The sequence below is a fragment of the Sebastes fasciatus genome, chromosome 11 (genome assembly GCF_043250625.1).
Source record: "Sebastes fasciatus isolate fSebFas1 chromosome 11, fSebFas1.pri, whole genome shotgun sequence".
NCBI lineage: Eukaryota > Metazoa > Chordata > Actinopteri > Perciformes > Sebastidae > Sebastes > Sebastes fasciatus.
This window is the reverse complement of record NC_133805.1, coordinates 2121155-2183182: the sequence shown is the minus strand read 5'-3', so window position 1 is coordinate 2183182 and position 62028 is coordinate 2121155. Positions and strand designations below refer to the sequence as shown.

General features: G+C 36.2%; 5 protein-coding genes across 5 annotated transcripts in view; 3 read left to right on the top strand and 2 right to left on the bottom strand.

Annotated features, from left to right (window-relative positions):
* Nucleotides 1-3000: 3000 nt before the first annotated feature.
* LOC141776376 (immunoglobulin lambda-1 light chain-like) lies at nt 3001-11284 on the top strand. Its single transcript, XM_074649893.1, has 6 exons — nt 3001-3349; nt 3442-3765; nt 7086-7124; nt 10237-10542; nt 10675-10749; nt 10860-11284. Exons 1-6 carry the CDS (start codon nt 3127-3129, stop codon nt 11006-11008), a joined length of 1116 nt encoding a protein of 371 aa, XP_074505994.1. The 5' UTR covers nt 3001-3126; the 3' UTR covers nt 11009-11284.
* A 5736-nt stretch (nt 11285-17020) lies between these two features.
* LOC141776748 (immunoglobulin lambda-1 light chain-like) lies at nt 17021-24128 on the bottom strand. Its single transcript, XM_074650531.1, has 5 exons — nt 23683-24128; nt 20803-20941; nt 17847-18152; nt 17640-17714; nt 17021-17529 (listed from the first exon to the last, which is right to left on the bottom strand). The coding sequence occupies exons 1-5, from the start codon at nt 24001-24003 to the stop codon at nt 17381-17383; spliced, it is 990 nt and encodes a 329-aa protein (XP_074506632.1). The 5' UTR covers nt 24004-24128; the 3' UTR covers nt 17021-17380.
* A 6139-nt stretch (nt 24129-30267) lies between these two features.
* LOC141776743 (uncharacterized) lies at nt 30268-36055 on the top strand. The gene is made up of 6 exons (XM_074650521.1): nt 30268-30573; nt 30666-30986; nt 31820-31936; nt 35007-35312; nt 35445-35519; nt 35630-36055. Exons 1-6 carry the CDS (start codon nt 30351-30353, stop codon nt 35776-35778), a joined length of 1191 nt encoding a protein of 396 aa, XP_074506622.1. The 5' UTR covers nt 30268-30350; the 3' UTR covers nt 35779-36055.
* Nucleotides 36056-42037: 5982 nt separating this feature from the next.
* Nucleotides 42038-46590, bottom strand: LOC141776740 (uncharacterized). The gene is made up of 4 exons (XM_074650518.1): nt 46440-46590; nt 46220-46275; nt 45006-45141; nt 42038-42444 (listed from the first exon to the last, which is right to left on the bottom strand). The coding sequence occupies exons 1-4, from the start codon at nt 46588-46590 to the stop codon at nt 42053-42055; spliced, it is 735 nt and encodes a 244-aa protein (XP_074506619.1). The 3' UTR covers nt 42038-42052.
* Nucleotides 46591-55458: 8868 nt separating this feature from the next.
* LOC141776375 (uncharacterized) overlaps nt 55459-62028 on the top strand; it is a 7795-nt gene continuing 1225 nt past the window's right edge. Inside the window, exons 1-5 of the mRNA XM_074649892.1 lie at nt 55459-55788; nt 55881-56198; nt 59497-59538; nt 61562-61867; nt 62000-62028. The exon at nt 62000-62028 is cut by the window's right edge and continues 46 nt beyond it. Of these exons, the coding sequence (XP_074505993.1) occupies nt 55566-55788; nt 55881-56198; nt 59497-59538; nt 61562-61867; nt 62000-62028 (918 nt within the window). The 5' untranslated portion in view covers nt 55459-55565. The remainder of the gene's footprint in view (nt 55789-55880; nt 56199-59496; nt 59539-61561; nt 61868-61999) is intronic.

The following is a 62028-nucleotide window of genomic DNA, read 5'->3' as shown; positions in this document are numbered from 1 at the left end:
TGAGCCTCCACCTCAGCACAGGTTGCTTGTACTGGTCACATTAACATGGCTCTCTATGGGGCTGACGCTTGGACTTCTGGTCACTTCCAGGCATTTAGAGCCAAACGTGAAAGTCCGACTGATTCCATAGTAATATGTCTGCGACCAGCACAAGATTTCACACATTACTATGAAAAAAATATGTATAAAGAGTGAAAATTGTGGGAATGAGAGTGAGTTTAAAATGTATTTGTTTTCTCCGAAGATTTTAAAGCTCCTCTCCACTCTAGGTAGTGATGTCACCACTCTAGCCAGCGCAATACACATTAATGTAAAAGTCTGAGAAGGGCACTTTTACTGAGCTCCAAACAAAGTTAAATATTTAAAAAGTTGAATAAGAATCATAATCTGTGGAAGATGTGGAACATTTTAAAGTTTGAATGGTGTTTCTAGGTGAAAGTATGAATGAGTAGTTCATGGTTTAAATTCTGAACATGTCTCCTGTTCATTTGAATGAGGAAATTTTGGATGAAATATGTTTAATAATTCTGAAAATATGACAGTTATGAATGAAACAAATATATGGTACTAATGTCCTTAAAGAGCTGAATACTTTGATATTTGAATGGTTTCTGAAGCTCAAAGTATGCAGAAGAAGTTAGAGTCCAAAAAACATGCAGAAGAAATAGAAGAAGAAGAAAGATTCAAAGAACAATACTGGAAACATTCAAATACATAAATACACATTCAAATACATGAATCACAGCAAAGATCCCAGATACATTTCATATTTTTTTATTTTATTTCATCTCTAATACACTTATTACAGTGTAAATGTCCAACTATATATATACTGTATATGGGTGTTTCTGCAACTACAGTCACTTTTAAAAATATATAAAATATAATTTTATAAACTATATGAAAAAAAATCAACTTCTATGGATTTTAATTTAACCATCAGAGTATTAATAAATATAAACAGGTACACAAAATTACATTTAAGATTTTAATCTGTAACATGTTTATTTATTTAATGTTTTTTATTACTAAATGTATTGCAACATTACAATAATGTTAATTTTATACTATTTGCTTTTTTAAATTTCTATAATATTTTTAAGACATTTAAATTCATTTCATCAAGCTCTGTGTATCATTGTTAATATATATATATATATATATATACATATATATATATATATATATAAAAAGGGATTTCATGGTTTTCTCTACACTCTGAAAAATGTAGACATAGATGTCAGTCTTCATAAACAAAAAATATAAAATATGTTGTTTTTTATATTGTAATTTTAATGTTTAATGTCTTTAAGGACGTGTTGTGGAAATGACATGTTTGCTAATATGTCAGATAAATGTCGAGGTGTGCTACGTACGTTAGCTTTGACTCTCAGCATCTAATATACACATTTACAGTGAGACCCAATTAATGTAATTCAACACTGTGTAGGGACCCCAGCATGCAGAAATATTCAAACACACCATTTTAGAATAGAATAAACTATCATTTATACTGCATGTGATGATCATAAAGTGGGCATGTCTGTAAAGGGGAGACTCGTGGGTACCCATAGAACCCATTTACATTCACACATCTGGAGGTCAGAGGTCAAGGGACCCCTTTGAAAATGGCCATGACAGTTTTTCCTCGCCAAGATTTAGTGTAAGTTTGGAGCGTTATTTAACCTCCTTCTCGACATGTTAGCATGAAAACGTACAAAAGGAGAAAATCAAATGCATGAATCTGAACACAAATGAGATCACTGAACAGAAGGAGATAAAAAAAAGAAACTTGTGTCACAAGATAAAAGTTCTTTGAGGAACAGACAAAAGGTTTTAGGCTGCTGTGTGTGTTTTTATCCACGAGATGTCACTGTGGTTCTCATGGCGACCATCATCAGCATCATCAGCATCATGTGGATGATGTCACACATGTTAGTCTGCTGATGAAGCTGCAAGATGTTGTCTGTCTTCAAACTGTTCAGAGTTATAGAACACAAATTAAAAAATAACTCAGAAAACATTAAATAAGCAAAAAAACAAACTTGTGTTTGTCTTTTTATTTTGAATGAAGAAAACGATAATATATATACTACTACTACTAATAATAATAATAATAATAGGGGAGGAAGTAGATTTTATTAATTTCACAAAATAGCTTCAGTTAATAAATTAAGATTATACCAAAACTAAATTATTCAGATTGTCCAAAAACATAAATATATTTAATTAAACTAGGGCAATCGATCAAAATAGTTATTCACAATTAATCAAAAATTATTTTTATTTTGCATATTATTTTATACTAAATGCAGTACCTGTGAGGGTTTCTGGACAATGTTTGTCATTGTTTTGAGTTGTTAATTGTTCTCCATTTTTCATATTTATTTATTTATATATCTATTTTGTTATTTTTTATCTAATCCATTTAAATTTTTTTCCATTTATCTATATATTTTTTATGTTCCATTCTTATTTTATATTTATTTTGGATTTTGATTTTCCATTTTTATGTTTATTTATTTATTCATTTTTCATTTTTCATTTCAATTTTTATTTTTATAGTTAATTATTTATGTTTATTTATTTTTTAATATTTATTTATTTATGTATTCCTATATAATTTATTATACATAAGTAACTACATATACATTACACATAAATACCTTTGAGGGTTTCTGGACAATATCTGTCATTGTTTTGTTTTGTTAATTGATTTCCAATAATAAATATATTCATATATTTACATAAAGCAGCATATTTGTCCACTCCCATGTTGATAAGAGGATTAAATACTTGTCTAATCTCTCTTTAAGGTTCATTTAGAACAGATGAAAATGTTTTTGATTAATTTGCGATTAATCGTGATTAAATATTTTAATTGATTGACAGCCCTAATTAAAGAATAAAACAATGATTCAGTACTTTAGAATACAGACAAACCAAAGCAGGTTTATAGGCGAGTGACTTTAGCTTATTACTCTTAAACACTGAAAATGAAAGAAAGAAACAAAATAAAATATGTTTCCTTTCTAAACTATTCCACAATAAACTCCTGTAACTGTTCTAATCTTTATTTTTAGTACGTTAGTAGTAACTTTGCTTTTCCTTCTAGGACGAGTCAACATGTCTGCAGTTGTCAGACAGCAGCGTTATCTGTCCACCGCAGGGGCTGATGGGAGGTGTGAGGAGCCTTCAGGAACCACGTGGCCCTCGTCTGATCTCACAGCTCGTCCTTGTTTGGCCTCAGCTGCATCAGAGCGCCACTTCTCCCCAGGTCCACCAGAGGAAACACCACTGCACACAATGCTTTTCCTCCCAGCTGCTGCTCTGTGCTGTCTGTGTTCAGGTGAGTGTTTCCAGCCAATCAGGAGCCAACAAAGTCCACCTGTAACAAACACTGTCACACTCACCTTCATCTACCTGTCTGTCTCTCTACAGCGCTGGTTGCCATGGCAGCAGAGCTGATTCAGGATGATTTAACATTGACCAGGAGAGTTGGTGGAAATGTTTCCTTCAGCTGTCGAGGAACTAACCAGTGTGGCGGTAATTATGTATTCTGGTACCAGAAGAGAGACACAGAAACATTCACATTGATTCTTGATATTCATAAGACAAATGGTGGAATAGATTCACGTTACAATCATCCTCAGAAAGATGATTTCTCAGCTGTGAATAAACAGAACGGCTGTGAGTTGGAGATCCAGAAGGTTAAACTCAGTCATTCAGCCTCCTACTACTGCTCCTGTGGAATAGCTCTCCACAGTGATAAATGATGCCTGCAGCCTGTACAAAAACCATCAGAGGAACAGATGTCAAACAGTGGTTGTGACAGGAAGAGAGCAGTAAACCACAGCCCAGGTTCACATATTTCACCTCCATCTCAGCCACAGTCACACACACACTGAACTGAGGGATTCATTAGATTTGATATTCATTCATATTTCTATCAGATATTGCAGCAGGTTTATTGTTGTTCCACACAGTGAGGACAAACTAGTGGCACAGAGGCACAAGGATGAAATCATTTAAAGACATCAGACTAATAAATGGGATCAGTCCTCACTTATGTTGCTTAATGAAAATGAGAGACAAGATCCTGACCGACATATATCTATTTTTAAGTTTTCAACCAGTCTTACTTATTTGGGCATCAAAATAGTACCTCAAGAAAATATAGCCTTAATAAATGACGACCTTATAATGGATTCAACATTCAAATCTATAGAAAGATGGAAGCCTCTGCCTATTTCTCTGACAGGGAGAATAAACATATTAAAGATGAGCATATTACCTAAATTCACAAATGGATTTCAACATATCCCTTTGGCACCACGGAAGGAATGTTTGTGAGAATTACGTCTCTCATTACAAAATGTATTTGCAATAAGAAGTGTCCTAGAGTTCGCTTGTCTCTGTTGTATCTTCCATTTGACACAGGGGGGTTGAAGTGCCCCATCTTTATTGGTATTATCTGGCTGCACAGCTGAGAACTATAATGTTCTATTTCTCTATTGCAGATACTCCATCATGGGTGGATATAGAGGTGTGTGCCGTTCAGATACCATTAAATCTGTATCTGTACTCAGCCACTCCAAAACATCTAAGAGCTCAAACTACCCACCCCATAGTGCTTCATATGATTAATGTCTGGTACGAGGTAAAGACATATATGAATACAGCTAACTCCTTGTCACAATATAGTCCCATTTGGGGAATGTTTCCTTCAAACCAGGCAAGCTGGATGCTGGATTCCAGTTATGGGCAAAGAAAGGGCTAAGTAAAATACCTGACCTTTATAAAGAAGAGGTTCTAATGACCTTTGAGGAACTCTCTCTAGTACATAACATCCCACAGAAGCATTTCTTTAAATATGTGCAATGGAGAAGTTGTATCTCCTCTATGCAGAACCAGTCATTAGTAATTCCTGCACTTTCATCCTTAGAAGAAATTATTACCAAAAACTGCAATAGTAATGTTTTAAGTTCATTAATATACATCTGGCTTGCATCTGGCTCCAAGGAGACCTCAATATCCAAACTTGACGCATGGAGGTGGATTTAAAGGAGGACGTCTCAGATAATAATTGGAACATAGTCTTCAAGGAGGCTCAGACACAAACAGCCAACACTAATTTGAAGCTACTTCAATACAACTGGTTGATGCAGACTTATATAACCCCTGTCAAACTGAATAGATAGAACAGTAATATACCTGACACTTGCTTTAAATGTAATGAGGCTCAAGGAACACTTATACATTGCATTTGGGAGTGTGACAAAATGAAGAAATTCTGGAGGGAGGTGATCAATAAAATCAGGATCATTGTGTCTGTAAACATTCCACTAGACCTCCAAATGATATTGCTACATCTGTACCCATCAGATCTCAATCTGAGAACCAGAGAATGTAAATGTATTGATTTAGCTATATTGCAGGCAAAACCAATGATTGCTTTTAACTGGAAGAAATCCGACGCACCTACATCGGACGCTTGGATTAAAAATATACACAATGTATGTCAATGGAGAGGATAACATATACCTTGAAAAACAAACTGTGTGTTTACGAGGAAATATGGAAATCATTTACTGATTTCATAAAGTAGTGATATTGGAGAGCTTCTACAGGAGGAATAATTAAGATAGGATACGTACAAATTCACAATAGTGGTAGACCCTCAGAAGGGAATGAACTCTTGTTTTTGAAAATCTTTGTATCGTTGGGGAGAGAGATGGGAACTTCTCTTAACAGCTCTCTGCTTGCTGCGACTACAGCGTGTAGCTGCGACTACAGCGTGTAGCCGCTGCCTGCGTGTTCCGTACCCGCCGGTGCAGGACCGGAACACACACACACCGGTCAACGATTTAACGGCACAGCTGACAAACTGCCTCTGGACACGTTAGCGGCTCCCGCAATACGTCCTGGAAGCCCCGGTACCTCGGTCAACCGGATTAGCCGCCACGCAGCACACCGGTAGACACGGTAACCAGACAGGGACAACAGCAGTCCGGGGAGGCTGCCAGAGACAGACGCCCGCTCCTTACACCAGGTAAGTGGACTCGATGCTGTAACCCTGATGTTCTGGTTTGAGTTAGCTTTTTCTTTTTCTCTGTATCACACGCTCTGCACCAAAGTGGACATCAAAATGGCAATGATCCCACGCCAGCGCATGCGCTTTATAGACTCGCGTCTGGGCGTGGCCGGCAGTGCCGGTGTGTCTTAAAAAGTATCCACGTCACCTGACCCAGCTGAGATCATTCCCCATACATATGGAATATGTAAGCTGGAGAGATAGTCTCGATACGATAGAGAACTGAGGGATTCATTAGATTTGATATTCATTCATATTTCTATCAGATATTGCAGCAGGTTTATTGTTGTTCCACACAGTGAGGACAAACTAGTGGCACAGAGGCACAAGGATGAAATCATTTAAAGACATCAGACTAATAAATGGATCAAAACATCAAGAAGTCCTTTTTGAAAAGCAGCGTCTGATTAAAAACATACATTAAAACAACATGATCAAAATGATGAAGACAACAACAAGCTTCATCATTATGATGAAGATTCAAATCCTCTGCTTTGACCTGCTGCAGGAATAAAGTCCATTCCTCCTCACAATGCTGATCTGCTCTTAATGCAAACACTTCCTGTGTCTCCTTCACAATAAAAGCCTTCCAGACCAACTCTTTGTGCTCCAAATGAAAACAAGACTACAGTTCAACACACACTGGCTGTGTCACCAAGCGTCCTGTCATTTGATGCACAGACGTCATAAATCAAAGTAATGGACAATTTAAAATGTGACCTGATGATGGTGCTGGATAAAACCTGACCAAAGTCAGTAGGATTCATCCTCTGAGGAACATGAACGTGTGAACCAACGATCCACGGAGACACTCTGCTAGTGTGTCTAAAAAGACAATAAAAGAAGAGACAGTCATGTTAATATGAACATTAGAGGAACACATCATGGAGCTGAAATATCATTCTGCTTCATCATTTGGACTCGTTCACCTCAGCTGACACGCTCAACAGCAGACAGGTTTTTGTATTACTCTGTTTCACTGTGGGAGCAGGACTGATCTTTGGCTCTGGAACTAAACTTCATGTAACAGGTAAGAACAAACATTCATCTTCCTTCAGTTGTTTTATTGAACAAGTTGAAAATGTGTTTTAATGAGTTAGTTTTTTCATCATTAGTAGTGAGTTCTTGCAGCCATGCAGCTGTTGTTACATTAAAAAGGTTCATAATTGCTGAAACGATGTTTAAATCTCACTGAACAACTCAAGTTATTCTTTATTTCTGCAGATTAAACTGATTTATAGAGAAAAAGGTTGAAATATAAAAAGCGTGTAACTTTAAATATGTTGTATAGAAAATTAATAAATCATCTTTAAATGGCAAAATATACCTCATGTAGTACAAAATAAATGATGGTAAATACTATGTATTATATTATATGATATTATATTATATTATATTATATTATATTATATGATATGATATTATATTATATTATATTATATTATATTACTGTTTAACATTTGATCTAACGTATGACGGTAGTCGTGTATAAAAGCTAAAATTGTTATGAAAAACATTAAAAACTATTGATGTATTTGTGCTTCTTTAGTAATTAGAGTAAAGTATATGATGGTAAATATTTGATATGTTATATATATTATAATAGTTAAATTTACAATTGTAATTTATGTGAAGATAAATATTTAATTAATTATAATATGTGTAAGGAATGGAAAATTGTTTTTCTCTATTAGAGTTAATACGAATAATTAACATTATATTATATTATATTATATTACTTGTCAATTTCCCCATGGGGATCAATAAGATATTAGATAATAAGACATATAAATATAAATGTAATCAAATTGAAATTTTTAAAATTACCACTCAATTTTACTTGGAGGTAAATAAAAAATGTATTTAAAAAGTTAAGTTAACATTGTTATGAAAAAAGTAAGTAAAAAGTAATAATTCAATTGTTGATGTACTGATTTATTTATTTAATAATTACAGTGATGTATATGTTGGAATGTAATTTATTATAAAATGTGTATTAAGTTAACGTGAAAGGAACAAAAAACTCTCATCTCCTATTATATCATATTATATTATATTATATTATATTATATTATATTATATTATATTATATTATATTATATTATATTATATTATATAAAATTCACCAGGGGGATCAATAAGGTTTTATCTTATTTTAAATAGCAGTTTTTATTCACATGTCACATATCTTAACACGACATTGTAGTTGTGTATAAAAGTTAAACAAAAAAAAATATTAATGCATTTATAGTTTTGTTTAGCAATTAGAGTAAACTATACAGTGTTAAATATTTTACATGTTTTATGTATTGTAATCTTTAAAATGACACTTGACTCTATTTCATGTGAAGGAAAATATGTATATGTGTGTATGATATTACACACTATTTAATATGTGTCAGGAAATGTATCTTGAAAAACAAATAACTTTAAATATGTTGTATAGAAAATTAATATATCATTTTTAAATGGCAAAATATACCTCATGTAGTACAAAGTAAATGGTGGTAAATACTATGTATTATATTATATTATATTATATTACTGTTTAACATTTGATGTATCCTAAAATATCAGTGTAGTTTTGTATAAAAATTTAAATTGTTATGAAAAATGTTAAAATCTATTGACGTATTTTTGTGTCTTTAGAAATTAGAATAAAGAATATGATGGTAAATATGTTATATGGTCTATATCATAATAGTTAAATTAATAATTGTGTTTTATGTGAAGATAAATGTTTAATTTATTATAATATGTATATTAAGTTAATGAGAAATTAAAGGAAAATTGTTTTCCTAATTCTTTCTTTTAATATCATCAAATCCTGTTATATTATATTATATTATATTACATGTCAATTTCATAATATATATATAGTATGACAATTATACTACATTTATTTACTATTTATAATATTTTATACTAATTTATATTAAAATTATACGTATTATAATTTTAAAAATTACAACTCTATTTCACTTGAAAGTGAATCTATAATTTATTTTAAAAGTTCAGTTAAATTTGTTATGAAGAAAGTAATTAAATTATTGATGTACTGATTTATTTCTTAAACCATTACAGTGATGTATATGGTGGTAGTAATAAGTAATTTATTATAATATGTGTATTAAGTTATTATATTATATTTAAATTTCCCCAGGGGGATCAATAAGCTTTTATCTTATTTTAAATAGCATTTTGTATTCACATGTCATATATCTTAACACGTCATTGTAGTTGTGTATAAAAGTTAAAAAAATATTTAAAAAACACTATTGATGTATTTATAGGTTAGTTGCTATACTATACAGTGGTAAAATATATACAGTATTATGATCTATGTATTGTAATCTATAAAATGTCACTTGACTCTATTCTATGTGAAGGTAAATATGTAATTTATTATATGAATATTATCCCTAATATAAGAAATCAAATTTCAAATTATTGTTAAATTATAGTGAATGAAGTTTGTACACAGAAATAAATAATTATTAAATAGATAATGTTCTTTTGTCTCCATATAACCCATCAGAGCCGGCCCGCGGCATAGGTGGTATAGCTGAATGCTGGGTCTCCATTTATCCAGAGGGGAGCCCCGATTGAGGGAAGACAAAAAAATCTAAATTTATAACTTTTACTATTTTTTACTAATATTATTTTCGTACTATTATTTAAAAACATAACAAAAATCCCACAACATCATCAGTACATAGTGTATTAAATAGGCTGTATTTTCTGGGTGGCCCGCAGCATCACCCCCCATCATTTTGAGCTACACAGTTTTTCTTGAGTGTGATCTGCATCGCTTAATGTCAAAACATGAAGCTCTGTAGTTTCTGTGTGAGTGTATGAACACAATGGTTGGTGGTGGAATGGGCTGCGATGCGAGAGGCACCGGCTGATCTCTTTCCTATGGCACCAGATTGGTCAGGACCGGCTCTGTAACCCATGCTGCCATTAGATGCTGAGTGTGTTCCATATGAAGCTGAATACAGTAGACTGTATGTAGTGAACTCTGAGTAGTTTAGTGATCACAGTCCATGTAGTTTCCAGGATCACACTGAATGCAGTGCAGTGCTGTAAGCTGACTGTGTCAATGTGTGTCTGTGCTGCTTGTTGCTGCTGTCAACCTTCAGATGAGCCGGTAGTGAAGCCCGTGGTGAGCGTGTACCCAGCAGCATCCAGAGCCCACCTGGAGGGGAAGAGCTCCCTGCTGTGTCTGGCCTCAGCCATGTTTCCTCCTCTGGTCCAGTTCTCCTGGAAAAGACGAAAGGACAACGGTCCTCTGGAGGAGCTGCCCCCTGCTGAGGGAGAGCAGCTGGAGCTCAGAGAGCCGGGACGCACCGCCGCCATCTTGCTGATCCGTCAGCCAGAGAACACGTATAAATACCGCTGCTACGTCCACCACGAGGGGGGCACAGTGGAGGCCCCAGCAGAACAAGGTAATGAAGGCTCGCTGGCTGTGTTCAGCAGTGATTCAGCTTCATGTGGAGACGCTGTCAAAGAGAGCAGAGGAGCAGAGGACTGACATTTCTCACTGCAACTCCAAACATGTCACTCCTTTTGTGTTTCAGAGGTTCCAGCTCCAGCAGCCTCCTGTCCTCCAGAGAGAGAGCCAGCACACCTGCCAGCTCTGCAGCAAGCTGACTGTAAGATCACCTGCTGCCTCTCCTTCAACCACCATGTTTCCTTCAGCACTTCACCTTTTATTTTCAATGCTATCATTTAAAGTGTCTGTGTGTCTGTCTGTGTGTGTCAGTGTCCTTCCAGTCTCAGTGCAAGGTGAAGCTGCTCTGTGTGCTGTACACAGTGCTGATAGTGAAGAGTCTGGTGTACTGCTGTGGACTCTCTCTGCTGATGATCCTCAGAAACAAGGGACTGTCCACCAACTGCACACATGCTGACTGACTGGCCTTATCTCACCATCAAATCTCATCAATTCATCTCATTCATCACTTTGATCACTATTCACAAATATCAATGATGACGTTGAGGCGACCCCTGCTGTCGCCTATATAGTAGGGTTCCTGTTAACCTGCCATTAGGGCCTTCTGGGAACACCTGGGCCCAGTGTTCCCAGCCTATAAAGCCTAGGCCCATGACTCATTCTCTCTCTCTCTCTTTCCCCGCAGACACCATCGCTGGGCATGTGGCGGCCTTAGGTTCTCCTTGGTTAATCTTTTGCTTGTTTTATACATTTTACAACATGCACACACCATTTATATTCTCAATGCACACCTCACACTACTGATACTACTGATATTCACACTCCATACCTTTTGATCCTTTTGTTCTGCATAATTTAATCTACTTCTGTTAAATAGATTAATTGATTTTATCGTCACCACGGTGTGTCTTCCTATTTGTCATGGCCTTGAGAACCAGGTTGTGATAAATTGGGGGCTTGTCCGGGATTTGAAAACGGTACATGTTTTAAAATATTTGTATGCAGGTTAGATACTGTCATCCTAAAAATATAAACACACACACACACACACACACACACACACACACACACACACACACACACACACACACACGTATAAATTTGCAGTTACTCAGTATAAATTCTGTGTAGTGTTATTTTGATGCTGTTTATTTCCATTTTAATTGTGACTTGTATAATAATAGAACATTCAGATGAATCATTAGCTGTCTGGTAGATGTTTGATTGTTTACAGGGTTTTTCTGTTCTTGTGTTTCTTTTTAATACATTATACAGAGTCAGATTTGTCAAATTCATTCAGTGTAACATTCTCAATAAAGTGTCTGTGTATTATAAACATACTTGTGTTTATGTCTAAATCCCTTGACCCTTAACTTGTGATCTCACTGGTGGTGACTTTGTGGAGCATTTGGAGTCATTTTTGCGTTCGAGTGTGGACGGAGATATTTAGTAAAACGAAGGTCATGTGGACAGATTGTTTTAAATTTAATTTTTAAAAGCTGCGGTTACTTCGTATCTGTGTGGACGTGTAAAACGGAGCGTTTGGGAAACGATGGCGTCCTCTCCTCATTTAGCACCCATTGCTGCTTTGTGTAATGAGCGGCGGACTGTTGGCTTTTTTAATGTTTTGTTAGCACTGCTCGGACTAATTACTACTTTACATCTGAAACATGTTCCCGTCACAAGAGTCCAAAGCAGGAACACATTAAACATGTGGAGGCTGAATGGGGATTGAAGGAGAGGTTTGGAGCACTCAGAAGGGAGATGGACATAAACCTGAATGACCTCCCTTATTGTTTATTGTTTATTTATTTTTGCACAAATGAAGACAACACAAACATAACACATAAATAAATAAACAATATACAGTGAAGGAAGAGGCAGAAAACCCACTGAGTTTATCTGAAGACTTCACCTAGAGACAAGGTTAATATATGACTACATAATAGTGATGGCAAACAATTAGAACATGATATATATATAATAACAACAATAACAATAAATATATTTTAAAAAAAAAGAAATGTGTGTGATGTGTGTAAGTGTATGGTTTGTGTTTGTGAGGGAGATATTGGTTTAAACATCCACATTGACTTCTGGACAATAGAAATCAAACATCACACTATGAGTGTGGTGATACATGGACAACATGAAGAAAAGCAATTACAAAACAGTAATTAAATGACCCTTTAAGCATCTTTTGAAACATTTAATACTTGAACAGTTTTATGATAGATGTGAAAAGCTACTTCATAATTTGGTTCCTCTAAATCTTATCAAAAACTGACCTCTTCTAGTGAGGAATTTAGGAGGATGAAGATCTAGAGACTGACGGGTTGAGTAAGAATAGACCTGAGAATTTGCTCTAAAACAACTGCTCAGGAATATTCCCACCAGAAAGTATCTTATAAATAAAAACACATATGTGAGAAATATTGATGTGATAAATAGTAAGAATGTGGAGTTTGTGAAATAGAGGAGCAGAGGAGATGTGTGACTCTGATCGAGTTGTAATCCTCACAAAACGTTTTTGGACGACTCAAATTTTACGAAGATAAGAAGGAAAAGTACTCGCCCAAACTATATTACAATATGAAAGATAGGAATAAATTAGACTGTGATAAAGAGTAAGGAGACAGTTTGTGGTGACAAGAGGACTAACCCTTCTTGTTATTCCAATAGATTTATTTATTTTTCTACTAACCCAGTCAATCTGTTCTCTCCAACTCGAGCTCTCATCAACAATCAATCACAGGAAGTTGGTAGTTGACACTTGAGACATCTCAACAGACTCAATGTTAGATAAATCCTTAGAGTATGCCTCCTTTCCTCATTTATCATGTAAAGAGACAGTTGATGACAGCAGAGTGATGACAGGAATCCCCCCCACCAACAATGACTGTTATCACACTGACTGTAATGAAGCTGAAGGAAAGGGAGAGAGAAGGGTGCTAACTAAATCCCTTGACCCTTAACTTGTGATCTCACTGGTGGTGACTTTGTGGAGCATTTGGAGTCATTTTTGCGTTCCAGTGTGGACGGAGATATTTAGTTAAACGAAGGTCATGTGGACAGATTGTTTTAAACGGAGAGGATCCGTTTTTAGAAACATCTGTATAGGTGTAGACAGGGCCCAAAGCTGAGACAGAGAGTACTGAGCGCTGAAATCAAGCTGTAGTTCCTGGAATGATTGTTTAACCAGAGTGGATGGTTGTAACTGTCGTTGTGTTATTAATGTGAGACAGGCTGCAGAGCGGAAACCCACACAGCCTGTCTGCTGCAGAAAAGGAAGTGTTGATTCTCTGTCAACAGTTTTTTTTACGAGTCCTAATAACCACTGAGAACAGATTCATATCTGCTGCTGTACACACTCATCAACTCCTCTTCCTCTCTGCAGCTCTTTGTCTTTCCTCTTGTTGTCTGGAAGCCTTTTTCCAACCAGCCCTCCATCAACTGTTAACGTCTGCTTGGTCCCTTAAACCATCTGGTTGCAAATAGATTAATGTTCAGGTTCAGCAGCTGTAAATGCTTTACAATCTAAAGCTCCTGATTTAGTTCCTAAATCAGGAGCTTTAGATTGTTCCTGAGAGCATTTTCACAGCACAAAGAACTGTGAAATATAAACCATTTAAAAGCAGAAGCTATGTTGACGTGTCATTATTTGCAGTGAATTATTATTGATGCATATTAACAACATACTCAATATTGAGTCAGTTGTTCTGTTTGTTACAGTGCAGCAAGTTTCTTTCATTTTTAATAAAATCCACATCAGATATGTCCAATGAAAGGATTTACAGTTTGTCTCAACTAGAAAATGAAACTAGTCCCAAGTTAAATTTAACATTCAGCCTTCATCCCGACTGATGGAGCCGAGGTGTCATCATTTTATAGCAGTTGTAGCTTCAAAGCAGCTCTGCTGTTTGTTCATGTGTGTAAACAACAGTGTCATCAGCGTAGAGCACGTGTCAAACTCAAGGCCCGCGGGCCAAATCCAGCATTTTATGTGGCCCGCCAGAGCTTGCAAAGAATATCATTTGCTTATCATACAATTCTATGCTGCATTACAGAAGTACGGTGTCCATAAACTACATGTTCCACAATGCATCTCGAGTTTGTTACCTGCACACTGAAGCGTCTCAGTATCAGCCGTTTCCAGCAGCGGCACTCTAGCAGAGTGATGTGGTCGCCAAAATGTCCAAGAATAATGTTTGTGTGAATATATGCGTACAGGAAACAGCTGAACAATCAAGTGTGCACCCTTGGTCTCACTACTGAAAAACAGTTTAGGGCAGAGGGATATGTCGCAAGGTGTTTTAACTCCTTAGTGAATCAGGAAGGGAGTGGAGAAATGTTGGTGTGTGGCCTGGGGGTATGTGTGTGTGCGTTGCCCACCATCAGTGATGGCTACTCCGTCACATTGTTGTACCATCGTTCTGCCGCTCTCAACTGTGACCAAAAAAAACATTTTGATCTTTGATGGATGAGTAATGATGAGGGTTTCTTAATCTCATAAATTCATGGGTTCTATGTTATAATAACACATAGAAATGTGAGTGTGTGTGTGCCCACATTCAGTATTTTTGTGTCTACGTACATGCATGTACAGTGCCGTGAAAAAGTATTTGCCCCCTTCCTGATTTCTTATTTTTTTGCATATTTGTCACACTTAAATGTTTCAGATCATTAAACAAATTTTAATGTAAGACAAAGATAACCCAAGTAAACACAAAATGCAGTTTTTAAATAATGATTTCATTTATTAAAGGAAAAAAGCTATCCAAACCTACCTGGCCCTATGTGAAAAAGTAATTGCCCCCCCTTGTTAAATCATGAATTAGCTGTGATCAACCACATGTTTTGGAAAGCTGAGTTCAATTTCACTAACCAATCACTGTTCAATCAAGAAATCCCTTAAATAGAACGTGTCTGACAAAGTGAAGTATGCTAAAAGATCTCAAAAAGCAGCACATCATGCCGTGATCGTAAGAATTTCAGGAACAGATGAGAAACAAAGTCATTGACATCTATCAGTCTGGAAAGGGTTACAAAGCCATTTCTAAGGCTTTGGGACTCCAGCAAACCACAGTGAGAGCCATTATCCACAAATGGAGAAAGCTTGGAACAGTGGTGAACCTTCCCAGGAGTGGCCAGCCTACCAGAATTACTCCAAGAGCTAGAATAGTTGTACACTTGAATGTCTGCTTGCAATAATTTTTCCTAGACTTCTGCTTTCAGATTTAGTTATTAATTAAGTTATTACTAAAACCAATAATAATCGAATGCAGAGGCAATTATGTAATATGATAAAGAGTAGATATATTTATATAGTCTTACAGTTACAACCGGCCCTTTGAGGGCAACCATAATGCTGATGTGGCCCGGGATGAAATTGAGTTTGACAGCCCTGGTGTAGAGGTTTACATCCACACTGACACAGTTATAAAAGGGGGTCAGCACTGAACCTGGTGGGACACCCACACCTACTGACTTGTATAGAAGAGCTGTGTGTATATATTTGCTCTTTGTTCAGCTTTGTTGTCATTGTTTAGCTGTATGCTTATATTCATGTCTTCCTTGTTCTTTAGTTTAGTTCATGTGTGAAGGGACAGAGCTAATTAATAAATACACATGGTATAAACAATGCCAGAATTAATCAAAAGGCTATTTTTCATCTGTTGTTCCTGGCCAAGGTGTTACAGAAGGTATCCTAAAATACATCAGAACAAAAACATAAAACAGGACATGCAGTTTAAAAGTTGTAAAAGGACACACAGTTGTTAAAAGCAGTAGAAACAGTAGTGACATTTATAAATATAAAACGAAATTACAGACAAGCAGGACATCCAGATAGAAGCAGCAAAAAGAGAGTTTAGTGCTGACATGTATTAATCATCCATTGTTTTAATTGGGTAATGAAAGATCTATAGGTGTTTAGTTGTCTGATATGAATTGTAATTATATCCCACTCTCTTGGCGCTGTGTGAAAGTGTATTCAGATCTACTAAAAACCAGAGTCACATCACTTGTAGGTGTCAACAAACACGGCCGACGACGTTGATTCTGTTTCTGATTATTTTCTATGAAGCCAAACTGAAATCCACGAACACAAGTATGTTTATAACACACAGACACTTTATTGAGAATGTTACACTGAATGAATTTGACAAATCTGACTCTGTATAATGTATTAAAAAGAAACACAAGAACAGAAAAACACTCTAAACAATCAAATATCTACCAGACAGCTAATGATTCATCTTAATGTTCTATTATTATACAAGTCACAATTAAAATGGAAATAAACAGCATCAAAATAACACTACACAGAATTTATACTGAGGAACTGTAAATTTATATGTGTGTGTGTGTGTGTGTGTGTGTGTGTGTGTGTGTGTGTGTGTGTGTGTGTGTGTGTGTGTGTATGTGTGTGTGTGTGTGTGTGTGTGTGTGTGTGTGTGTGTATGGAGGTATGGAGTGTGAATATCAGTAGTATCAGTAGGGTAAGGTGTGCATTGAGAATATAAATGGTGTGTGCATGTTGTAAAATGTATAAAACAAGCAAAAGATTAACCAAGGAGAACCTAAGGCCGCCACATGCCCAGCGATGGTGTCTGTAGGGAAAGAGAGAGAGAGAACGAGTCATGAGCCTAGGCTTTATAGGCTGGGAACACTGGGCCCAGGTGTTCCCAGAAGGCCCTAATGGCAGGTTAACAGGAACCCTACTATATAGGCGACAGCAGGGGTCGCCTCAACGTCATCATTGATATTTGTGAATAGTGATCAAAGTGATGAATGAGATGAATTGATGAGATTTGATGGTGAGAAAAGGCCAGTCAGTCAGCATGTGTGCAGTTGGTGGACGGTCCCTTGTTTCTGAGGATCATCAGCAGAGAGAGTCCACAGCAGTACACCAGACTCTTCACTATCAGCACTGTGTACAGCACACAGAGCAGCTTCACCTTGCACTGAGACTGGAAGGACACTGACACACACAGACAGACACACAGACACTTTAAATGATAGCATTGAAAATAAAAGGTGAAGTGCTGAAGGAAACATGGTGGTTGAAGGAGAGGCAGCAGGTGATCTTACAGTCAGCTTGCTGCAGAGCTGGCAGGTGTGCTGGCTCTCTCTCTGGAGGACAGGAGGCTGCTGGAGCTGGAACCTCTGAAACACAAAAGGAGTGACATGTTTGGAGTTGCAGTGAGAAATGTCAGTCCTCTGCTCCTCTGCTCTCTTTGACAGCGTCTCCACATGAAGCTGAATCACTGCTGAACACAGTCAGCGAGCCTTCATTACCTTGTTCTGCTGGGGCCTCCACTGTGCCCCCCTCGTGGTGGACGTAGCAGCGGTATTTATACGTGTTCTCTGGCTGACGGATCAGCAAGATGCCGGCGGTGCGTCCCGGCTCTCTGAGCTCCAGCTGCTCTCCCTCAGCAGGGGGCAGCTCCTCCAGAGGACCGTTGTCCTTTCGTCTTTTCCAGGAGAACTGGACCAGAGGAGGAAACATGGCTGAGGCCAGACACAGCAGGGAGCTCTTCCCCTCCAGGTGGGCTCTGGATGCTGCTGGGTACACGCTCACCACGGGCTTCACTACCGGCTCATCTGAAGGTTGACAGCAGCAACAAGCAGCACAGACACACATTGACACAGTCAGCTTACAGCACTGCACTGCATTCAGTGTGATCCTGGAAACTACATGGACTGTGATCACTAAACTACTCAGAGTTCACTACATACAGTCTACTGTATTCAGCTTCATATGGAACACACTCAGCATCTAATGGCAGCATGGGTTACAGAGCCGGTCCTGACCAATCTGGTGCCATAGGAAAGAGATCAGCCGGTGCCTCTCGCATCGCAGCCCATTCCACCACCAACCATTGTGTTCATACACTCACACAGAAACTACAGAGCTTCATGTTTTGACATTAAGCGATGCAGATCACACTCAAGAAAAACTGTGTAGCTCAAAATGATGGGGGGTGATGCTGCAGGCCACCCAGAAAATACAGCCTATTTAATACATTATGTACTGATGATGTTGTGGGCTTTTTGTTATGTTTTGAAATAATAGTATTAAAATAATATTAGTAAAAAAAATAGTGAAAGTTATAAATTTAGATTTTTTTGTCTTCCCTCAATCGGGGCTCCCCTCTGGATAAAAGGAGACCCAGCATTCAGCTATACCACCTATGCCGCGGGCCGGCTCTGATGGGTTATATGGGGACAAAAGAACATTATTTATTTAATAATTCTTTATTTCTATGTACAAACTTCATTCACTATAATTTCACAATAATTTGAAATTTGATTTCCTATATTAGGGATAATATACATATAATAAATAACATATTTACCTTCACATAGAATAGAGAAAAGTATAATTTTAAAGATTACAAAACATAAAACATATTATATTTTTACCACTGTACATTTTACTCTAATTGCTAAACAAAACTATAAAAATATCAATAATTTATAATTTTTTTAATCTTTTATACACAACTACAATGACGTGTTAAGATATATGACATGTGAATACAAAATGCTATTTAAAATAAGATTAAACCTTATTGATCCCCCTGGGGAAATTTAAATATAATATAATAACTTAATACACATATTATAATAAATTACTTATTACTACCACCATATACATCACAGTAATGGTTTAAGAAATAAATCAGTTCATCAATAATTTAATTACTTTCTTCATAACAAATTTAACCGAACCTTTAAAATAAATTATAGATTCACTTTCAAGTGAAATAGAGTTGTAATTTTTAAGATTATAATACGTATAATTTTAGTATAAAATATTATAAATAGTAAATAAATGTAGTATAATTTTCATAGTATATATATATTATGAAATTGACATATAATATAATATAATATAATATAATATAATATAATATAATATAACAGGATTTGATGATATTAAAAGAAAGAATTATGAAAACAATTTTCCTTTCATTTCTCAGTAACTTAATACACATATTATAAGAAAATTAAACATTTATCTTTACATAAAACACAATTATAAATTTAACTATTATAATATAGACCATATAACATATTTACCATCATATTCTTTATTCTAATTTCTAAAGACACAAAAATACGTTAATACATTTTAACATATTTCATAACAATCTTAATTTTTATACAAAACTACAATGATATTTTAATAAATAATATAATATAATATAATATAATATAATATAAAATAATATAATAGGAGATGAGAGTTTTTTATTCCTTTCACGTTAACTTAATACACATATTATAATAAATTACATATCACCATATACAGTACATCACTGAAATTACTAAATAAATAAATCAGTACATCAACAATTTAATTATTACTTTTTACTTACTTTTTTCATAACAATGTTAACTTAACTTTTTAAATACATTTTTTATTTACCTCCAAGTAAAATTGAGTGGTAATTTAAAAAATTTCAATTTGATTACATTTATATTTATATGTCTTATTATCTAATATCTTATTGATCCCCATGGGGAAATTAACAAGTAATATAATATAATATAATATAATATAATATAATGTTAATTATTCGTATTAACTCTAATAGAGGAAAACAATTTTCCATTCCTTACCCAAATACACATATTATATTTAATTAAACATTTATCTTCACATAAATTACAATTGTAAATTTAACTATTATAATATATATAACATATAAAATATTTACCATCATATACTTTACTCTAATTACTAAAGAAGCACAAATACATCAATAGTTTTTAATGTTTTTCATAACAATTTTAGCTTTTATACACGACTACCGTGATACGTTAGATCAAATGTTAAACAGAAATATAATATAATATAATATAATATAATATAATATAATATAATATAATATAATATAATATAATATAATACATAGTATTTACCACCATTTACTTTGTACTACATGAGGTATATTTTGCCATTTAAAATGCCATTATTAATTTTCTATACAACATATTTAAAGTTATTTACTTTTTATATTTCAACCTTTTTCTCTATAAATCAGTTTAATCTGCAGAAATAAAGAATAACTTGAGTTGTTCAGTGAGATTTAAACATCGTTTCAGCAATTATGAACCTTTTTAATGTAACAACAGCTGCATGGCTGCAAGAACTCACTACTAATGATGAAAAAACTATCTCATTAAAACACATTTTCGACTTGTTCAATAAAACAACTGAAGGAAGATGAATGTTTGTTCTTACCTGTTACATAAAGTTTAGTTCCAGAGCCAAAGATGTCGTATCCTCCTCCTCCTCCCACAGTGAAACAGAGTAATACAAAAACCTGTCTGCTGTTGAGCGTGTCAGCTGAGGTGAACGAGTCCAAATGATGAAGCAGAATGATATTTCAGCTCCATGATGTGTTCCTCTAATGTTCATATTAACATGACTGTCTCTTCTTTTATTGTCTTTTTAGACACACTAGCAGAGTGTCTCCGTGGATCGTTGGTTCACACGTTCATGTTCCTCAGAGGATGAATCCTACTGACTTTGGTCAGGTTTTATCCAGCACCATCATCAGGTCACATTTTAAATTGTCCATTACTTTGATTTATGACGTCTGTGCATCAAATGACAGGACGCTTGGTGACACAGCCAGTGTGTGTTGAACTGTAGTCTTGTTTTCATTTGGAGCACAAAGAGTTGGTCTGGAAGGCTTTTATTGTGAAGGAGACACAGGAAGTGTTTGCATTAAGAGCAGATCAGCATTGTGAGGAGGAATGGACTTTATTCCTGCAGCAGGTCAAAGCAGAGGATTTGAATCTTCATCATAATGATGAAGCTTGTTGTTGTCTTCATCATTTTGATCATTTTGTTTTAATGTATGTTTTTAATCAGACGCTGCTTTTCAAAAAGGACTTCTTGATGTTTTGATCCCATTTTTTTTTTTTAACAATGTCTTTATTGTTTTTTTTGTTAAGCAATATATTCACTACAGGATTTACTTTAACAAACATAACATCCCCCACACACCCACCCACCCGTTCTCTCTTTACTGTTCTCTTTCTCACAGGGCCAAAATCAATACACAGCTTCACAGTATCAATCATACAGTTAAACAGTTAAATGGCACCTTTAACAAAATGAAGATACATAAACAGAAAATAAATATGTATAAAATAAATAATAAATCAAATAAAAAGATTTTCAAAAACAAGAGTTCATTCCCTTCTGAGGGTCTACCACTATTGTCAATTTGTACGTGTCCTATCTTAATTATTCCTCCTGTAGAAGCTCTCCAATATCACTACTTTATGAAATCAGTAAATGATTTCCATATTTCCTCGTAAACACCCAGTTTGTTTTTCAAGGTATATGTTATCCTCTCCATTGACATACATTGTGTATATTTTTAATCCAAGCGTCCGATGTAGGTGCGTCGGATTTCTTCCAGTTAAAAGCAATCATTGGTTTTGCCTGCAATATAGCTAAATCAATACATTTACATTCTCTGGTTCTCAGATTGAGATCTGATGGGTACAGATGTAGCAATATCATTTGGAGGTCTAGTGGAATGTTTACAGACACAATGATCCTGATTTTATTGATCACCTCCCTCCAGAATTTCTTCATTTTGTCACACTCCCAAATGCAATGTATAAGTGTTCCTTGAGCCTCATTACATTTAAAGCAAGTGTCAGGTATATTACTGTTCTATCTATTCAGTTTGACAGGGGTTATATAAGTCTGCATCAACCAGTTGTATTGAAGTAGCTTCAAATTAGTGTTGGCTGTTTGTGTCTGAGTCTCCTTGAAGACTATGTTCCAATTATTATCTGAGACGTCCTCCTTTAAATCCACCTCCATGCGTCAAGTTTGGATATTGAGGTCTCCTTGGAGCCAGATGCAAGCCAGATGTATATTAATGAAATTAAAACATTACTATTGCAGTTTTTGGTAATAATTTCTTCTAAGGATGAAAGTGCAGGAATTACTAATGACTGGTTCTGCATAGAGGAGATACAACTTCTCCATTGCACATATTTAAAGAAATGCTTCTGTGGGATGTTATGTACTAGAGAGAGTTCCTCAAAGGTCATTAGAACCTCTTCTTTATAAAGGTCAGGTATTTTACTTAGCCCTTTCTTTGCCCATAACTGGAATCCAGCATCCAGCTTGCCTGGTTTGAAGGAAACATTCCCCAAATGGGACTATATTGTGACAAGGAGTTAGCTGTATTCATATATGTCTTTACCTCGTACCAGACATTAATCATATGAAGCACTATGGGGTGGGTAGTTTGAGCTCTTAGATGTTTTGGAGTGGCTGAGTACAGATACAGATTTAATGGTATCTGAACGGCACACACCTCTATATCCACCCATGATGGAGTATCTGCAATAGAGAAATAGAACATTATAGTTCTCAGCTGTGCAGCCAGATAATACCAATAAAGATGGGGCACTTCAACCCCCCTGTGTCAAATGGAAGATACAACAGAGACAAGCGAACTCTAGGACACTTCTTATTCCAAATACATTTTGTAATGAGAGACGTAATTCTCACAAACATTCCTTCCGTGGTGCCAAAGGGATATGTTGAAATCCATTTGTGAATTTAGGTAATATGCTCATCTTTAATATGTTTATTCTCCCTGTCAGAGAAATAGGCAGAGGCTTCCATCTTTCTATAGATTTGAATGTTGAATCCATTATAAGGTCGTAATTTATTAAAGCTATATTTTCTTGAGGTACTATTTTGATGCCCAAATAAGTAAGACTGGTTGAAAACTTAAAAATAGATATATGTCGGTCAGGATCTTGTCTCTCATTTTCATTAAGCAACATAAGTGAGGACTGATCCCGTTTATTAGTCTGATGTCTTTAAATGATTTCATCCTTGTGCCTCTGTGCCACTAGTTTGTCCTCACTGTGTGGAACAACAATAAACCTGCTGCAATATCTGATAGAAATATGAATGAATATCAAATCTAATGAATCCCTCAGTTCAGTGTGTGTGTGACTGTGGCTGAGATGGAGGTGAAATATGTGAACCTGGGCTGTGGTTTACTGCTCTCTTCCTGTCACAACCACTGTTTAACATCTGTTCCTCTGATGGTTTTTGTACAGGCTGCAGGCATCATTTATCACTGTGGAGAGCTATTCCACAGGAGCAGTAGTAGGAGGCTGAATGACTGAGTTTAACCTTCTGGATCTCCAACTCACAGCCGTTCTGTTTATTCACAGCTGAGAAATCATCTTTCTGAGGATGATTGTAACCTGAATATATTCCACCATTTGTCTTATCAATAAGCAGAATCAGTGTGAATGTTTCTGTGTCTCTCTTCTGGTACCAGAATACATAACTACCGTCACACTGGTTAGTTCCTCGACAGCTAAAGGAAACTTTTCCACCAACTCTCCTGGTCAATGTTAAATCATCCTGAATCAGCTCTGCTGCCATGGCAACCAGCGCTGTAGAGAGACAGACAGGTAGATGAAGGTGAGTGTGACAGTGTTTGTTACAGGTGGACTTTGTTGGCTCCTGATTGGCTGGAAACACTCACCTGAACACAGACAGCACAGAGCAGCAGCTGGGAGGAAAAGCATTGTGTGCAGTGGTGTTTCCTCTGGTGAACCTGGGGAGAAGTGGCGCTCTGATGCAGCTGAGGCCAAGCAAGGACGAGCTGTGAGATCAGACGAGGGCCACGTGGTTCCTGAAGGCTCCTCACACCTCCCATCAGCCCCTGCGGTGGACAGATAACGCTGCTGTCTGACAACTGCAGACATGTTGACTCGTCCTAGAAGGAAAAGCAAAGTTACTACTAACGTACTAAAAATAAAGATTAGAACAGTTACAGGAGTTTATTGTGGAATAGTTTAGAAAGGAAACATATTTTATTTTGTTTCTTTCTTTACTTTTCAGTGTTTAAGAGTAATAAGCTAAAGTCACTCGCCTATAAACCTGCTCTGGTTTGTCTGTATTCTAAAGTACTGAATCATTGTTTTATTCTTTTATTAGGGCTGTCAATCAATTAAAATATTTATATTATTTATATTAAACAAATAAATAAATGGAAATCAATTAACATCACAAAACAATGACAGATATTGTCCATAAACCCTCACAGGTATTTTTGTGTAATGTGTATGTATATGTAGTATATGTACTTACCTATGTATGATAAAATATATAGAAATACATAAATAAATAATTATAAAAAATAAATAAACAGATAGATAATTAACTATTAAAAATAACAATTGAAAGGAAAAATTAATAAATAAATAAACATAAAAAAATTTAAAATATAAAAATAAGAATGGAAAATACAAAATAGATAAATAAATGGAAAAAATTAAAATGGAATAGATAAAAAATAAATAAATAGATAGATAAATAAATAAATATGAAAAATGGAGATCAATTAACAACAAAAAACAATGACAAACATTTTCCAGAAACCCTCACAGGTACTGCATTTAGTATAAATAAATATGCAAACTAAAAACATATTTTCGATTATTTGTGAATAACTATTTTGATCGATTGCCCTAGTTTAATTAAATATATTTATATATTTGGACAATCTGAATAATTTAGTTTTGGTATAATCTGAATTTATTAACTGAAGCTATTTTGGGAAATGAATAAAATGTACTTCCTCTCCAATTATCATTATTATTATTATTATTATTATTATTATTATTATTATTATTATTATTATTATTATTATTATTATTAGTAGTAGTAGTAGTAGTACTATATAAAGTATAGTTTTCTTCATTCAAAATAATTATTTTTGCTTATTTAATGTTTTCTGAGTTATTTTTAATTTGTGTTCTTTAACTCTGAACAGTTTGAAGACAGACAACATCTTGCAGCTTCATCAGCAGACTAACATGTGTGACATCATCCACATGATGCTGATGATGCTGATGATGGTCGCCATGAGAACCACAGTGACATCTCGTGGATAAAAACACACACAGCAGCCTAAAACCTTTTGTCTGTTCCTCAAAGAACTTTTATCTTGTGACAGAAGTTTCTTTATTTTATCTCCTTCTGTTCAGTGATCTCATTTGTGTTCAGATTCATGCATTTCATTTTCTCCTTTTGTACATTTTCATGCTAACATGTCGAGAAGGAGGTTAAATAACGCTCCAAACTTACACTACATCTTGTCGAGGAAAAACTGTCATGGCCATTTTCAAAGGGGTTCCTTGACCTCTGACCTCCAGATGTGTGAATGTGTGAGGGCTTTTGTCCAAAAAAATATAAAAAGTCTAAAAAATGTTCGAAAAAAAGGTCCAAAAACTGTCCAAAGAAATGTCTGAAAAACGTCTGAAGAAAAAGTCTGAAAAAAAAGTCTTAAAAAAAGTTTTAAAAATGTTGGAAAAAAAAGTTTGAAAAAAAAAAAAGTGTAAACAATGTCTGAAAAAGGTAAATGTAAATCTCACAATCTATTGGTGCATGTAGATAGGCAGTTTGGACATCCATCTGATGTCAAACCAGGTTTTCCTGTGCAGCTTTTTGCATCAACACTCTGATACTGGTCAGGTTAGCAGTAGGAGAAAATGTCTCCTCATAGTCCACACCCATCTTTTGGCTGTATCCTCTGGCTACATATCGTGCCTTGTGTTTGTCAGATCCATCAACATTGTTCTTGATTGCATACACCCATCTACCCCCCACTGCTTTCTTACCCTCAGGCAAGTTGGTTAAGGTAAATGTGTAATTTTCTCTCAGCGATTGAATTTCATCGTCCATCGCATCAAGCCACTCCTTTGAGTTAGATGAAGTTACACATTACACAAATGACACATATTCACTTAAATAGCCTGGCTTCTTCCTCTCTCTAGAAGGCTATCTTGTAGACTCATGGTTAGTCTCACTTATCTGTGTTGGGCTGCTCACCTCAGGCACAATTACTGGAACCTGGCCCCGTCCTGGACTCACATCAGTGTTCAGCCCGGTCTGGTTAGCTCTGTTCTGCGCCTCAAAATCATCCTCATCAGGTGTCATCTCAGTCTGTGTCTGTCGCTCTGCAACTGTTTTGGTCACAAACTTCACCAGTCTGTGCTTTTGCACTTTCCCACTGTCAGGACAGTAGACCAAGTAGGCCGGGCTATTCTCGTTGTAACCGACAAAGATTCCCTTCTCACACCTTGAGTCTAGCTTTCTCTTGTTCTGTTTATAGGCATAACACACTGACCCAAACGTTTGCATCCTGGAAATGTTAGGCCGTCTGCCTGTCAGCATTAAGTAAGGTGTCTGTTTTGTGTTGTTAAAGCATCTGTTCCTCACTACAGCTGCTGTCTGCACTGCATAGGTCCATAACTCCTTTGACACCTCGCTCTCTATTAGCATACACCTAGCCACGTCAAACAGGGTGCGCCAACTTCGCTCAGCAGCACCATTCTGGTGTGGCGAGTACGGTGCTGAAGTCTCATGTCTGATCCCATTTCTGCTGAGTAGTGCCTGGTGATTCCTTCCTGTGAATTCTGCACCATGGTCAGACCTGATGAATCTTTCTATGGGGAAGTATCAGCAAGAAACTTCTCTGTTGCTTGCACTGTGTCACTCTTCTGTTTTAGAAAATACACAACTACTGCACTGGAATAGTCATCAGTGAATGATAACGTGAACCTATACCCGTCTCTGGACTCTGGGTCTATTGGTCCCGCTAGATCTGTGTGTACCAACTCTAGAGCTGCTTTGGCTCGTACATCAGGCTCCCTGTTCCTAGTTTGGATAAACTTTCCCTGTTGTACATCAGGTTTGTCTGTTTTACCCTTAATTGTCATACCATTAACAACATTCTGTAATCTCTGAATATCATCATCATTACAGTTGTTAAAGTCACTGAGGACAATAACTAAGGAGTCCAGAGGTCTGGACTACGAAGCAGGATTTGTGGTTATCGAGGTAACTTCAGGGTTTTCCGTCCTACGGAGGTGGATCACTTCTTACCAGGTAGATCACCATGGTAACTGATGCTGAAGGAGCAGGTTATGTTCCAGATCAGAGATCAACTCGTATAAAAGCACCTCCTGCTGACCAATCAGAGCTCAGTGTGGTGATTGTATGATAATATCACACACACATGAAGAAGTTTAAATCATAATCCAGACTAAAAACAACACAGTTTAACCTGACAGATGCAGGAAGGACAGCTGGATTCATGCTGTGGGTGTTTACCGCTTTGATTTCTATTTCTTAACTTGCTCTTGAGTCTGTTTCAGACCTCCAGAGAGGACACAGCTGAGAGAAGGTTAAATAATGATAGACGACACATGTTACACAGAGTAAAAAGATGAGTAATCCATTCATCTGTTATTCTCTTAAACACTTTTTATATCTAGACGAGTATATCTGACTTCTGAGTGTTCCGTTAAATTAATACATCTGTTAGTTTATTCACACATCTGGAGTTTTTTCTTTCACCAGCTGTTCTTCCTGCATTTAGCAGCTTCAACTGAGTTAATGTTAGTCTGGATTAAGAGTTTAACTTCTTCATGTCTGTCTCATATAGTTTACTCTTCCTTTGTTAAATGTGTCTGTCTCTCTGCCTGTCTGTCTGTCTGTCTGTCTGTCTGTCTCTCTGCCTGTCTGTCTGTCTGTCTGTCTGTCTGTCTGTCTGTCTGTCTGTCTGTCTGTCTGTCTGTCTGTCTGTCTGTCTGTCTGTCTGTCTCTCTGTCTGTCTGTCTGTCTGTCTGTCTGTCTGTCTCTCTGTCTGTCTGTCTGTCTGTCTGTCTGTCTGTCTGTCTGTCTGTCTGTCTGTCTGTCTGTCTCTCTGTCTGTCTGTCTGTCTGTCTGTCTGTCTGTCTGTCTGTGGTCTGTCTCTCTGTCTGTCTGTCTGTCTGTCTGCCTGTCTGCCTGTCTGTCTGTCTGCCTGTCTGTTTCTCTGTCTGTCTCTCTGTCTGTCTGTCTGTCTGTCTGTCTGTCTCTCTCTCTGTCTCTCTGTCTGTCTGTCTCTCTGTCTCTCTGTCTGTCTGTCTGCCTGTCTGTCTCTCTGTCTGTCTGTCTCTCTGTCTCTCTGTCTGTCTCTCTGTCTGTCTGTCTGTCTGTCTGTCTGTCTGCCTGCCTGTCTGTGGACTTGTCCATGTCTGTGGTCTTGTCCATGTCTGTGGTCTTGTCCATGTCTGTGATTGGTCAGATGCTGTAAACACCTCCCCGTTCATGTGAATCACAGCCAGACTGAGAACCTCTGGGTTGATTTACTGAGTTGATGACCAGCTTCGTAGGACCGTTTAGTGAGATCTCTGTTGTTAGAGTTAGTGAAGCCAGATAACCAGAAGATACTCTGGAGATGTTGAACTCACTTCGTAGTACAGACCTCTGGTTTGTCTGCTCCACACATACAACTAGAAGTAGTGGTGATATTAGTAATAGTATAATTTACTGTGTTGTATTAGCTGCAGTAGAAATAGTCCATGAATTACTTTTTAGAAATATGAACAATAATACCAGTGATCCATTTACTGCTGTGTGTTTTTATCCAGTAGATGTCACTGTGGTTGTCATGGCGACCATCAGCAGCATCACCTGGATACCCCTGCACTTCCTGCCACTAACCACAGGGTGGAGCTCTTTCTCCATCATGTTTAATGCCAGAGCCAGCAGCAAACACAGAAATCCACCATGTGATCACGTTCAGTTTGAAATGTGTCACACAGCTGAGTTGGAAGAGCTCATTTATTGGTGTGACACCTCTCTGAGACCCGAAACAGACGTGTGATGTCTCACATGTTTGTCTGCTGACATGTTGTCATTCTTCCAGCAGTGTTTCATGGTGACGATGATCAAACTGTGGCGGTGTTGATTCCCCAGATTTCAGCTGATCAGGAAGAAGAGCCAGTTCCCAACCACATAATTGTCATAGTCCGGCTCCTAGGCCATGACAAATACGGGAAAGGACGCAGTGATTGATTGTAAATTAAAGATATTTATTACAAATAAATTAAGGATATACAGAAATAACTACAAATGTGGAGTGTGTCAGTCAGTAACATCAGTAATGTAGATGTGGATGTGTGAGCATGATGAAGTGTGATGTGTTGTGAGTGAAAACTAAAGAAAAGACAAACAAAGGCAGCCCGGCAGGTTCTGACAGGGATGAGTCCCGGTGAAGGCAAAGAGACCAGAGCAGCGCTTGATTGGGGCTTTTATGCTCAGGACGCGCCAGCATCAGGTGCTCTGCATCAGGCATCCTCTCCCGGGATACCTTCAAGGACACAGGGAAAGAATGAATGGAAAATCCACACTGGCATCTCAGTAGTGAGGCAGGGGCCGTCACACAGTTATTTATTTATGTTTATTTAGTTGTTGATATTTTTATTATTTATTTATTCATTTATGTATTCCTATATATTTTATTATACATACTACATATACATTACACATAAGTACCAGTAAGAATAAATATATTCATACATTTCCATAAAGCAGCATATTTGTCCACTCCCATGTTGATAAGAGTATTAAATACTTGATAAATCTCCCTTTAAGGTTCATTTTGAATGAATAAAAAATTTGTAATTAATCGTGATTAAATATTTTAATTGATTGACAGCCCTAATAAAAAAAAATAAAAAATTAGTCAGTACTTTAGAATACAGACAAACCAAAGCAGGTTTATAGGCGAGTGACTTTAGCTTATTACTCTTAAACACTGAAAATGAAAGAAAGAAACAAAATAAAATATGTTTCCTTTCTAAACTATTCCACAATAAACTCCTGTAACTGTTCTAATCTTTATTTTTAGTACGTTAGTAGTAACTTTGCTTTTCCTTCTAGGACGAGTCAACATGTCTGCAGTTGTCAGACAGCAGCGTTATCTGTCCACCGCAGGGGCTGATGGGAGGTGTGAGGAGCCTTCAGGAACCACGTGGCCCTCGTCTGATCTCACAGCTCGTCCTTGTTTGGCCTCAGCTGCATCAGAGCGCCACTTCTCCCCAGGTTCACCAGAGGAAACACCACTGCACACAATGCTTTTCCTCCCAGCTGCTGCTCTGTGCTGTCTGTGTTCAGGTGAGTGTTTCCAGCCAATCAGGAGCCAACAAAGTCCACCTGTAACAAACACTGTCACACTCACCTTCATCTACCTGTCTGTCTCTCTACAGCGCTGGTTGCCATGGCAGCAGACCTGATTCAGGATGATTTAACATTGACCAGGAGAGTTGGTGGAAATGTTTCCTTTAGCTGTCGAGGAACTAACCAGTGTGGCGGTAGTTATGTACGATGGTACCAGAAGAGAGACACAGAAACATTCACAGTGATTCTTGACATTGGTAAGACAAATGGTAGAATATATTCAGGTTACAATCATCCTCAGAAAGATGATTTCTCAGCTGTGAATAAACAGAACGGCTGGGAGTTGGAGATCCAGAAGGTTAAACTCAATCATTCAGCCTCCTACTACTGCTCCTGTTATACTCTCCACAGTGATAAATGATGCCTGCAGCCTGTACAAAAACCATCAGAGGAACAGATGTCAAACAGTGGTTGTGACAGGAAGAGAGCAGTAAACCACAGCCCAGGTTCACATATTTCACCTCCATCTCAGCCACAGTCACACACACACTGAACTGAGGGATTCATTAGATTTGATATTCATTCATATTTCTATCAGATATTGCAGCAGGTTTATTGTTGTTCCACACAGTGAGGACAAACTAGTGGCACAGAGGCACAAGGATGAAATCATTTAAAGACATCAGACTAATGAATGGGATCAAAACATCAACAAGTCCTTTTTGAAAAGCAGCGTCTGATTAAAAACATACATTAAAACAACATCAAAATGATGAAGACAACAACAAGCTTCATCATTATGATGAAGATTCAAATCCTCTGCTTTGACCTGCTGCAGGAATAAAGTCCATTCCTCCTCACAATGCTGATCTGCTCTTAATGCAAACACTTCCTGTGTCTCCTTCACAATAAAAGCCTTCCAGACCAACTCTTTGTGCTCCAAATGAAAACAAGACTACAGTTCAACACACACTGGCTGTGTCACCAAGCGTCCTGTCATTTGATGCACAGACGTCATAAATCAAAGTAATGGACAATTTAAAATGTGACCTGATGATGGTGCTGGATAAAACCTGACCAAAGTCAGTAGGATTCATCCTCTGAGGAACATGAACGTGTGAACCAACGATCCACGGAGACACTCTGCTAGTGTGTCTAAAAAGACAATAAAAGAAGAGACAGTCATGTTAATATGAACATTAGAGGAACACATCATGGAGCTGAAATATCATTCTGCTTCATCATTTGGACTCGTTCACCTCAGCTGACACGCTCAACAGCAGACAGGTTTTTGTATTACTCTGTTTCACTGTGGGAGCAGGACTGATCTTTGGCTCTGGAACTAAACTTTATGTAACAGGTAAGAACAAACATTCATCTTCCTTCAGTTGTTTTATTGAACAAGTTGAAAATGTGTTTTAATGAGTTAGTTTTTTCATCATTAGTAGTGAGTTCTTGCAGCCATGCAGCTGTTGTTACATTAAAAAGGTTCATAATTGCTGAAACGATGTTTAAATCTCACTGAACAACTCAAGTTATTCTTTATTTCTGCAGATTAAACTGATTTATAGAGAAAAAGGTTGAAATATGAAAAGCGAATAACTTTAAATATGTTGTATAGAAAATTTATAAATCATCTTTAAATGGCAAAATATACCTCATGTAGTACAAAGTAAATGGTGGTAAATACTATGTATTATATTATATTATATTATATTATATTATATTATATTATATTATATTATATTATATTTCTGTTTAACATTTGATCTAACGTATGACGGTAGTCGTGTATAAAAGCTAAAATTGTTATGAAAAACATTAAAAACTATTGATGTATTTGTGCTTCTTTAGTAATTAGAGTAAAGTATATGATGGTAAATATTTGATATGTTATATATATTATAATAGTTAAATTTACAATTGTAATTTATGTGAAGATAAATGTTTAATTAATTATAATATGTGTAAGGAATGGAAAATTGTTTTTCTCTATTAGAGTTAATACGAATAATTAACATTATATTATATTATATTATATTATATTATATTACTTGTTAATTTCCCCATGGGGATCAATAAGATATTAGATAATAAGACATATAAATATATATGTAATACGTATTGAAATTTTTAAAATTACCACTCAATTTTACTTGGAGGTAAAAAAAATGTATTTAAAAAGTTAAGTTAACATTGTTATGAAAAAAGTAAGTAAAAAGTAATAATTAAATTATTGATGTACTGATTTATTTCTTTAGGAATTACAATGATGTATATGTTGATATGTAATTTATTATAAAATGTGTATTAAGTTAACCTGAAAGGAACAAAAAACTCTCATCTCCTATTATATTATTTTATATTATATTATATTATATTATATTATATAAAATTTCCCCATGGGGATCAATAAGGTTTTATCTTATTTTAAATAGCAGTTTTTATTCACATGTCACATATCTTAACACGTCATTGTAGTTGTGTATAAAAGTTAAACAAAACAAAATATTGATGCATTTATAGTTTTGTTTAACAATTAGAGTAAACTATACAGTGTTAAATATTTTACATGTTTTATGTATTGTAATCTTTAAAATGACACTTGACTCTATTTCATGTGAAGGAAAATATGTATATGTGTGTATGATATTACACACTATTTAAAATGTGTCAGGAAATATATCTTGAAAAACAAATAACTTTAAATATGTTGTATAGAAAATTAATAAATCATTTTTAAATGGCAAAATATACCTCATAGTAAAAAGTAAATGGTGGTAAATACAATGTATTATATTATATCAAATTATATTATATTATATTATATCAAATGATATTATATTATATTATATTATGTTATGTTACTTACTAAAATATCATTGTAGTTTGTATAAAAAATAAAACTGTTATCGTATTTTTGCGTCTTTATAAATTGAAATAAAGAATATGATGGTAAATATGTTATATGGTCTATATTATAATAGTTAAATTTATAATTGTGTTTTATGTGAAGATAAATGTTTAATTTATTATAATATGTGTATTAAGTTAATGAGAAATGAAAGAAAAATTGTTTTCATGATTCTTTCTTTTAATATCATCAAATCCTGTTATATTATATTATATTATATTATATTATATTTTATGTCAATTTCATAATATATATATACTATGACAATTATACTGCATGTATTTACTATTTATACTATTTTATACTAATTTATACTAAAATTATACGTATTATAATTTTAAAAATTACAACTCTATTTCACTTGAAAGTGAATCTATAATTTATTTTAAAAGTTCAGTTAAATTTGTTATGAAGAAAGTAATTAAATTATTGATGTACTGATTTATTTCTTAAACCATTACAGTGATGTATATGGTGGTAGTAACAAGTAATTTATTATAATATGTGTATTAAGTTATTATATTATATTTAAATTTCCCCAGGGGGATCAATAAGGTTTTATCTTATTTTAAATAGCATTTTGTATTCACATGTCATATATCTTAACATTGTAGTTGTGTATAAAAGTTTAAAAATATATTTTTAAACACTATTGATGTATTTATAGGTTTGTTGCTATACCATACAGTGGTAAAATATATACAGTATTATGATCTATGTATTGTAATCTATAAAATGTCACTTGACTCTATTCTATGTGAAGGTAAATATGTTATTTATTATATGTATATTATCCCTAATATAAGAAATCAAATTTCAAATTATTGTGAAATTATAGTGAATGAAGTTTGCACACAGAAATAAAGACTTATTAAATAAATAATGTTCTTTTGTCCCCATATAACCCATCAGAGCCGGCCCGCGGCATAGGTTGTATAGCTGAACGCTGGGTCTCCATTTATCCAGAGGGGAGCCCCGATTGAGGGAAGACAAACAAATCTAAATTTATAACTTTTACTGTTTTTTTCTAATATTATTTTAATACTATTATTTCAAAACATAACAAAAAGCCCACAACATCATCAGTACATAGTGTATTGAATAGGCTGTATTTTCTGGGTGGCCTGCAGCATCACCCCCCATCATTTTGAGCTACACAGTTTTTCTTGAGTGTGATCTGCATCGCTTAATGTCAAAACATGAAGCTCTGTAGTTTCTGTGTGAGTGTATGAACACAATGGTTGGTGGTGGAATGGGCTGCGATGCGAGAGGCACCGGCTGATCTCTTTCCTATGGCACCAGATTGGTCAGGACCGGCTCTGTAACCCATGCTGCCATTAGATGCTGAGTGTGTTCCATATGAAGCTGAATACAGTAGACTGTATGTAGTGAACTCTGAGTAGTTTAGTGATCACAGTCCATGTAGTTTCCAGGATCACACTGAATGCAGTGCAGTGCTGTAAGCTGACTGTGTCAATGTGTGTCTGTGCTGCTTGTTGCTGCTGTCAACCTTCAGATGAGCCGGTAGTGAAGCCCGTGGTGAGCGTGTACCCAGCAGCATCCAGAGCCCACCTGGAGGGGAAGAGCTCCCTGCTGTGTCTGGCCTCAGCCATGTTTCCTCCTCTGGTCCAGTTCTCCTGGAAAAGACGAAAGGACAACGGTCCTCTGGAGGAGCTGTCCCCTGCTGAGGGAGAGCAGCTGGAGCTCAGAGAGCCGGGACGCACCGCCGGCATCTTGCTGATCCGTCAGCCAGAGAACACGTATAAATACCGCTGCTACGTCCACCACGAGGGGGGCACAGTGGAGGCCCCAGCAGAACAAGGTAATGAAGGCTCGCTGACTGTGTTCAGCAGTGATTCAGCTTCATGTGGAGACGCTGTCAAAGAGAGCAGAGGAGCAGAGGACTGACATTTCTCACTGCAACTCCAAACATGTCACTCCTTTTGTGTTTCAGAGGTTCCAGCTCCAGCAGCCTCCTGTCCTCCAGAGAGAGAGCCAGCACACCTGCCAGCTCTGCAGCAAGCTGACTGTAAGATCACCTGCTGCCTCTCCTTCAACCACCATGTTTCCTTCAGCACTTCACCTTTTATTTTCAATGCTATCATTTAAAGTGTCTGTGTGTCTGTCTGTGTGTGTCAGTGTCCTTCCAGTCTCAGTGCAAGGTGAAGCTGCTCTGTGTGCTGTACACAGTGCTGATAGTGAAGAGTCTGGTGTACTGCTGTGGACTCTCTCTGCTGATGATCCTCAGAAACAAGGGACCGTCCACCAACTGCACACATGCTGACTGACTGGCCTTTTCTCACCATCAAATCTCATCAATTCATCTCATTCATCACTTTGATCACTATTCACAAATATCAATGATGACGTTGAGGCGACCCCTGCTGTCGCCTATATAGTAGGGTTCCTGTTAACCTGCCATTAGGGCCTTCTGGGAACACCTGGGCCCAGTGTTCCCAGCCTATAAAGCCTAGGCTCATGACTCATTCTCTCTCTCTCTTTCCCTACAGACACCATCGCTGGGCATGTGGCGGCCTTAGGTTCTCCTCGGTCAATCTTTTGCTTGTTTTATACATTTTACAACATGCACACACCATTTATATTCTCAATGCACACCTTACACTACTGATACTACTGATATTCACAATCCATAGCTTTTGATCCTTTTGTTCTGCATAATTTACTCTACTTTTGTTAAATAGATTAATTGATTTTATCGTCACCACGGTGTGTCTTCCTATTTGTCATGGCCTTGAGAGCCAGGTTGTGATAAATTGGGGGCTCGTAAAACCTTTTTTGTTTGATACTGTCAACCTAAAAATATAAATTCATACACACACACACACACACACACACACACACACACACACACACACACACACACACACACACACACACACACACACACACACATTTATATTTGCAGTTCCTCAGTATAAATTCTGTGTAGTGTTATTTTGATGCTGTTTATTTCCTTCAATTGTGACTTGTATAATAATAGAACATTAAGATGAATCATTAGCTGTCTGGTAGATGTTTGATTGTTTAAAGTATTTTCTGTTCTTGTGTTTCTTTTTAATACATTATACAGATTCAGATTTGTCAAATTCATTCAGTGTAACATTCTCAATAAAGTGTCTGTGTGTTATAAACATACTTGTGTTCATGTCTAAATCCTTTGACCCTTAACTTGTGATCTCACTGGTGGTGACTTTGTGGAGAACATTTAGAGTCGTTTTTACGTTCCAGTGTGGACAGATATATTTAGTAAAATGAAGGTCATGTGGACAGATTGTTTTAAATTTAATTTTTAAAAGCTGCGGTTACTTCGTATCTGTGTGGACGTGTAAAACGGAGCGTTTGGGAAACGATGGCGTCCTCTCCTCATTTAGCACCCATTGTTGCTTTGTGTAATGAGCGGCGGACTATTGGCTTATTTTAACGTTTTGTTAGCACTGCTCGGACTAATTACTACTTTACATCTGAAACATGTTCCCGTCACAAGAGGCCAAAGCAGGAACACATTAAACATGTGGAGGCTGAATGGGGATTGAAGGAGAGGTTTGGAGCACTCAGAAGGGAGATGGACATAAACCTGAATGACCTCCCTTATTGTTTATTGTTTATTTATTTTGCACAAATGAAGACAACACAAACATAAACATAACAAATAAATAAATAAATAATATACAGTGAAGGAAGAGGCAGAAAACCCACTGGGTTTATCTGAAGACTTCACCTAGAGACAAGATTAATATACAGAAATAATATGACTACATAATAGTGATGACAAACAATTAGAACATGATATATATATAATAACAACAATAACAATAAATATATAAAAAAAAGACAAGAAATGTGCGTGATGTGTGTAAGTGTATGGTTTGTGTTTGTGAGGGAGATATTGGTTTAAACATCCACATTGACTTCTGGACAATAGAAATCAAACATCACACTATGAGTGTGGTGATACATGGACAACATGGAGAAAAGCAATTACAAAACAGTAATTAAATGACCCTTTAAGCATCTTTTGAAACATTTAATAGATGAACAGTTTTATGATAGATGTGAAAAGTTACTTCATAATTTGGTTCCTCTAAATCTTATCAAAAACTGACCTCTACTAGTGAGGAATTTAGGAGGATGAAGATCTAGAGACTGACGGGTTGAGTAAGAATGGACCTGAGAATTTGCTCTAAAACAACTGCTCAGGAATATTCCCACCAGAAAGTATCTTATAAATAAAAACACTTATGTGAGAAATATTGATGTGATAAATAGTAAGAATGTGGAGTTTGTGAAATAGAGGAGCAGAGGAGATGTGTGACTCTGATCGAGTTGTAATCCTCACAAAACGTTTTTGGAGGAATAAATTAGACTGTGATAAAGAGTAAGGAGACAGTTTGTGGTGACAAGAGGACTAACCCTTCTTATTATACCAATAGATTTATTTATTTTCCTACTAACCCAGTCAATCTGTTCTCTCCAACTCGAGCTCTCATCAACAATCAATCACAGGAAGTTGGTAGTTGACACTTGAGACATCTCAACAGACTCAATGTTAGATAAATCCTTAGAGTATGCCTCCTTTCCTCATTTATCATGTAAAGAGACAGTTGATGACAGCAGAGTGATGACAGGAATCCCCCCCCACCAACAATGACTTATCACACTGACTGTAATGAAGCTGAAGGAAAGGGAGAGAGAAGGGTGCTAACTAAACCCCTTGACCCTTAACTTGTGATCTCACTGGTGGTGACTTTGTGGAGCATTTGGAGTCGTTTTTGCGTTCCAGTGTGGACGGAGATATTTAGTGAAACGAAGGTCATGTGGACAGATTGTTTTAAACGGAGAGGATCCGTTTTTAGAAACATCTGTATAGGTGTAGACAGGGCCCAAAGCTGAGACAGAGAGTACTGAGCGCTGAAATCAAGCTGTAGTTCCTGGAATGATTGTTTAACCAGAGTGGATGGTTGTAACTGTCGTTGTGTTATTTATGTGAGAAAGGCTGCAGAGCGGAAACCCACACAGCCTGTCTGCTGCAGGAAAGGAAGTGTTGATTCTCTGTCAACAGTTTTTTTATGAGTCCTAATAACCACTGAGAACAGATTCATATCTGCTGCTGTACACACTCATCAACTCCTCTTCCTCTCTGCAGCTCTTTGTCTTTCCTCTTGTTGTCTGGAAGCTTTTTTTCCACCGGGCCGTCCATCAACTGTTAACGTCTGCTTGGTCTCTTAAACCATCTGGTTGGAGGACCGTGGTCGTGCAAATAGATTATTGTTCAGGTTCAGCAGCTCTAAATGCTTTTTGATCAAATAGTCGTAGAAGTGAGGAGCTCCAGGAGCTGAACTCAGGAACTAAATCAGGAGCTTTAGATTGTTCCTGAGAGCATTTTCACAGCACAAAGAACTGTGAAATATAAACCATTTAAAAGCAGAAGCTATGTTGTTGTGTCATTATTTGCAGTGAATTATTATTGATGCATATTAACAACATGCTCAATATTGAGTCAGTTGTTCTGTTTGTTACAGTGCAGCAAGTTTCTTTCATTTTTAATTAAATCCACATCAAATATGTTCAATGAAATGATTTACAGTTCGTCTCAACTAGAAAATAAAACTAGTCCCAAGTTAAATTTAACATTCAGCCTTCATCCTGACTGATGGAGCCGATGTGTCATCATTTTATAGCAGTTGTAGCTTCAAAGCAGCTCTGCTGTTTGTTCATGTGTGTAAACAACAGTGTCATCAGCGTAGAGCAAACGTCTCAAACTCAAGGCCCGTGGGCCGAATCCAGAATTTTATGTGGCCCGCGAGAGCTTGCAAAGAATATCATTTGCTTATCATACAATTCTATGCTGCATTACAGAAGTACGGTGTCCATAAACTACATGTCCCACAATGCATCTCGATTTTGTTACCTGCGCACTGAAGCGTCTCAGTATCAGCCGTTTCCAGCAGCGGCACTCTAGCAGAGTGATGTGGTCGCCAAAATGTCCAAGAAGAATGTTTGTGTGAATATATGCGTACAGGAAACAGCTGAACATTCAAGTGTGCACCCTTGGTCTCACTACTGAAAAACAGTTTAGGGCAGAGGGATATGTCGCAAGGTGTTTTAACTCCTTAGTGAATCAGGAAGGGAAATGTTGGTGTGTGGCCTGGGGGTATGTGTGTGTGCGCTGCCCACCTTCAGTGACAGCTACTCCGTCACATTGTTATACCATCGTTCTGCCGCTCTCAACTGTGACCAAAAAAAACATTTTGATCTTTGATGGATGAGTAATGATGAGGGTTTCTTAATCTCATAAATTCATGGGTTCTATGTTATAATAACACATGGAAATGTGAGTGTGTGTGTGTCCACATTCAGTATTTTTGTGTCTACGTACACGCATATATATCGATGCACAAGCATGTGTTTTTTATTACTGAACTCATTTTGTCTGCTTGTCTGCTTGCAATAATTTTTCCTAGACTTCTGCTTTCAGAGCTAGTTATTAATTAAGTTATTACTAAAAACCAATAATAATCGAATGAAGAGGCAATTATGTAATATGATAAAGAGTAGATATATTTATATAGTCTTACAGTTACAACCGGCCCTTTGAGGGCAAACATAATGCTGATGTGGCCCGGGATGAAATTGAGTTTGACAGCCCTGGTGTAGAGGTTTACATCCACACTGACACAGTTATAAAAGGGGGTCAGCACTGAACCTGGTGGGACACCCACACCTACTGACTTGTATAGAAGAGCTGTGTGTATATATTTGCTCTTTGTTTCATCTTTGTTGTCATTGTTTAGCTGTATGCTTATATTCATGTCTTCCTTGTTCTTTAGTTTAGTTCATGTGTGAAGGGACAGAGCTAATTAATAAATACACATGGTATAAACAATGCCAGAATTAGTCAAAAGGCTATTTTTCATCTGCTGTTCCTGGCCAAGGTGTTACAGAAGGTATCCTAAAATACATCAGAACAAAAACATAAAACAGGACATGCAGTTTAAAAGTTGTAAAAGGACACACAGTTGTTAAAAGCAGTAGAAACAGTAGTGACATTTATACATATAAAACGACATTACAGACAAGCAGGACATCTAGATAGAAGCAGCAAAAAGAGAGTTTAGTGCTGACATGTATTAATCATCCATTGTTTTAATTGGGTACTGAAAGATCTATAGGTGTTTAGTTGTCTGATATGAATTGTAATTATATCCCACTCTCTTGGCGCTGTGTGAAAGTGTATTCAGAGCTACTAAAAAACAGAGTCACATTACTTGTAGGTGTCAACAAACACGGCCGACGACGTTGATTCTGTTTCTGATTATTTGCTATGAAGCGAAACTGAAATCCACGAACACAAGTATGTTTATAACACACAGAGACTTTATTGAGAATGTTACACTGAATGAATTTGACAAAAATCTGACTCTGTATAATGTATTAAAAAGAAACACAAGAACAGAAAAACACTGTAAACAATCAAATATCTACCAGACAGCTAATGATTCATCTTAATGTTCTATTATTATACAAGTCACAATTAAAAGTGGAAATAAACAGCATCAAAATAACACTACACAGAATTTATACTGAGGAACTGTAAATATATGTGTGTGTGTGTGTGTGTGTGTGTGTGTGGATTTATATTTTTAGGATGACAGTATCTAACCTGCATAAAAAGATTTTAAAACATGCGAGAGGTCCCGGGTTCAAATCCCGGACGAGCCCCCAATTTGTCACAACCTGGCTTTCAAGGCCATGACAAATAGGAAGACACACCGTGGTGACGATAAAATCAATTAATCTATTTAACAAAAGTAGATTAAATTATGCAGAACAAAAGGATTAAAAGGTATGGAGTGTGAATATCAGTAGTATCAGTAGGGTAAGGTGTGCATTGAGAATATAAATGGTGTGTGCATGTTGTAAAATGTATAAAACAAGCAAATGATTAACCGAGGAGAACCTAAGGCCGCCACATGCCCAGCGATGGTGTCTGCGGGGAAAGAGAGAGAGAGAATGAGTCATGAGCCTAGGCTTTATAGGCTGGGAACACTGGGCCCAGGTGTTCCCAGAAGGCCCTAATGGCAGGTTAACAGGAACCCTACTATATAGGCGACAGCAGGGGTCGCCACAACGTCATCATTGATATTTGTGAATAGTGATCAAAGTGATGAATGAGATGAATTGATGAGATTTGATGGTGAGAAAAGGCCAGTCAGTCAGCATGTGTGCAGTTGGTGGACGGTCCCTTGTTTCTGAGGATCATCAGCAGAGAGAGTCCACAGCAGTACACCAGACTCTTCACTATCAGCACTGTGTACAGCACACAGAGCAGCTTCACCTTGCACTGAGACTGGAAGGACACTGACACACACAGACAGACACACAGACACTTTAAATGATAGCATTGAAAATAAAAGGTGAAGTGCTGAAGGAAACATGGTGGTTGAAGGAGAGGCAGCAGGTGATCTTACAGTCAGCTGGCAGGTATGCTGGAACCTCTGAAACACAAAAGGAGTGACATGTTAAGAGTTGCAGTGAGAAATGTCAGTCCTCTGCTCCTCTGCTCTCTTTGACAGCGTCTCCACATGAAGCTGAATCACTGCTGAACACAGTCAGCGAGCCTTCATTACCTTGTTCTGCTGGGGCCTCCACTGTGCCCCCCTCGTGGTGGACGTAGCAGCGGTATTTATACGTGTTCTCTCGCTGACGGATCAGCAAGATGGCGGCGGTGCGTCCCGGCTCTCTGAGCTCCAGCTGCTCTCCCTCAGCAGGGGGCAGCTCCTCCAGAGGACCGTTGTCCTTTCGTCTTTTCCAGGAGAACTGGACCAGAGGAGGAAACATGGCTGAGGCCAGACACAGCAGGGAGCTCTTCCCCTCCAGGTGGGCTCTGGATGCTGCTGGGTACACGCTCACCACGGGCTTCACTACCGGCTCATCTGAAGGTTGACAGCAGCAACAAGCAGCACAGACACACATTGACACAGTCAGCTTACAGCACTGCACTGCATTCAGTGTGATCCTGGAAACTACATGTACTGTGATCACTAAACTACTCAGAGTTCACTACATACAGTCTACTGTATTCAGCTTCATATGGAACACACTCAGCATCTAATGGCAGCATGGGTTACAGAGCCGGTCCTGACCAATCTGGTGCCATAGGAAAGAGATCAGCCGGTGCCTCTCGCATCGCAGCCCATTCCACCACCAACCATTGTGATCATACACTCACACAGAAACTACAGAGCTTCATGTTTTGACATTAAGCGATGCAGATCACGCTCAAGAGAAACTGCATAGCTCAAAATGATGGGGGGTGATGCTGCAGGCCACCCAGAAAATACAGCCTATTTAATACACTATGTACTGATGATGTTGTGGGCTTTTTGTTATGTTTTGAAATAATAGTATTAAAATAATATTAGTAAAAAATAGTAAAAGTTATAAATTTAGATTTTTTTGTCTTCCCTCAATCGGGGCTCCCCTCTGGATAAAAGGAGACCCAGCATTCAGCTATACCACCTATGCCGCGGGCCGGCTCTGATGGGTTATATGGGGACAAAAGAACATTATTTATTTAATAACTCTTTATTTCTATGTACAAACTTCATTCACTATAATTTAACAATAATTTGAAATTTGATTTCCTATATTAGGGATAATATACATATAATAAATAACATATTTACCTTCACATAGAATAGAGAAAAGTATAATTTTAAAGATTACAAAACATAAAACATATTATATTTTTACCACTGTACATTTTACTCTAATTGCTAAACAAAACTATAAAAATATCAATAATTTATAATTTTTTTAATCTTTTATACACAACTACAATGACTTGTTAAGATATATGACATGTGAATACAAAATGCTATTTAAAATAAGATAAAACCTTATTGATCCCACTGGGGAAATTTAAATATAATATAATAACTTAATACACATATTATAATAAATTACTTATTACTACCACCATATACATCACTGTAATGGTTTAAGAAATAAATCAGTTCATCAATAATTTAATTACTTTCTTCATAACAAATTTAACCGAACCTTTAAAATAAATTATAGATTCACTTTCAAGTGAAATAGAGTTGTAATTTTTAAGATTATAATACGTATAATTTTAGTATAAAATATTATAAATAGTAAATAAATGTAGTATAATTTTCATAGTATATTATGAAATTGACATATAATATAATATAATATAATATAATATAACAGGATTTGATGATATTAAATGAAAGAATTATGAAAACAATTTTCCTTTCATTTCTCATTAACTTAATACACATATTATAAGAAAATTAAACATTTATCTTCACATAAAACACAATTATAAATTTAACTATTATAATATAGACCATATAACATATTTACCATCATATTCTTTATTCTAATTTCTAAAGACACAAAAATACGTTAATACATTAACATATTTCATAAGAATCTTAATTTTTATACAAAACTACAATGATATTTTAATAAATAATATAATATGATATAATATAATATAATATAATATAAAATAATATAATAGGAGATGAGTTTTTTATTCCTTTCACGTTAACTTAATACACATATTATAATAAATTACATACCACCACATATATCACTGAAATTACGAAATAAATAAATCAGTACATCAACAATTGAATTATTACTTTTTACTTACTTTTTTCATAATAATGTTAACTTAACTTTTTAAATACATTTTTTATTTACCTCCAAGTAAAATTGAGTGGTAATTTTAAAAATTTCAATTTGATTACATATATATTTATATGTCTTATTATCTAATATCTTATTGATCCCCATGGGGAAATTAACAAGTAATATAATATAATATAATATTAATGTTAATTATTCGTATTAACTCTAATAGAGGAAAACAATTTTCCATTCCTTACCCAAATACACATATTATAATTAATTAAACATTTATCTTCATATAAATTACAATTGTAAATTTAATTATAATATATATAACATATCAAATATTTACCATCATATACTTTACTCTAATTACTGAAGAAGCACAAATACATCAATAGTTTTTAATGTTTTTCATATCAATTTTAGCTTTTATACACGACTACCGTGATACGTTAGATCAAATGTTAAACAGTAATATAATATAATATAATACATAGTATTTACCACCATTTATTTTGTACTACATGAGGTATATTTTGCCATTTAAAAATGATTTATTAATTTTCTATACAACATATTTAAAGTTATTTACTTTTTATATTTCAACCTTTTTCTCTATAAATCAGTTTAATCTGCAGAAATAAAGAATAACTTGAGTTGTTCAGTGAGATTTAAACATCGTTTCAGCAATTATGAACCTTTTTAATGTAACAACAGCTGCATGGCTGCAAGAACTCTCTACTAATGATGAAAAAACTAACTCATTAAAACACATTTTCAACTTGTTCAATAAAACAACTGAAGGAAGATGAATGTTTGTTCTTACCTGTTACATAAAGTTTAGTTCCAGAGCCAAAGATCCTCTCTCCTCCCACAGTGAAACAGAGTAATACAAAAACCTGTCTGCTGTTGAGCGTGTCAGCTGAGGTGAACGAGTCCAAATGATGAAGCAGAATGATATTTCAGCTCCATGATGTGTTCCTCTAATGTTCATATTAACATGACTGTCTCTTCTTTTATTGTCTTTTTAGACACACTAGCAGAGTGTCTCCGTGGATCGTTGGTTCACACGTTCATGTTCCTCAGAGGATGAATCCTACTGACTTTGGTCAGGTTTTATCCAGCACCATCATCAGGTCACATTTTAAATTGTCCATTACTTTGATTTATGACGTCTGTGCATCAAATGACAGGACGCTTGGTGACACAGCCAGTGTGTGTTGAACTGTAGTCTTGTTTTCATTTGGAGCACAAAGAGTTGGTCTGGAAGGCTTTTATTGTGAAGGAGACACAGGAAGTGTTTGCATTAAGAGCAGATCAGCATTGTGAGGAGGAATGGACTTTATTCCTGCAGCAGGTCAAAGCAGAGGATTTGAATCTTCATCATAATGATGAAGCTTGTTGTTGTCTTCATCATTTTGATCATGTTGTTTTAATGTATGTTTTTAATCAGACGCTGCTTTTCAAAAAGGACTTGTTGATGTTTTGATCCATTTATTAGTCTGATGTCTTTAAATGATTTCATCCTTGTGCCTCTGTGCCACTAGTTTGTCCTCACTGTGTGGAACAACAATAAACCTGCTGCAATATCTGATAGAAATATGAATGAATATCAAATCTAATGAATCCCTCAGTTCAGTGTGTGTGTGACTGTGGCTGAGATGGAGGTGAAATATGTGAACCTGGGCTGTGGTTTACTGCTCTCTTCCTGTCACAACCACTGTTTGACATCTGTTCCTCTGATGGTTTTTGTACAGGCTGCAGGCATCATTTATCACTGTGGAGAGTATAACAGGAGCAGTAGTAGGAGGCTGAATGATTGAGTTTAACCTTCTGGATCTCCAACTCACAGCCGTTCTGTTTATTCACAGCTGAGAAATCATCTTTCTGAGGATGATTGAAACCTGAATATATTGTACCATCTCTCTTATTAATATAAAGAATCACTGTGAATGTTTCTGTGTCTCTCTTCTGGTACCAGAGTACATAACTACCGTCACACTGGTCAGTTCGACAGCTGAAGGAAACTTTTCCACCAACTCTCCTGGTCAATGTTAAATCATCCTGAATCAGCTCTGCTGCCATGGCAACCAGCGCTGTAGAGAGACAGACAGGTAGATGGAGGTGAGTGTGACAGTGTTTGTTACAGGTGGACTTTGTTGGCTCCTGATTGGCTGGAAACACTCACCTGAACACAGACAGCACAGAGCAGCAGCTGGGAGGAAAAGCATTGTGTGCAGTGGTGTTTCCTCTGGTGAACCTGGGGAGAAGTGGCGCTCTGATGCAGCTGAGGCCAAACAAGGACGAGCTGTGAGATCAGACGAGGGCCACGTGGTTCCTGAAGGCTCCTCACACCTCCCATCAGCCCCTGCGGTGGACAGATAACGCTGCTGTCTGACAACTGCAGACATGTTGACTCGTCCTAGAAGGAAAAGCAAAGTTACTACTAACGTACTAAAAATAAAGATTAGAACAGTTACAGGAGTTTATTGTGGAATAGTTTAGAAAGGAAACATATTTTATTTTGTTTCTTTCTTTCATTTTCAGTGTTTAAGAGTAATAAGCTAAAGTCACTCGCCTATAAACCTGCTTTGGTTTGTCTGTATTCTAAAGTACTGAATCATTGTTTTATTTTTTTATTAGGGCTGTCAATCAATTAAAATATTTAATCGCGATTAATCACACATATTTTATCTGTTCTAAATGAACCTTAAAGGGAGATTAGACAAGTATTTAATACTCTTATCAACATGGGAGTGGACAAATATGCTGCTTTATGGAAATGTATGAATATATTTATTCTCACTGGTACTTATGTGTAATGTTTATGTAGTATATGTACTTACCTATGTGTAATAAAATACATAGAAATACATAAATAAATAAATAAATAAATAAATAAATAAATAAATAAAGACATAAATAAATAAATGTAAAAAATAAAAATTGAAAGGAAAAATAAATAAATATAAAAAATGGAAAATAAAAAATAAATATAAAAAAGAATGGAAAATAAAAAATAGATAAATAAATGGAATAAAATGAAAATGGAATAGATAAAAAATAAATAAATAGATAGATAGATAGATAGATAGATAGATAGATAGATAGATAGATAGATAGATAGATAGATAGATAGATAGATAGATAGATAGATAAATAACTAAATGTGAAAAATGGAAATCAATTAACAACACAAAACAATGATAAATATTGTCCAGAAACCCTCACTGGTACTGCATTTAGCATAAAAAAATATGCGAAATAAAAAATAATTTTCGATTAATTGTGAATAACTATTTTAATCAATTGGCAGCCCTAGTATAATTAAATGTGTTTTTTTTGGAGAATCTTAATAAATTAGTTTTGGTATAACCTGAATCTATTAACTGAAGCTATTTTGTGAAATGAATAAAATCTACTTCCTCCCCCTATTATTATTATTATTATTATTATTATTATTATTATTATTATCATTATTATTATTATTATTATTATTATTATTATTATTATTATCATTATTATTATTATTATTATTATTAGTAGTAGTAGTAGTAATAGTATTATTAGTATATAAAGTATAGTTTTCTTCATTCAAAATAAAAAGACAAACACAAGTTTGTTTTTTTGCTTATTTAATGTTTCCTGAGTTATTTTTTAATTGTTGTTCTATAACTCTGAACAGTTTGAAGACAGACAACATCTTGTAGCTTCATCAGCAGACTAACATGTGTGACATCATCCACATGATGCTGATGATGCTGATGATGGTCGCCATGAGAACCACAGTGACATCTCGTGGATAAAAACACACACAGCAGCCTAAAACCTTTTGTCTGTTCCTCAAAGAACTTTTATCTTGTGACACAAGTTTCTTTTTTTATCTCCTTCTGTTCAGTGATCTCATTTGTGTTCAGATTCATGCATTTCATTTTCTCCTTTTGTACGTTTTCATGCTAACATGTCGAGAAGGAGGTTAAATAACGCTCCAAACTTACATTTTCAAAGGGGTCCCTTGACCTCTGACCTCCAGATGTGTGAATGTAAATGGGTTTTATGGGTACCCACGAGTCTCCCCTTTACAGACATGCCCACTTTATGATAATCACATGCAGTATAAATGATAGTTTATTCTATTCTAAAATGGTGTGTTTGAATATTTCTGCATGCTGGGGTCCCTACACAGTGTTGAATTACATTAATTGGGTCTCACTGTAAATGTGTATATTAGATGCTGAGAGTCAAAGCTAACGTACGTAGCACACCTCGACATTTATCTGACATATTAGCAAACATGTCATTTCCACAACACGTCCTTAAAGACATTAAACATTAAAATTACAATATATAAAACAACATATTTTATATTTTTTGTTTATGAAGACTGACATCTATGTCTACATTTTTCAGAGTGTAGAGAAAATCATGAAATCCCTTTTTTTAAATATATATATATATATATATATATATATATATATATATATATTAACAATGATGCACAGAGCTTGATGAAAATGAATTTAAATGTCTTAAAAATATTGTAGAAATTTAAAAAAGCAAAAAGTATAAAATTAACATTATTGTAATGTTGCAATACATTTAGTGATAAAAAACATTAAATTAATAAACATGTTACAGATTAAAATCTTATATGTGATTTTGTGTACCTGTTTATATTTATTAATACTCTGATGGTTAAATTTAAAATCCATAGAGGTTGATTTTTTTTCATATACTTTATAAAATTATATTTTATATATTTATAAAAGTGACTGTAGTTGCAGAAACACCCATATACAGTATATATATATAGTTGGACATTTACACTGTAATAAGTGTATTAGAGATGAAATAAAATAAAACAAATATGAAATGTATCTGGGATCTTTGCTGTGATTCATGTATTTGAATGTGTATTTATGTATTTGAATGTTTCCAGTATTGTTCTTTGAATCTTTCTTCTTCTTCTATTTCTTCTGCACATTTTTTGGACTCTAACTACTTCTGCATACTTTGAGCTTCAGAAACCATTCAAATATCAAAGTATTCAGCTCTTTAAGGACATTAGTACCATATATTTGTTTCATTCATAACTGTCATATTTTCAGAATTATTAAACATATTTCATCCAAAATTTCCTCATTCAAATGAACAGGAGACATGTTCAGAATTTAAACCATGAACTACTCATTCATACTTTCACCTAGAAACACCATTCAAACTTTAAAATGTTCCACATCTTCCACAGATTATGATTCTTATTCAACTTTTTAAATATTTAACTTTGTTTGGAGCTCAGTAAAAGTGCCCTTCTCAGACTTTTACATTAATGTGTATTGCGCTGGCTAGAGTGGTGACATCACTACCTAGAGTGGAGAGGAGCTTTAAAATCTTCGGAGAAAACAAATACATTTTAAACTCACTCTCATTCCCACAATTTTCACTCTTTATACATATTTTTTTCATAGTAATGTGTGAAATCTTGTGCTGGTCGCAGACATATTACTATGGAATCAGTCGGACTTTCACGTTTGGCTCTAAATGCCTGGAAGTGACCAGAAGTCCAAGCGTCAGCCCCATAGAGAGCCATGTTAATGTGACCAGTACAAGCAACCTGTGCTGAGGTGGAGGCTCAGGAGAGGGAAGCTGTCACATGATGTTTGATGGACAGTGACACAGTGATGAAGATGAATTCATGTGTTATTGGTGTGAAATGGTGTTGAAGGTAAATAACTGTGTGAAGGATATGTGTAAAACATGACACAGTGTTTATTATATGGGTGGTATTATATTCTTTGGTGCTTGCTGTCATTTCCCTTTTCCCAGTTCATTCTAGCTGAATGTCCCAGTTGCCCTGAGTTGATTGGAGGTTCTTCAGATCACCTGTTGTGCAGGTGTGAGGACTGATGGCTCCTAATGAACAAGTGAGAGCAGCTTGGTGCATTTCCCCTCTCAACGTTTCTGATTGAGGGTGATTGTGAATGTTCTGAAAGCAGCTGGAGTGAATATTAAAGAGCACCTTTCCACCAGGTTACCTGCATCAGAACGGCCGCAGGCTTTATCTGCTTCATTGGTTCATATCCGTTGAAACCTCCTTTATACACATTTGTCTTTCATTGAAGAGGCATTTTTTCATTGTGACATTTGTTTGTAACTGGTAAATCTTTCTGTATTATGTGGTTGGGAACTGGCTCTTCTTCCTGATCAGCTGAAATCTGGGGAATCAACACCGCCACAGTTTGATCATCGTCACCATGAAACACTGCTGGAAGAATGACAACATGTCAGCAGACAAACATGTGAGACATCACACGTCTGTCACACCAATAAATGAGCTCTTCCAACTCAGCTGTGTGACACATTTCAAACTGAACTTGATCACATGGTGGATTTCTGTGTTTGCTGCTGGCTCTGGCATTAAACATGATGGAGAAAGAGCTCCACCATGTGGTTAGTGGGAGGAAGTGCAAGGGTATCCAGGTGATGCTGCTGATGGTCGCCATGACAACCACAGTGACATCTACTGGATAAAAAAACACACAGCAGTAAATGGATCACTGGTATTATTGTTCATATTTCTAAAAAGTAATTCATGGACTATTTCTACTGCAGCTAATACAACACAGTAAATTATACTATTACTAATATCACCACTACTTCTAGTTGTATGTGTGGAGCAGACAAACCAGAGGTCTGTACTACGAAGTGAGTTCAACATCTCCAGAGTATCTTCTGGTTATCTGGCTTCACTAACTCTAACAACAGAGATCTCACTAAACGGTCCTACGAAGCTGGTCATCAACTCAGTAAATCAACCCAGAGGTTCTCAGTCTGGCTGTGATTCACATGAACGGGGAGGTGTTTACAGCATCTGACCAATCACAGACATGGACAAGACCACAGACATGGACAAGACCACAGACAGGCAGACAGACAGACAGACAGACAGACAGACAGAGAGACAGACAGAGAGACAGAGAGACAGACAGAGAGACAGACAGACAGACAGAGAGACAGACAGACAGACAGGCAGACAGACAGACAGACAGACAGACAGACAGACAGACAGACACATTTAACAAAGGAAGAGTAAACTATATGAGACAGACATGAAGAAGTTAAACTCTTAATCCAGACTAACATTAACTCAGTTGAAGCTGCTAAATGCAGGAAGAACAGCTGGTGAAAGAAAAAACTCCAGATGTGTGAATAAACTAACAGATTTATTAATTTAACGGAACACTCAGAAGTCAGATATACTCGTCTAGATATAAAAAGTGTTTAAGAGAATAACAGATGAATGGATTACTCATCTTTTTACTCTGTGTAACATGTGTCGTCTATCATTATTTAACCTTCTCTCAGCTGTGTCCTCTCTGGAGGTCTGAAACAGACTCAAGAGCAAGTTAAGAAATAGAAATCAAAGCGGTAAACACCCACAGCATGAATCCAGCTGTCCTTCCTGCATCTGTCAGGTTAAACTGTGTTGTTTTTAGTCTGGATTATGATTTAAACTTCTTCATGTGTGTGATATTATCATACAATCACCACACTGAGCTCTGATTGGTCAGCAGGAGGTGCTTTTATACGAGTTGATCTCTGATCTGGAACATAACCTGCTCCTTCAGCATCAGTTACCATGGTGATCTACCTGGTAAGAAGTGATCCACCTCCGTAGGACGGAAAACCCTGAAGTTACCTCGATAACCACAAATCCTGCTTCGTAGTCCAGACCTCTGGACTCCTTAGTTATTGTCCTCAGTGACTTTAACAACTGTAATGATGATGATATTCAGAGATTACAGAATGTTGTTAATGGTATGACAATTAAGGGTAAAACAGACAAACCTGATGTACAATGTGAAGAGTGCTCACAGGGAAAGTTTATCCAAACTAGGAACAGGGAGCCTGATGTACGAGCCAAAGCAGCTCTAGAGTTGGTACACACAGATCTAGCGGGACCAATAGACCCAGAGTCCAGAGACGGGTATAGGTTCACGTTATCATTCACTGATGACTATTCCAGTGCAGTAGTTGTGTATTTTCTAAAACAGAAGAGTGACACAGTGCAAGCAACAGAGAAGTTTCTTGCTGATACTTCCCCATAGAAAGATTCATCAGGTCTGACCATGGTGCAGAATTCACAGGAAGGAATCACCAGGCACTACTCAGCAGAAATGGGATCAGACATGAGACTTCAGCACCGTACTCGCCACACCAGAATGGTGCTGCTGAGCGAAGTTGGCGCACCCTGTTTGACGTGGCTAGGTGTATGCTAATAGAGAGCGAGTTGTCAAAGGAGTTATGGACCTATGCAGTGCAGACAGCAGCTGTAGTGAGGAACAGATGCTTTAACAACACAAAACAGACACCTTACTTAATGCTGACAGGCAGACGGCCTAACATTTCCAGGATGCAAACATTTGGGTCAGTGTGTTATGCCTATAAACAGAACAAGAGAAAGCTAGACTCAAGGTGTGAGAAGGGAATCTTTGTCGGTTACAACGAGAATAGCCCGGCCTACTTGGTCTACTGTCCTGACAGTGGGAAAGTGCAAAAGCACAGACTGGTGAAGTTTGTGACCAAAACAGTTGCAGAGCGACAGACACAGACTGAGATGACACCTGATGAGGATGATTTTGAGGCGCAGAACAGAGCTAACCAGACCGGGCTGAACACTGATGTGAGTCCAGGACGGGGCCAGGTTCCAGTAATTGTGCCTGAGGTGAGCAGCCCAACACAGATAAGTGAGACTAACCATGAGTCTACAAGATAGCCTTCTAGAGAGAGGAAGAAGCCAGGCTATTTAAGTGAATATGTGTCTGGCGAGGAGAGTGATGATCAGGTGCTGACTAACATAGATTATTGTTACAGATTAATGTGCAATGTTCCCTTAACATTCAGGGAAGCTGTAACTTCATCTAACTCAAAGGAGTGGCTTGATGCGATGGACGATGAAATTCAATCGCTGAGAGAAAATGACACATTTACCTTAACCAACTTGCCTGAGGGTAAGAAAGCAGTGGGGGGTAGATGGGTGTATGCAATCAAGAACAATGTTGATGGATCTGACAAATACAAGGCACGATATGTAGCCAGAGGATACAGCCAAAAGATGGGTGTGGACTATGAGGAGACATTTTCTCCTACTGCTAACCTGACCAGTATCAGAGTGTTGATGCAAAAAGCTGCACAGGAAAACCTGATTTGACATCAGATGGATGTCCAAACTGCCTATCTACATGCACCAATAGATTGTGAGATTTACATTTACCTTTTTCAGACATTGTTTAGACTTTTTTTTTTTTTCAAACTTTTTTTTTCCAACATTTTTAAAACTTTTTTTAAGACATTTTTTTCAGACTTTTTCTTCAGACGTTTTTCAGACATTTCTTTGGACAGTTTTTGGACCTTTTTTTCGAACATTTTTTAGACTTTTTATATTTTTTTGGACAAAAGCCCTCACACATTCACACATCTGGAGGTCAGAGGTCAAGGGACCCCTTTGAAAATGGCCATGACAGTTTTTCCTCGCCAAGATTTAGTGTAAGTTTGGAGCGTTATTTAACCTCCTTCTCGACATGTTAGCATGAAAATGTACAAAAGGAGAAAATGAAATGCATGAATCTGAACACAAATGAGATCACTGAACAGAAGGAGATAAAAAAAAGAAACTTGTGTCACAAGATAAAAGTTCTTTGAGGAACAGACAAAAGGTTTTAGGCTGCTGTGTGTGTTTTTATCCACGAGATGTCACTGTGGTTCTCATGGCGACCATCATCAGCATCATCAGCATCATGTGGATGATGTCACACATGTTAGTCTGCTGATGAAGCTGCAAGATGTTGTCTGTCTTCAAACTGTTCAGAGTTATAGAACAACAATTAAAAAATAACTCAGAAAACGTTAAATAAGGAAAAATAATTATTTTGAATGAAGAAAACTATACTTTATATACTACTACTAGTAGTAGTACTACTACTACTACTACTAATAATACTACTAATAATAATAATAATAATAATAATAATAATAATAATAATAATGATAATAATAATAAAAATAATAATAATAATAAAAATAATAATAATAATAATAATAATAATAATAATAATAATAATACTAATAAAAATAATAATAATAATAATAATAATAATAATAATAATGATAATTGGAGAGGAAGTACATTTTATTCATTTCCCAAAATAGCTTCAGTTAATAAATTCAGATTATACCAAAACTAAATTATTCAGATTGTCCAAATATATAAATATATTTAATTAAACTAGGGCAATCGATCAAAATAGTTATTCACAAATAATCGAAAATATGTTTTTATTTTGCATATTTATTTATGCTAAATGCAGTACCTGTGAGGGTTTCTGGAAAATGTTTGTCATTGTTTTTTGTTGTTAGTTGATCTCCATTTTTCATATTTATTTATTTATCTATCTATTTATTTATTTTTTATCTATTCCATTTTCATTTTTTCCATTTATTTATCTATTTTGTATTTTCCATTCTTATTTTTATATTTATTTTTGATTTTTTTTAATTTTTTTATGTTTATTTATTTATTATTTTTTCCTTTCAATTGTTATTTTTTATAGTTAATTATCTATCTGTTTATTTATTTTTTATATTTATTTATTTATGTATTTCTATATATTTTATTATACATAAGTAAGTACATATACTACATATACATACACATTACACAAAAATACCTGTGAGGGTTTATGGACAATGTTTGTCATTGTTTTGTGATGTTAATTGATTTCCATTTATTTATTTATTTATTTGTTTATTTATTTATTTATTTTTTCCTTTCAATTTTTATTTTTTATATATGCATTTTTTATCCGTTTATTTATTTGTTTATATTTATGTATGTATTTATATATTGTATTATACATAGGTAAGTACATATATTACATATACATTACACATAAGCACCAGTGAGAGTTTCTGGACAATATCTGTCATTGTTTTGTTAATTGATTTCCAATAATAAATATATTCATACATGTTCATAAAGCAGCATATTTGTCCACTCCCATGATGATAAGAGTATTAAATACTTGACTAATCTCCCTTTAAGGTTCATTTAGAACAGATCAAATTGTGATTAAATATTTTAATTGATTGACAGCCCTAATAAAAAAATAAAACAATGATTCAGTACTTTAGAATACAGACAAACCAAAGCAGGTTTATAGGCGAGTGACTTTAGCTTATTACTCTTAAACACTGAAAATGAAAGAAAGAAACAAAATAAAATATGTTTCCTTTCTAAACTATTCCACAATAAACTCCTGTAACTGTTCTAATCTTTATTTTTAGTACGTTAGTAGTAACTTTGCTTTTCCTTCTAGGACGAGTCAACATGTCTGCAGTTGTCAGACAGCAGCGTTATCTGTCCACCGCAGGGGCTGATGGGAGGTGTGAGGAGCCTTCAGGAACCACGTGGCCCTCGTCTGATCTCACAGCTCGTCCTTGTTTGGCCTCAGCTGCATCAGAGCGCCACTTCTCCCCAGGTTCACCAGAGGAAACACCACTGCACACAATGCTTTTCCTCCCAGCTGCTGCTCTGTGCTGTCTGTGTTCAGGTGAGTGTTTCCAGCCAATCAGGAGCCAACAAAGTCCACCTGTAACAAACACTGTCACACTCACCTTCATCTACCTGTCTGTCTCTCTACAGCGCTGGTTGCCATGGCAGCAGACCTGATTCAGGATGATTTAACATTGACCAGGAGAGTTGGTGGAAAAGTTTCCTTCAGCTGTCGAACTGACCAGTGTAGCGGTTATGTATTCTGGTACCAGAAGAGAGACACAGAAACATTCACAGTGATTCTTGATATTGATAAGACAAATGGTCAAATAGATTCAGATTACAATCATCCTCAGAAAGATGATTTCTCAGCTGTGAATAAACAGAACGGCTGTGAGTTGGAGATCCAGAAGGTTAAACTCAATCATTCAGCCTCCTACTACTGCTCCTGTGGAATAGCTCTCCACAGTGATAAATGATGCCTGCAGCCTGTACAAAAACCATCAGAGGAACAGATGTCAAACAGTGGTTGTGACAGGAAGAGAGCAGTAAACCACAGCCCAGGTTCACATATTTCACCTCCATCTCAGCCACAGTCACACACACACTGAACTGAGGGATTCATTAGATTTGATATTCATTCATATTTCTATCAGATATTGCAGCAGGTTTATTGTTGTTCCACACAGTGAGGACAAACTAGTGGCACAGAGGCACAAGGATGAAATCATTTAAAGACATCAGACTAATAAATGGGATCAGTCCTCACTTATGTTGCTTAATGAAAATGAGAGACAAGATCCTGACCGACATATATCTATTTTTAAGTTTTCAACCAGTCTTACTTATTTGGGCATCAAAATAGTACCTCAAGAAAATATAGCTTTAATAAATTACGACCTTATAATGGATTCAACATTCAAATCTATAGAAAGATGGAAGCCTCTGCCTATTTCTCTGACAGGGAGAATAAACATATTAAAGATGAGCATATTACCTAAATTCACAAATGGATTTCAACATATCCCTTTGGCACCACCGGAAGGAATGTTTGTGAGAATTACGTCTCTCATTACAAAATGTATTTGGAATAAGAAGTGTCCTAGAGTTGGCTTGTCTCTGTTGTATCTTCCATTTGACACAGGGGGGTTGAAGTGCCCCATCTTTATTGGTATTATCTGGCTGCACAGCTGAGAACTATAATGTTCTATTTCTCTATTGCAGATACTCCATCATGGGTGGATATAGAGGTGTGTGCCGTTCAGATACCATTAAATCTGTATCTGTACTCAGCCACTCCAAAACATCTAAGAGCTCAAACTACCCACCCCATAGTGCTTCATATGATTAATGTCTGGTACGAGGTAAAGACATATATGAATACAGCTAACTCCTTGTCACAATATAGTCCCATTTGGGGAATGTTTCCTTCAAACCAGGCAAGCTGGATGCTGGATTCCAGTTATGGGCAAAGAAAGGGCTAAGTAAAATACCTGACCTTTATAAAGAAGAGGTTCTAATGACCTTTGAGGAACTCTCTCTAGTACATAACATCCCAAAGAAGCATTTCTTTAAATATGTGCAATGGAGAAGTTGTATCTCCTCTATGCAGAACCAGTCATTAGTAATTCCTGCACTTTCATCCTTAGAAGAAATGATTACCAAAAACTGCAATAGTAATGTTTTAAGTTCATTAATATACATCTGGCTTGCATCTGGCTCCAAGGAGACCTCAATATCCAAACTTGACGCATGGAGGTGGATTTAAAGGAGGACGTCTCAGATAATAATTGGAACATAGTCTTCAAGGAGGCTCAGACACAAACAGCCAACACTAATTTGAAGCTACTTCAATACAACTGGTTGATGCAGACTTATATAACCCCTGTCAAACTGAATAGATAGAACAGTAATATACCTGACACTTGCTTTAAATGTAATGAGGCTCAAGGAACACTTATACATTGCATTTGGGAGTGTGACAAAATGAAGAAATTCTGGAGGGAGGTGATCAATAAAATCAGGATCATTGTGTCTGTAAACATTCCACTAGACCTCCAAATGATATTGCTACATCTGTACCCATCAGATCTCAATCTGAGAACCAGAGAATGTAAATGTATTGATTTAGCTATATTGCAGGCAAAACCAATGATTGCTTTTAACTGGAAGAAATCCGACGCACCTACATCGGACGCTTGGATTAAAAATATACACAATGTATGTCAATGGAGAGGATAACATATACCTTGAAAAACAAACTGTGTGTTTACGAGGAAATATGGAAATCATTTACTGATTTCATAAAGTAGTGATATTGGAGAGCTTCTACAGGAGGAATAATTAAGATAGGACACGTACAAATTCACAATAGTGGTAGACCCTCAGAAGGGAATGAACTCTTGTTTTTGAAAATCTTTGTATCGTTGGGGAGAGAGATGGGAACTTCTCTTAACAGCTCTCTGCTTGCTGCGACTACAGCGTGTAGCCGCTGCCTGCGTGTTCCGTACCCGCCGGTGCAGGACCGGAACACACACACACCGGTCAACGATTTAACGGCACAGCTGACAAACTGCCTCTGGACACGTTAGCGGCTCCCGCAATACGTCCTGGAAGCCCCGGTACCTCGGTCAACCGGATTAGCCGCCACGCAGCACACCGGTAGACACGGTAACCAGACAGGGACAACAGCAGTCCGGGGAGGCTGCCAGAGACAGACGCCCGCTCCTTACACCAGGTAAGTGGACTCGATGCTGTAACCCTGATGTTCTGGTTTGAGTTAGCTTTATTTTTTCTCTGTATCACACGCTCTGCACCAAAGTGGACATAAAAATGGCAATGATCCCACGCCAGCGCATGCGCTTTATAGACTCGCGTCTGGGCGTGGCCGGCAGTGCCGGTGTGTCTTAAAAAGTATCCACGTCACCTGACCCAGGTGAGATCATTCCCCATACATATGGAATATGTAAGCTGGAGAGATAGTCTCGATACGATAGAGAACTGAGGGATTCATTAGATTTGATATTCATTCATATTTCTATCAGATATTGCAGCAGGTTTATTGTTGTTCCACACAGTGAGGACAAACTAGTGGCACAGAGGCACAAGGATGAAATCATTTAAAGACATCAGACTAATAAATGGATCAAAACATCAAGAAGTCCTTTTTGAAAAGCAGCGTCTGATTAAAAACATACATTAAAACAACATGATCAAAATGATGAAGACAACAACAAGCTTCATCATTATGATGAAGATTCAAATCCTCTGCTTTGACCTGCTGCAGGAATAAAGTCCATTCCTCCTCACAATGCTGATCTGCTCTTAATGCAAACACTTCCTGTGTCTCCTTCACAATAAAAGCCTTCCAGACCAACTCTTTGTGCTCCAAATGAAAACAAGACTACAGTTCAACACACACTGGCTGTGTCACCAAGCGTCCTGTCATTTGATGCACAGACGTCATAAATCAAAGTAATGGACAATTTAAAATGTGACCTGATGATGGTGCTGGATAAAACCTGACCAAAGTCAGTAGGATTCATCCTCTGAGGAACATGAACGTGTGAACCAACGATCCACGGAGACACTCTGCTAGTGTGTCTAAAAAGACAATAAAAGAAGAGACAGTCATGTTAATATGAACATTAGAGGAACACATCATGGAGCTGAAATATCATTCTGCTTCATCATTTGGACTCGTTCACCTCAGCTGACACGCTCAACAGCAGACAGGTTTTTGTATTACTCTGTTTCACTGTGGGAGGAGGAGTGATCTTTGGCTCTGGAACTAAACTTTATGTAACAGGTAAGAACAAACATTCATCTTCCTTCAGTTGTTTTATTGAACAAGTTGAAAATGTGTTTTAATGAGTTAGTTTTTTCATCATTAGTAGAGAGTTCTTGCAGCCATGCAGCTGTTGTTACATTAAAAAGGTTCATAATTGCTGAAACGATGTTTAAATCTCACTGAACAACTCAAGTTATTCTTTATTTCTGCAGATTAAACTGATTTATAGAGAAAAAGGTTGAAATATAAAAAGCGAATAACTTTAAACATGTTGTATAGAAAATTAATAAATCATCTTTAAATGGCAAAATATACCTCATGTAGTACAAAGTAAATGGTGGTAAATACTATGTATTATATTATATTATATTATATTTCTGTTTAACATTTGATCTAACGTATCACGGTAGTCGTGTATAAAAGCTAAAATTGTTATGAAAAACATTAAAAACTATTGATGTATTTGTGCTTCTTTAGTAATTAGAGTAAAGTATATGATGGTAAATATTTGATATGTTATATATATTATAATAGTTAAATTTACAATTGTAATTTATGTGAAGATAAATGTTTAATTAATTATAATATGTGTATTTGGGTAAGGAATGGAAAATTGTTTTCCTCTATTAGAGTTAATACGAATAATTACCATTATATTATATTATATTATATTACTTGTTAATTTCCCCATGGGGATCAATAAGATATTAGATAATAAGACATATAAATATAAATGTAATAGATATTGAAATTTTTAAAATTACCACTCAATTTTACTTGGAGGCAAATAAAAAATGTATTTAAAAAGTTAAGTTAACATTGTTATGAAAAAAGTAAGTAAAAAGTAATAATTCAATAATTGATGTACTGATTTGTTTCTTTAATAATTACAGTGATGTATGTGGTGGTATGTAATTTATTATAAAATGTGTATTAAGTTAACGTGAAAGGAATAAAAAACTCTCATCTCATATTATATTATTTTATATTATATTATATTATATTATATTATATTATATTATATTATATTATATTATATTATATTATATTATATTCACCAGGGGGATCAATAAGGTTTTATCTTATTTTAAATAGCAGTTTTTATTCACATGTCATATATCTTAACACGACATTGTAGTTGTGTATAAAAGTTAAAAAAATATTTTAAAAACACTATTGATGTATTTATAGGTTAGTTGCTATACTATACAGTGGTAAAATATATACAGTATTATGATCTATGTATTGTAATCTATAAAATGACACCTGACTCTATTCTATGTGAAGGTAAATATGTTATTTATTATATGTATATTATCCCTAATATAGGAAATCAAATTTCAAATTATTTTGAAATTATAGTGAATGAAGTTTGTACATAGAAATAAAGAGTTATTAAATAGATAATGTTCTTTTGTCTCCATATAACCCATCAGAGCCGGCCCGCGGCATAGGTGGTATAGCTGAATGATGGGTCTCCATTTATCCAGAGGGGAGCCCCGATTGAGGGAAGACAAAAAAATCTAAATTTATAACTTTCACTATTTTATTACTAATATTATTTTAATACTATTATTTCAAAACATAACAAAAAGCCCACAACATCATCAGTACATAGTGTATTAAATAGGCTGTATTTTCTGGGTGGCCTGCAGCATCACCCCCCATCATTTTGAGCTACACAGTTTTTCTTGAGTGTGATCTGCATCGCTTAATGTCAAAACATGAAGCTCTGTAGTTTCTGTGTGAGTGTATGAACACAATGGTTGGTGGTGGAATGGGCTGCGATGCGAGAGGCACCGGCTGATCTCTTTCCTATGGCACCAGATTGGTCAGGACCGGCTCTGTAACCCATGCTGCCATTAGATGCTGAGTGTGTTCCATATGAAGCTGAATACAGTAGACTGTATGTAGTGAACTCTGAGTAGTTTAGTGATCACAGTCCATGTAGTTTCCAGGATCACACTGAATGCAGTGCAGTGCTGTAAGCTGACTGTGTCAATGTGTGTCTGTGCTGCTTGTTGCTGCTGTCAACCTTCAGATGAGCCGGTAGTGAAGCCCGTGGTGAGCGTGTACCCAGCAGCATCCAGAGCCCACCTGGAGGGGAAGAGCTCCCTGCTGTGTCTGGCCTCAGCCATGTTTCCTCCTCTGGTCCAGTTCTCCTGGAAAAGACGAAAGGACAACGGTCCTCTGGAGGAGCTGCCCCCTGCTGAGGGAGAGCAGCTGGAGCTCAGAGAGCCGGGACGCACCGCCGGCATCTTGCTGATCCGTCAGCCAGAGAACACGTATAAATACCGCTGCTACGTCCACCACGAGGGGGGCACAGTGGAGGCCCCAGCAGAACAAGGTAATGAAGGCTCGCTGACTGTGTTCAGCAGTGATTCAGCTTCATGTGGAGACGCTGTCAAAGAGAGCAGAGGAGCAGAGGACTGACATTTCTCACTGCAACTCCAAACATGTCACTCCTTTTGTGTTTCAGAGGTTCCAGCTCCAGCAGCCTCCTGTCCT

Coding starts and splice junctions, on each gene's coding strand:
- LOC141776376 (XM_074649893.1), top strand. CDS start 3,127: ATGTCTGCAGTTGTCAGACAGCAGCGTTATCTGTCCACCGCAGGGGCT. Junction 3,350..3,441: donor TCTGTGCTGTCTGTGTTCAG/GTGAGTGTTTCC, acceptor GTCTCTCTACAG/CGCTGGTTGCCATGGCAGCA. Junction 7,125..10,236: donor AACTAAACTTCATGTAACAG/GTAAGAACAAAC, acceptor GTCAACCTTCAG/ATGAGCCGGTAGTGAAGCCC.
- LOC141776748 (XM_074650531.1), bottom strand. CDS start 24,003: ATGGCAGCAGAGCTGATTCAGGATGATTTAACATTGACCAGGAGAGTT. Junction 20,942..23,682: donor TAGCTCTCCACAGTGATAAA/TGATGCCTGCAG, acceptor AGCTGAAATATC/ATTCTGCTTCATCATTTGGA. Junction 17,715..17,846: donor GGAGGCCCCAGCAGAACAAG/GTAATGAAGGCT, acceptor TTTGTGTTTCAG/AGGTTCCAGCTCCAGCAGCC.
- LOC141776743 (XM_074650521.1), top strand. CDS start 30,351: ATGTCTGCAGTTGTCAGACAGCAGCGTTATCTGTCCACCGCAGGGGCT. Junction 31,937..35,006: donor AACTAAACTTTATGTAACAG/GTAAGAACAAAC, acceptor GTCAACCTTCAG/ATGAGCCGGTAGTGAAGCCC. Junction 35,520..35,629: donor AGCTCTGCAGCAAGCTGACT/GTAAGATCACCT, acceptor TGTGTGTGTCAG/TGTCCTTCCAGTCTCAGTGC.
- LOC141776740 (XM_074650518.1), bottom strand. CDS start 46,590: ATGTCTGCAGTTGTCAGACAGCAGCGTTATCTGTCCACCGCAGGGGCT. Junction 46,276..46,439: donor AGAGCGCCACTTCTCCCCAG/GTTCACCAGAGG, acceptor GTCTCTCTACAG/CGCTGGTTGCCATGGCAGCA. Junction 45,142..46,219: donor ATTTAACATTGACCAGGAGA/GTTGGTGGAAAA, acceptor TCATGGAGCTGA/AATATCATTCTGCTTCATCA.